General features: G+C 48.7%; 1 protein-coding gene and 1 pseudogene across 1 annotated transcript; both read right to left on the minus strand.

The window, feature by feature from the left end:
- Positions 1-13,903: 13,903 nt before the first annotated feature.
- On the minus strand, positions 13,904-47,705 carry LOC135901123 (uncharacterized). Its single transcript, XM_065430798.2, has 5 exons — positions 47,526-47,705; positions 23,152-23,282; positions 20,632-20,838; positions 18,509-18,760; positions 13,904-14,130 (listed from the first exon to the last, which is right to left on the minus strand). Exons 1-5 carry the CDS (start codon positions 47,644-47,646, stop codon positions 13,993-13,995), a joined length of 849 nt encoding a protein of 282 aa, XP_065286870.1. The 5' UTR covers positions 47,647-47,705; the 3' UTR covers positions 13,904-13,992.
- A 5,163-nt stretch (positions 47,706-52,868) lies between these two features.
- On the minus strand, positions 52,869-53,048 carry LOC139055025 (U2 spliceosomal RNA; annotated as a pseudogene).
- Positions 53,049-58,705: the final 5,657 nt, after the last annotated feature.

Below are 58,705 nucleotides of genomic sequence, written 5' to 3' on the forward strand. Positions count from 1 at the left end.
AACGCATCACATTACGAGAAAGGAAAAGCTGCTCATTCAGCGTTGCTGTCGGAACTCGGGATCTTCACCAAGCATTGGTCAAACACGTTGCTCAAACGTGCCGGTGCATTCGGTAAAGTGGCCGTGTTCAACTTTACACAGCGGACAAAAGGGAAACCTAGCCACATTGGGGAAGCAGAAGGTTAAGTTTTCGCGGTTTTGTCCTTGCCACTAGGCAGGACAAAACTGGCAAGAACAGGTCATGTATACACAAATGTGTACACTGCGATTCCGCGAGCCACTCGCGATTCGCTCTCGAGGTGCGAATGGCCCACCGCACAGGATTTGCCTGGAGGTATCATCCTGGTTCAACCCAACGTCCGCTCAGCATTCCAGTCTAGCTTCTACGTTGCGAACAACCCACCGCAAACGCTGCGCTGTTGCCTGTCTTCGAAAAGCGGCTGTTCACCTTCTAAGTCAGATCGACCCTCCGTCGACCTGCCGCTGCCCCACCGTTCTCTTCTCCCCGCGCGCATGTTCCCGCAGCGCGGTTACAACCTCCTGGCACTTTTCAGCTTTCCTCCGCCTCGATTCCAGTGTCGCCAACTAGAAATAAAATTACTCCTTACTCTAGGCCCCAAAACACTTTAAAACCCGGGTTACGAGCAGCAAAAATCCGCGAAAAACCAAATACAGACAACAATCAAAATCACGATCAGAATATATGTTTCATTGCGTGTACGTAGAACACGGCTGAACAAGAACTTCACTTGAAAAAAAAAATCTTTCGTCCCTAGTAGCGTGAACTATATAAATTCTGACTTTTAATAAGTCCACTTTCTTGTGAGACTGTAAAGTGCGGAAACCTGGTGTGAAAAAAAATTTACAAAAATATGCCTTCATGAACTACAATCACTGGCCGGAAAGCAGGTCAAACTACCGAGTGGGGATTAAAATGATAGAACAATTTTTTCCCTTTCACTTCGGTGTGGTCGCACGTCCTCAGTGTGTATTTGTTGGCTGGCATGGCTGGGCCTAGGGTCGGACCCATCGCTGACTCCATGGGCCTCCATCCCACCGATCTTGCGAGCTACGTGCTCGGGCAGCGTGTACCTTAAACAGCAGTTATCATTTGTTGGGAGACCACCCACACAGTAAGGATGTCACTTGTCGTCTCAGCGGGCATTTTCTTTCTTAACTTACATTTAATCATGTTTAGCCTAATGAAAACATGCTCAATTCCTTGTTACTTCCAAAGGGCAATGGATAAGCTACACTATTGTGACACGTGAAGCCCAAATTATTGTAATAATAATAATAATAATAATAATAATAATAATAATAATAATAACGTTTAGTACGGCCAAAAAAGAAGCCCGCATTACATGAAAATCGCTAAAAAAAAACCGCCGCCTTCAAGACGAACGAATTTTTCTGCTGGACAGCACCGAAAGCCGCTAAATTTAGCTGGAAAACCACTAGATTGGCAACATTGCTCCCTTATGGCTTTGTACGACTAAGCACGAGGTCGCGGGATCGAATCCCGGCCACGGTTGCGGCATTTCGATGGGGGCGAAATGCGAAAACACCCGTGTACGTGTATTTCGGTGCACGTTAAAGAACCCCAGGTGGTCCAAATTCCCACACTCTTAGAACCATTTACACCCTTTGGGGCGTATCTTGTCCCACAACAATAATCGTCATCCGTGTTGCCCGCATTTCCTTTCTTTAACGCTGCGAGCCCGGTACTTCCCAGTCACGAACGGCAAGCGCGTTATCAGTGTGACGCCGCATTCTCGACAGGAAAGTAGCGAGCGCCGAGTTTTCAGGAAAGGAAACGCAAGCAAGGCAGATGACGATTATCGTTGTGGGACAAATATACACCCCAAAGGGTGCAACCGTTTTAAGAGTGCAGAGTCCCCCACTACGGCGTGCCTCATAATGAGATCGTGGCTCTGGCACGTAAAACCACATGATATTTTTTTAACCTTTCGTCACATCACCACCGGAGTGTCTAAGAGGAGTGTGTCCGGATCGTTACTTTTCCTTGCGTACATTATTGAATTGCCTAACGGTGCTTAGTCCCGCATTAAACTTTTTGCTGATGATTGTGTACTTTATCGTGACATATCTTGTGATAACGACCATGTAGCCCTCCAAAATTAGTTAGACGCAGTTAACACATCGTGTCAGTCATGATTAATGCTCCTAAATCTTACTAAAACTAAATGTATGTCTTTTATTAACCCAGCCTCCCGAGTCTCCACTCCGTATCATTTATAACTCAGTAGTGTGGAACTCCTAGAAACCTATAAGTATCTAGGTATTCATTTACATTAAGACTAACGTGTTACCATCCCATTTACTCCACCCTCGCAGCTGCTAACGATTCTCTTGGCGTCATCAAATGCAACCTAAAGTACGCTCCTGTAAATATACGTAAACTTACTTCCACTACACTAATCTGCCCGAAGCTAGAATACGAATGTGGAATGGGGGATCTGGGTCAGGCATACATCGCCAATGACATTGAATCTGTTCAAGACCGGGATACTTGCTTCATCTTTTCCGACTATTCATCCTACACTAGCGTTTAATCAATAAAAGCACGTGCCAATTTATAAGCGCTGTCTCTTCGCCGCAAACCAAAACGTCTTTGCCTCCTTCACAAACTTTATCACCATGCTTCTCTTCATTAAGAGCACTTCCAGTCACCGCTGTCATCTTTTCACGCCGGGATCACCACTTCGAAATCGAGCGCATCGCCGGTCACACGTTACATTCTACACATTCTTTAATGCCCCGCACCATCATTGAACGTAACGGCTTGCTCACTGTAATTGCCACTGAAACTGACCCTGTAAACTTTCACGACATGCTACGCTCTGTCATTTAGTTGCCTTTCTATTAGTGTTTTGTTTGTTGTGAGTTACTATTGAATACTTTTTTTAATACCGTACGCTATGTGAGCATCCATATTTCCCCCCATATGATTGTGCACCATGCATTACTTCTTTTATTTGGTATATTTTACATTTTCTTTCTTATTAGCTAAACTGTGTTAGCATACTTTTGTTCTATACTTCATCATATTGCTTCTTGCAACTACTTCTTCGCAATTGCTTTTACGTTTGTACTGCCGCCTCCCCTCGGCTTAAGTCCTTTAGGCGTACTTTGAATAAACTAATAGCCATTGAAAAGTGGCCAAAGAACAGAGATACATTTGCCAGCGAAGAGACTGACGTCACCACCGTAAAAGCCGAATAGTCCACGACCTTTACGCCACATGAACAAAGGAACTACTTCTCAACAAAGAATAAAATATAGGGGGTGCTATACCATGTAAATATTGATCCAATGCATGTTACACACAATTTGCTATTTGCGGAAGGTATACCTACAGCCATGTTCAATTTCAAACCTAACATAGAAAAAGCATTCAAGCATCAATTATTCCACAAGGCCCATTCGCTGGAACACATTGATCCATAAAGGAGTTTCAAACACAGTAGCCAGGTAACGAGACAATAAAAGCAACAAGATGACAGATATATTCAGGAGTGAAAATTACTTGGAAGGAAATTGGGACACACGGTCACCAACGAGCACCACCGAGCTCAACCTACCCGTTCCTATGCAGCCTTAGGCGCGTTGCTAAGAACCTGTGAGGCCGTGCAAAGTTTAGCGATGGCTGGCAGCCTTCGGCGCCAGAGAAATTCATCACTGAGCAATAAGGTGGCGCTTACGCAAATAAACATGCGAGGCCACGCCTCACATGTGAGCGATACGCTACGGCGGCCAGGCTGATCAGTTGCTTCAAGGCGCACAACGGGTGTAGCAAACGCCTGGGGCATCCAAGGATGAGATAGTTGGCTCAACGCACTTGTTGGCGGCGGTCCGGCCTAATTCGTTGTGAAGTAAACTTTACTAAGTGATAAGCGAGTTTCACCAAGCAGGTCTGAGTTCGAACATGACAGGTATACGCAGAAGTGTGAACTCTTTCTTGTTGAAACAACAGTTGCATAAACTCTTTTAAATTGAACAAAATTTGAAGGCACTTATGCATTTCAAAAGAAAGCGAGGGATTCCCTCTCATACTACACAGCAATGAAAAGTGCGAACAATATGCACAGAATGCACACTTATGCACTCCATCCAGACAGCAAAGCATGTATACCGCTGCATTGAGAATTGATGGAGGCTAAGCTAAGTCGAGAATTCCTTGTGCATGGGCCTTAACTGCGCTTTGAAGCAACTGTTATTGTATTATTTAAAGATCAGCGGACCAACCTTCTGATTCCTTTCTCGTATCGGGATCAGACCGGCGAGTGGTGCCGAAAGGCGCGATCGTGATCATTTTCTCGTACACGCTTCATCTAGATCCGAAGACCTTCAGACAACCGGAAGAGTTTCGGCCTGATCGCTTCCTGTCGGAGTACAGCCTGGTAAGGCATCCATTTGCCTATGTGCCGTTTTCAGTTGGACCTCGGAACTGCATTGGCGAGTGCCCAGTTGAACGTTTGTTTCGGCGGCAGTCAAAACTCACAGTGGGCACGAAGAGGTTTTCTTCGTGTTTCATTGATTAAGTAATCAAGTGAGTAATAATATAATTGCGAGAATGCTATAAAAGCTTGTCGCCGGCCCTCCATGGGATACACTAGAATAGAATGCCAAGCGAGCGGAACGACAAGAGCAAGCACGCATTACTTCGAGCCTGCTATGCACACCCTAAGAAAGAGCTTCTTAGCCTACAGACGACGGGTCTTCCTTACGCGAGCTTTATGTGCTGTAGTGTTACCTTGAAGGACCTGGAGTTATCAGGGAATGAATTTAAAGCCTGTTGGTTGCCTTCCGTCGAGAACAGAGTTAATGGACGCTTGCTTAAACCTACATTGCCAACGTAAGCGATGCTCACGCAAAACAATTTCCGGCCATGCACACCAGGCTAAACCCGTGAGCTTCTACACCACCAGCAGCATCGAAGTCTGTTTTGCTCGTAGAGCATGATATAAAACGGGGTATATGCAGCAGTGCCAAATTATTCTTTATGAGAAAACAAACGATATAGCATACACAAAAGAAGAAAAATAGGGGATCTATCCGCTAATAAGCGTGCGTGCGTGCGTGCTTTATTTTCTTTTTCCGCGCTATAATTCAGACTGCACGAATATTACAAGGTAGAAACATGGGTTATCCGATTGTGCATATCAACTGCTATCGTCCACCGCTCGATGCTTCTACTACCCCGAGGGGAAAATGACGTTTACAAGTATTCTAGCTGTACTACCAGAGCGGTTTGCTACGTGAAAGTAAGGAAGGTTTGTTTGCAAACGCTTTCAGAGAGCAAGAGCTTTGTGTTCCTTCCTTGCTTAAGCAGTGCTCAGTTTCCTTCTCCATATCCTCACCTCGCAGGCCAGCGGTTCGCGCTCGTGGAACAGAAGATTGTGGGGTCCAACTTGTTCAGGCGGTTCAGCGTAGGCTCGCTAGTGCCCCGCGACCAACTCAAGCTGGATTGCGAGCTCGTGCTTCGAAATAAGACTGGCATCGAAGTCAAGCTATCAGCCTGACCAAATACCCACGACGTCGAGAAACATGGATAGACACTGGACAGTTATAGCCAAGCCTTCATCAAGTTTCCTTTTTTTTCATATTTGAGCTCTGTACAGAATTATGCGTCCTAACTGTGTGTGTATGGCGAAAGGCAAGAGCCTGATGATGTATGGTGTTTTATGGCGCAAGGGCCAGGTATGGCCATAGAGCGCCATGACTAGTGGTAATGTTAACGATGTATTGTGAATGGCGTGGACAATGAATTCCTCAAGGTAGATGTGACATGGCTGTAAAAGGGCCTAAAACCAATCGCTGTAAATGGCATGAAATATATGGGTGCTAAAATAATGACAATGACTAAGTAGTGCTGTGGGCTATGGAAATGGGATTTCGTTAAATGCATGGTGCCACAAAACATAACAATGACACTATAGCTTCAAGAAAGCCCTTGAGTATAAAGGTTGTTATACGTGCGCTAAAAATTCCCTGGTCAAATAATTTTCAGAGTGTCTGTTCCAGCTAAAAACTGTAAGACTAATTTCAGATTAAAAAGCGATTCATTGCTAAGAAAAAATTTAGGGTGAAGAGGTATATTTTCGCGATGCGCAGAAGTGAAATACTTTTTCCTCTGTGCTTCTATTGCAGGGCATTGAATAAGAACGTGCAGGACTGTGAGATTTTTGCCACACTTATTACAAGTCGGAGGATACCCCCCAGTCAAGAGGTAAAAGTGAGTGACGTAAGTGTGTCCTACTCTTAATCGGCAAAAGAGCACTTCGTTATATCGTGATGTACTCTCCAATATCCAATGTCGTAATTTGGGTTTGATCGAGTGCAGTTTATTTGATATTTGAGTATTCAATTGTTTCTGCCAGTGGACTTTCAGCTTGTGGCTCAATAATGGTTTAAGATCAGTGGCTGGGATGAGTATGTTTGTGCCCGTTTCGTTAAAAGCTACTGAGATAGCTTTCTCGTCAGCAGCTTCATTGCCTTTTATACCACAGTGACCAGATACCCAGCATAGGATGACCATTTGTTTAGCCCAGAAGCTGAGCATAACAATGTATACATTTCATTAAAGATAGTGTTTCTATGTTTACATAGAAACATAGCTCACATAGTTTACATAGCTCGGACTACACTCAATGGTTCTGTGAACACAATAGCCCTAGTGAGATTCGTTTGCTTGATTTGCTTTACTGCAGAGAGTATTTATTGCATACGCCTCCGCTGTAAAAAATACATGTATGTGGGTTAAATGTACCGGATATTAAAAATGCTGGTCCTAGTGCTGCGTAAGCAACTCCAGAAGGAGACTTAGAGGCATCTGTGTAAAATTCAGCACAAGAATACTTCTCCTGAAGCTCAAGAAAATGTGAACGTATGTGTGCCTCAGGTGCTCGTTTTGATATTTCTGCAAACAAGGCGTCACACTCGATAGTCTGCCACTCCCAAGGCGGTGGAAGCCGCGTAGTTGCCATTATGACATTTTCTAAAATTAAGGCGCCCGTTTCTTCGGACAACGCTTGCAACCGAAGGGACAGAGGAGGTCTAGTGCCTGGGCGGTTACGGAAAAGCCTGGCCGTGGACAGGTCGTGAATAACTGAATGGCATGGATGATGGAGATCTGATTTCACCTACAGGGCGTAATAGAAACTTAAATATATTCTTTGAAGATGTAGAGACCAGTCGTTGGATTCAACGTACAGGCTTTCTACGGGGCTAGTCCTGAACGTACCAGTAGCAAGACGGATAGCCAAGTGATGGAGGAATCCAGCATCTTCAAAGCACTAGGCGTGGCAGAGTTATACACAATGGCTCCGACAAAGTACTCTTCTGGGCCATCTTGTTGACGCTTCCGGAGTACAGACTGATCCCGACAAAACTCGCGCTGTCCGAGAGTTTCCGCCTAAAGGGCGATCGTCGAAGTCGAAAATATTGCGGTAGGACGATAATACTTCGCAAAGGTCTTCAGCCTGCGTAGAGGACAGGTCCGTCGCAACCATTTTCTTTATGTTGGGATTGGCACCCGAGGCTGGCGCTCGAGGGGCATGCTAAGCTCGCGAGAACCATCGGTCGATAACGCTGCCACGTATTGGTCGCCGAGACAATCAATGGTGGCAAGGCAAATATCTTGCGGTAGAACTTGCTTTGCCAATCCAAAGTTACAGACAGGCACGCGAGTGCGGTTCGCAGTAATAGTAAGTATACTGTTAGGCACGGTGAGGTCATGCTGTAGTGGAATGTCGAGCAGAGGAGTGACGAGGTACTCGTCATCAGGAACTGGTGGGAAAGACAACAGTTCAATGTAGGCTATGGACTTTGGCGGCAGGCGAAGAAAGCTGGTGGGGTGTAAGCGGCAGTGGGGTGCGTCAGAAGGTTCTGCGAGCATCGGCAACTCAAGGCGAAGGGTACTGGAAGAGCAGTCAATAAGAGCAGAATGTGGGGAGAGAAAATCGAGGCTGAGAATGAGGTCGTGGGGGCAATGGGCAATTACGGTGAAGAGGACAGGAGTATGGCGGCCGGCGATGCTGACACGTGCCGTACTACTAGGGCACGGTGATAGGCCCACTACGGCATGCCGATGATAGGCACAGTACCACCATCCGCAACGCGGATGACGCGTGCCGACGCTGGGGTGAGGAGCTTGTTCAGTCGTCGTCGGAAGGCAGCAGTCATAATAGAAAGATGTGCTCTTGTATCGATGAGTCCCGCGACAGGGTAGCCGTCAACGTCAACGTCAAGAAGGTTTCGGTTAGTAGGAAACGTGAGCAGATGATTTGAGGGCAGGGTCGACAACGCAGCTTCGCCTCCAGAAGCTGCAGTGCCTAGTTTTCCGGCTGAGTCCGGGAGGCGATAGGCGGCGAAGAGAAGCGGCGTGGTTGAGGCGAACGAGACTGATGGCGTCAAGGTGAGGGCGAGTGGCTGTAGCGAAGGTTCGGAGCAGGGACATCAGCGGCAGTGGGTTCATGGCGGGTGGCATTGGGAACAGAAGGTCCAAAGGTGCGGGAATAAGTGGCGGTGCAAGTCCGAGGAGGTGGTGGCCATCGGTTGCGGCAGTGACGGGCGACGTGGCCGATGCGACAGCAGTGGAAGCAGATCGACCCGTCATCAGGGGTACGCCATTCGGACGGGTTGCGGCGAGATGTGGCAGAAAAGGACTGCCGGGGACGAGGAGAACCGCTAGAGAACTGGGGAACGCTGCGTCGAGACGTGGAACACACGGTGTTCAGACCCATGTTTTCAAATTCCTGTCTGACGACGGCCTGAATCATCGCAATAGTGGTTGCTGGCAGATCGGGAGGTGTCGTGGAGAAAGCTGGCGAACAGACGACCTCGACTTCACGGCGAACAATTCGGATGACGTCGTCACAGGGGGTTGTCTGACGCGGTCAACCCTCACATGTCGACGTAGCAGCAGTGTTGGGTAGCAGTGCAATGTCGTGTGAGATACGGCGGCTCTTAGCTTGTTCAAGGCGACAGCATTCTTTTATAATGACGTCAATAGTCGAGACGTTGCCGAAAACAAGCAAATTGAAAGCGTCGCCGGCGATGCCTTTTAGCACATGCGCCACTTTATCTCCTTCGGACATATTATCGTCAGCTTTGCGGCATAGAGCCAAGATGTCGAGGACGTAGGAAACGTATGGCTCTGTATATGACTCAACACGAGACGCAAGAGCCTTTCTCGCGACAGCCTTGCGCCCAATGGGGTTGCCGAACAGTTCCCGTAGCTTTTCTTTGAAACTGTCCCAACTGGTTATCTCGACAACATGCGTTTGGTGCCACACGTGTGGGGTGCCGCCAAGATAAAAGATGACATTGGCGAGCATAACCATTGGGTCCCACCTGTTCTTAGCACTGGTGTGTTCATAGAGCTTCATCCAGTCGTCGACATCCTGTCCCTCCTGGCCAGAGAACACATCTGAGTCACGATGTGGGGCCACCGTGACGATTGGAGCAGTCGGACAAGCCGAAGCCGTCGCAGAGGCGGGCTCGTCACCGGGAGGCATGGTTACAAGCTTGGTGTGCCGACCACTTCGGAGTTCCGTGGTGAGGACGGGGATCGCTGCCCTCCACCAGAATGTTACGTGTGGAAAGACACAGACGAAAGAGGCTATTTACACGCAATTTACACGGGAGCCAGGTAGCCAGGCCGACACTCGCTCGCGCCAAGGGCACCGACCAACTTCGTCGTTCTCGCGGCGGCTCGTCTCTTGAGCATCGCTCGATGATATCGTAATAACATTTTAAGTTTTTCTTTTAAACACAACAAACCTCATCAAGGTTGGCGCAGTCGTTGCCGAGAAAAATGAATTCTATTTTTACATGTATTTAGATAGGACCACCCGAGCTAAAGCTTCCCCTTAAGGGCAACTTTCCCCACTATCGTGTCCGCGTGTAGAACAAAATTGCGAAGATAGTGGAATGCCGGGCCAACTCACAGCGGAGGTGCCGTTCGCCATTAAAGGGCCCACATACTTAGCTTCGCTGGTCATACTTCTTCACAGATTAGAAGGGAACTGTATTTTCTTTTTTTTGTATTTATTTCGCTTTTACAAAGAGAATGTTATAAATGCAATGTCAGTCGTTCTTGTCTCGTATATGTAAATATGGGTGCAAATAAACTCTATATTCTGTTCAATCGCAAGAGTAGGTGTAAGCGGGAAAATGCTCGCATGCACGCACGCGACAAATGCTCGTCCGCATACACGTTTACACGCGCTCACGCATGCACACACAAACACGCGTATGCTCGCACACGCATACACGCACTCATGCGCACGCGTATTCAAATACTGAGACACAAGCATAGGCGCTCACGCAAATACAAGTGCACACGCGCGCACGCTCAAGGTGTGCACATCCATATATACTTCCTCTCCTTCCCTGTTGCTTCACAAAAACATACGCGTGCAAACAGATTGAATGACACTCGCTCTGCCATTACCGTTCAAAACTCCAGCTGTAACAAATCGCTTCTTCAAGTCAATGTGCCTTCTGCTAAGAAGTTGCAAGAACATTTGCTCCTGTCCTGTGACACAACCGCCCATCCCTGATCAAAACACTGCTTTAACGCACCACCAATGTTCCGACTAAGTGCCATAAATGCATTTGTTACAAAGGACAACCCATTGGCGCAGACAGTTGAAGCTTGTTACGCAGCAATTATATAGAAACACAATTGTTAAAAATTTTGCCCATTCAGTTACGCATGTGCATTGCCGTGAAGTTCCACAGGATGGTGAAGGTGCAATGTCCAGAATTCCTGAGTATGACCATGCTACAAGGCACGATAGTATTTTTTCTAACGTAACACAAAGAAACGCACATGCTTGTTATTATGTTGTCCAAGGAATAAAATCTGATAATAAAAGTGATCACTTAACAAATAAGCAACCTTTAGTACGTTTTAGGAAGCAAAAATAGACAATATAATATCTGAAGGGCACTCCTGAAAAAAAAAAAATTGAAACCAAATCTTGAGTTGTGTTTCGGCCATCTGGTGGAAGACTGTCGAACCGAGTCCTACGTAGCGTGAGAAAGAAAGAGGTGTGACTCAGCACGGCATCGAACCGCTGCCAGCATGACGCGGAACGATAGGTGCGAGCGATTAAACGACTCAACCAAGGCTTCCAACGCTTTAGTGAGTGATACGCTCGGGTTCTTATAGATGCCACGTGAACTTGCACGACTGTGTTTCCAAAATCACTTTTGGGAACAGTGTTACGCCATTTGTAGAGAGTCGAGATAGGCATCAATCGAAAGCCGAGTCTCCGGACAACATACGCTACAGCGGCTTTTACGATAGACGCCATAGTTTCATCACAGGGGCTGCTTTTTTCTCGAGCACAAATTTTCGTCGTTTGCATAGGCTTCCATTGCTGAATCTTTAACCACTCTGGGAACAAAATTCTTGCTTGCCACAGCGTGATCATTGCATTTGGCTCGTGTCGATTGTCTTCTAGAACATGTCTGTCACCTGCCTTTTTTCAATAATCGATCTGCAGTTATTGTTATTCGCGTGCTAGGTTTGTGCCGTGCTAGGTTTGTGCTAGGTTTGTGCCGGGGCCGCTTGGAGCGCTAGTTGGTACGCGTCCAGAAAAGCTGGATATGCTCTGGCTTCAGTCTCGCCCTAAAATCTTAGGTCTGATCATCCGCTTTTCAAGGCACAGCAAATGCGAACTGCTATAGAGGCCCAAACACATACGAAATTATGTAGTAAACACCTTTACAGCCGGCTTCTTTACAAGACATTGTGGGAAGGACAACTTATTCTGCGAGTGCTATACGTGTATACCTGCTGGCATTTTCTTACAGCTCTCTGGCAGAAAGGACCATGGAATATCAATGCGTCCACGGTGAGTGACGAACTAAAATAACCGCAATGTTGTGGCACACACGGGATAAGTCCTGTGCATTGCATGTTCACTTATGTCCCGATTTTCTTCATTTCAACGTTAATGTGCGAAAAATACTTTGTTCCGAAATAAAGTGAGAACACAGGTGAGCCTCAAAAATACTGCACAACTCGCAAACTGCGATCTGAATAAAGTGCAACAAAGTTGATGACGGCCAATTGATAGTTCGGGAAGCTGGGCGATCCAGCATTTCAATCTTCGCCGCAAAACTGCGCTGGCAGTACAGCGCTCCGAATTTTTTTTTTTCGCTGTTGGCAACATTTACCGAGATGCTGGCGGCGTGACGCGGCACACTGTTGCTGCTACGACAGTCAGAATTTGCGGGTCGAGAGAGTTCCAAGTTTGCCTTGCGCTTACACTTATCAGCTGACGTGAAGCAGGGAACTATGGTTCGTAATTTTCCATAGTATGTCGTGTCCGATTGTCCCACGACCTGCACACACACCGCCCAACCACCATTTTCTCAGTTACGGAAATCCACGCGCCTTATTTAAAGCATCTATAGCAAGAGCAATAATGACTGTTCGTTGGCGCCATCTCTGGCTCGCGGTACTGAACCGATCAATAAGCGATGTGCAAGCATGGCGCTTCACTAGGTGCTGTATAACTTGGTACAACTTTAGTATAAGGTGCTGCGGCTTTACATGCCCTCCGAGACTGCACGTCTGCATCATCGCCGCTCGCCCGCAAACGAGTGGAACGTAGTGCGCGGGAGCAGCAACTTTGAATGCGGGAAAAAAAAACTAATCCCTTCAGCATAATCGAACTTGGTAAGCTCATAAAAACGGGTTTCGGAGTTGGCTGTTAACTATGACGCTCCAAGGTAGTGGTAAGAGCGCGATCGGGTACTGCAGGCAATGGTACATGCCGCGATTTGAAATTGAGTATTACTCGAATTGACCACGACTCTCCTAATTTTGTACCCTCATTGTCGCCATAGGAAAGCCTCAGCGATCAAATGTCGTGTTGCACGCCATTTAAGGTGATGTAATGTTGAACCGTTAAGCACTCCTGTGTATAGATGTTTGCTTCTCATTCAGACAGTTTACAAGGCTCTAAAAACTTTCATGTACTTGTATCAAGAGAAACATTAACAATCCTTATAAACAAGTGCTGACCCATGTCAGCAATGTACGAGGACAGTGCCAAAACATTACCTTTCTTTTCGATATCAAACGCCAGTAATTTTCCGATGAATTCCTTGGCTTGCCAACAAAAGAAAAACTACAGTAAAAACTTGCAGAATTGAAGCTACTCAACACTCAAGGCGTGCATATAAATATATGGAAGGAGAAAGCCCTAGCCCCACTTTGGCATCAGCCTCCATGCACTTCCCCACAGACCCTTCAGTATACAACGCTGTACATAACCGCGAATTGGGACGGGCTTACTTCCGAACTGGTGCTAGGCTCAGGAGCGACGATTACGCCGTAAGCGCTCACCGGTATTGATGCCACAATCAATAAAGAAACGTTGACGTCATGGATAAGGTAATTTGTCAATCATATAATAGGAGATATACAGGAAATAATATTCTGCAGAAAGAAAAGAACTACTGCAGGTAACCACCAGACTGCAACAAAACAATACACCACCGCTATCCGAGATTACACGAGACGATGCGGCGACTGCGCGCATACCACAAACACAGGAACGCAGCCCCAATTAAAGACGACACTGAATATAACGGTGCCTTAGTTATATTTTGCAGATACCGAAGAGTGACTGGATAATGAACTTATCACTTAACGTTCAATTAGATAACGCTCCGTACTACATCCAATGTTTCCGGCGGTTGTCATGAACCCCTATCCAAACACTCGTGTTCTCGCCGATTATCCGCTGGCTTCCACTTCCGCTATCCGATTATCAGCTGGTATTTATTGTTGGACCGGCTTTTTTCTTCCCAGATTTCACGATGATTTCTTTAGCGTGGAAATAAAGACAGGGAATAGCCGGGAATTAATCATTTATTCGCACAGAGGAAGCGATAAAATCGTCAGAACTAAAATAAACTGAAATAAAATGTTTACAGCATGCTCTAAATATCGGTCTTAACGTCACGCGAATCACGTTTCCGTGTAGCCGTCGCTACCCTGCGCAGAGACCGCCGGAGGAATCCTGTCGGGCGTTTCTTCTCGGGTCCCTTGAGTGGAGACGGCAATGCCTCTTCATGGCTCTGAGAAGACAAGGGCAGAATCCACATGGCATTAATTATCAAACCGCATCTCTGAAATGTCGTAAAAAAAAAGAAACGATTACGTAAAGCGACCGAAACGGCGACAGCGCGACTTGCGCCGCTGCTCGAGGTTACGAACATGCCGAAGGCATGAGTACCGGGGCCGTTCCCTGTGATTGCTTCCGTTAGCAGACAGTTATTTCACCTGCATCCATACGATGGTGGACACTTCACTCGCGATCAATTTTGTTGACGAGTGGCCATCGAATCACTTTGAAGACCGGAAAGAAGGTCTCGTGGGCGTGTTGGAGACCTGCAGTGAGCGTGTGATGTGGCTGCTCATCATCATACCTTGCTGGTGAAGCAGCGCACTGACACGGACACAGTGAAGACACAGAAGACGACACTCGCAACTATTTTATTTCAGAACACATACTTCATATTTATATGCCTGTGCACACTCAGGCGTCAAAGAAAATCAAGACAAGAATAAAGGCATCTTTAACAAAATAATTTGTCCGCGCATACTCAGGCGTCTAAGAAAAGGCACCTATCTATCATGGTGTGTGATGCTGTCGTATTTGCTGCACCCTTAAACATTTTTTTTACACAATGTTTTTCCTTTAAATTACTTCCAAAAAGGCAACCTCACCATGGCTTAGATGCACGGATGGCTGAATGATACAACCCTCTCCCCTCTTGTGAATGTGGAAGGCTTCGATTATTCCCCTGGTCAGCTGATCCTTATGGTGCGATAAAATTAGTGTCATTGTAAAGCGGCCAGCACCTATGTTGTGAGCAGTGCCCTTTAATGTGGGAATGAGTGTTTCCCCCTAGTGATTTTTTGTGTTGCAAAAAGGCTTGTGTTTACACACCGACCCGTTTGGCCGATGTATACTTTTCCACACAACATGGGCAAACAGTAGACAACGGATGACCTGCACTCGACAAATTTTTCCTTATGCTTGACCGTGCCCTTAGAACCATTTACTTTTGTTTTTGTTATACTTCTACGGTCCAGTCCGGCACATTTTTCCGAGTTTGTTAGGCGCTGAAAGAACTAGTCGTAAACCATATCTGCCACCTACGTTTTTAAGTTATAGGCAATTCTGTGTGCATATGGTATTGACACAATTTTTTTTACCGTCAATCTCTTTTCTGTTACGCTCTTTCCGATAGCCATTGCGCACATAACGAATCAACTTGTAGGCTGATGTACACCGTACATGTTTTTCACATCCTACATTCTTTAGTCTGATAACTTGGTGGCTGAATGTTTCTTTTATTTTTTCCGGGCTAGACTTGGTTAAGGCCGCCCGCCGGCACGTGAAAGCTATGCCACATTTTAAGACTTGAGTGTCCCTAATTGTAGCTAAGCAAGGGTTTTCCCGATCGTGGAGTGTATGACCAGCAAATGTGGTCCGGTGTGGTAGTTAACGGCAAATCTAAAAACTGGCGCTTGCCATTCTTTGGTAACTCAACCATGAAATGCTGTCCTTGGCTGTTGTCCTTGAACACTTTTTAAGATCTCCTTTACTCTCATGTCCAAAACACCATGTTCGACATAGCCAAAAAATCGTCTACAAAACTGAACACTTTTACCGCAAGGCCTTTGAGGTTTGCATCAATCGCTTTGTCAATGCTATCTAAAAAAATCGTGCTAAGAGCCGGGGGCTACCTTTGAGCCTATACATATACCGGACTTTTGTCTGTACATAACATTATTCCCCAGTACAAAGGTGGACTCAAGGTAAAAGGTTAGTAGGTCAAGAAAAATAATAACTGCCTAACATTGCCTAACACTCGATAATAAGGGACCATGCGGAGTGTTGCAATAGAGATATGCAGGATCTCTAAAACACGTATTGTGTACATCAACCTATAAGTTGATTCGTTATGTGCGCAATGGCTATCAGAAAGAGCGTAACAGAAAAGAGATTGACGGTAAAAAAAATTGTGTCAATACCATATGCACACAGAATTGCGCATAACTTAAAAACGTAGGTGGCAGATATGGTTTACGAGTAGTTTTTTCAGCGCCTAACAAACTCGGAAAAATATGTGCCGGACTGGCTCGTAGAGGCATAACAAACAAAAGTAAATGGTTTTGAGGGCACGGTCAAGCATAAGGAAAAATTTGTCGAGTGCAGGTCGTCCGTTGTCTACTGTTTGCCCATATCGTGTGGAAAAGTATACATCGGCCAAACGGGTCGGTGTGTAAACAAGCCTTTTGGAACACAAAAAAAAATCACTGGCGGGAAACACTAATTTCCACATTAAAGGGCACTGCTCACAACATGGGTTCTGGCCGCTTTACAAGGACACTACAGTTTTATTGCACCATAAGGATCATCTGACCAGGGAAATAATCGAAGCCTTCCACATTCACAAGAGGGGAGAGGGTTGTATCAGTCAGCCCTCTGTACATCTAAGCCATGGTGAGGTTGCCTTTTTTGGAAGTAAATTAAAGGAAAAGTATTGTGTAAAAAAATGTTAGGGGTGCAGCAAATACGATAGGATCGCACACCACGATAGACAGGTGCCATATCTTTGACGCCCGAGTATGCGCGGAGAAGTGATTTTGTTAAAAATGCCTTTAAGCTTGGCTTGGTTCTCTTTCACGCCTGAGGGTGCGCAGGTATATACATATGAAGTATGTGTTCCGAAATAAAATAGTTGCGAGTGCAGCGAGTGTCGTCTTGTGCGTGTTCTGTGTCCGTGCGCTGCTTCACCACCAAGGTATGATGATCAATCACTAACTAGCCTAACTTTCCACATCACTGCTCATGCCGCATGGTTCAAAATATTTTCTTTCCTTCAGCGACTGCAGATACATGCGATAATGCATGTTCCGACCCTGTATATTCGGTTTCTACCATAATGCACAAAGAAAGAAGCTGTTCAGTTTACTAAAAAAAAATCAGAAGGCAGCAGAGCGGGTACGGAGATCGAAAGAAGCGTGCAACTACAAAATGCCATCAGAAATTGTACTCAGCCGCCGACAACGCAAAAGACATTACTCAGCCGTCTATAATACAGGAGTAATTGCATTAGAAACCCGTACAGAATAACAACTTCGCATATTACATGCAAATGTATGCGCATTGCACGTTACCGGAATTGGCAAGGCACCTTGGCAATGCTTATGCGACACCCTACATTACATAGAATGAAGCAGCCAACGAAGCAGTAACATCCTTAAGTTGGATTGGCATGGCACACTACATGCGCTGCTTCAGGCTTTTGTTGCCACGGGTGCTGCGTTTTGTTATTGCACCCACTGTCTATCACGCATATTAATGATAAACGCAAGATTGATGGCCCTTACAAATAAGAGAAGTCCCCAACCTCTGATCAGCGGCAACTTCCACTGCGTACTGAAATTACATTAGACAGAATTGCTCAACTCTTGTCATTACATCCAGCGCGTCAAAAGCAGACGGAGCACAGGAACTCTACATCTGGAGTACCTTAAATCGACGACCCTACTACAGTGGCTAATCCGTGAAATTCATAAATGCTGTGCCGTTTACGGAGACAAACGTACGGTTCGAAAGTATTAATTTTTAAACTGCTCGGGAGCCTTATATAGAAGCACTATGCTTTCATTTTCACAGACGCATGTCGGCGCTTAAAAGGTGTATACAGTTGTCCGCTGTGAAGTGAATGAAATTTAATTGAAGTACCAATGAGGCTACTCAACTCAGAAATTACTATTCTGTACATACACAATGCGTACGAAAAGAAGGCTGTCAACAGAGAGGGAAGTGCCCCACATGAGATGCCGTAAGTAGGACTGCACGATCAGCTTTTTATTTCTCCGCACTTTTGGGTAGAAAAGATACATATGCGTAATTCTACGACATTCGGCTAACGCGGGCTGCGAGCGCTAACCATGTGCACGCACTAACACCCTCAACAGGTCACCGTGTTCAGATGGGCGTATTCTCATATAGTGGTACAAGATACCATAAAAAAAAGGGCACATAGCAAGTGCAGCACTCGTTCTGCCGACTTGCATGGTGGAGGAGGGCTCGCCCTTTATACGCTTTATTAATGATGTCGTATTCGTTTACAAGGACACGACGAAGAGTGCAACTAGGTTCAGCCAACACTGACGGAATCGCCATGAAAGCTAAGAAACACTGCAATTTCGAGAATGTGCACGAAGATATAAAGTACACTAGTTCGCATTTTCGACGTTGTCGGGGAGTTTTAGTCCACATAAATTAAGGCGGTACGACAAATTACGAGAGACAGAATATGTGGAAAGGCCGGCAGGTTAACTAGAGGTATTTTTAGTGTTTTACCCTGCACACTTGGGAAGGGTCAGATGAAAATGAAAGAAATATGCGAGCTCAACAGCGCTCAACCATACCACCGAACAAGGGCTAGAGGAGTTGGCGACACCCGCAAAGAAGGAGGCGAATTCGCCACTGTCGTCGTCTTTCGAAGGATCTTTGTGTTTCTGATGAAAAACCTTCCCCAGGAGTCGTTGCCAGCCTTGCTTTTTCTTGAAGCCTGTTGCCGAAGCATGACCCCGGTGCGGTGAACCAGCGTCCCACTGCTCGGACAGGGTGAAGCGTTCGTTCGGATCGCATTTCTGCTGGTTCGAGGGCTGCGACGAGTTCTAGCAAGAGAGAAAGTTGCCGTTAGCTGAAGACACAAAATATTGGGAGGAATTAAATAGGAAAGTAAAAACTGCAGGGGCTCGCCGTGTCACTAAATGACACAGCCAACTTAATTAGGGCTCTGTAGTGCTGTTTCAGCTTTACAACATCATTGCGAGTACATTTCAAGAACTTTGGAAGTCCCAGAGAAGTGAGTACAAGTGATATTAGAGAAAGAATGGCTTCTCATCTGGAATAGGTATGAAAGAGCACCGTATAAGACGGACTCGCCGTGTGTAGGCATGGGCATTTTTGCAACTAGCATGTGTATACCATCCGAAATATAATGAAAGGAGCGGCATCAAATAAAGCAAGGTAACTACCAATAAACCCTGGTATTCTGGAAAATATTAGGAAGCTTTCGCAGCATCTAACCGACCGAACCAGCACAGCGCGAGATGAAAGACGAGCATACCGAAAAAAGTGCGAGAAGGAAAGCGCAGGAGGAGGATGCAGCGGAAGCATAAGGAATAAAACGGAGGAGGATGATAGGGTCATAGCGTGAGAAAAGCGTAGTGGCGCGCACGGCGGGTTTTGCGGCGACGATGGCTATGAGATGGCGCCAGAGTAGCCTGCGTCGTCTACATAGAAACAAGCGTTGCATGAGCGGCGGATCCTGTGAATCGGGCCCACGCGTCATGATTAGCGAGGCAGTCACACCACAGCTACCTCCGTGTGCAACGTGCCGCATGGGACCTTGTCAGTGCCAGCCATTATATCGCGAAATGAACACGCATGCAGCTGCGCTCAAATTTCGCGTTATTAAGTTTCGGAATCAGTGAACTTTTTTTTTTATGTATGCGTAGGCCTATGCAACCATCGACTGTCAGTTGCTGGTCAGGACGTCCTGAAAAGGTGCGACGATGCACAAGCGCCACCAATGACGCATAATTCTGCAGAAGTATTCGCCGCATCCCCGCTTCGTCCGGGAAGGCCCACCGTTCCCGCCAGCGCACCGCACCGGCCTAGATAACAGCAAACGCTGAAGGTTCCCAGGCTTTTTCATCGACGTAGGATGCACATACAAGCGGGCTGCGTGCATCCGTAGTTTACTAGTCATAAAGTGCTGTGAAAATAAGTACCCGTAATATGGAGAGAGAGACCGCGATAAAAACGTATTCTCTAATTAGGAGCGACCTTTATTACGGTTTCTGTTCACAAATCGGCCCTGCAAAACCCTCTTCACCCTTTCCATTGTTACAGTACTTTTGAAGCTAAACTATTGAAAGTGAAGCTTCATTTAATTTTGTGCTGCGTGATGCCTTACCGAGACCACGGCAACTTCGGCGACTGGGTTTATGCAAGTTGGCATGTGCAAATGGGCGTGGGAGCATTATTGAATCATATCACCGTATGCAGGTGACAATGGGCGAACAGGTGGCCGAATACACGAGTAGAACTATACGCAACAAGTGAAGTCGGCAAAGAAAGCACCTTGGAGCAGAGAAAAGTAGAAGTGAACGAAATGGGACCACAACGTGCATTGAGTGAAGGACGGTGAGCTACACAGAAGTAATTGCATTTCAATAAACATGAAATATCCATTCGCCAATTCACCGATTCGAACAGACGCATGGGATCCTTCATATTGGTTATAATTTCTAAAGGTATCTTTCTTTTCGACCAGCGAGCCTCATTGAGCTGCAATGTCGAAGAGGGAAATTAACGGGAGAGGAAAGAAAAAAAAAAGTGCAGGCGCAAGAGGCATTGCGTAATTCACTGACTAAAAGTAGGGATAATTGCGTAGTGAAAGAGCCGACTAAAGTGACCGGCCTGCATGTGCATACCCCGGTGAGCTTTTAGTGCAGATAAATTTGATGCAAAGACTCGCCTCATTGGCGGCTGCAGTACGAGAAGTTGGCGGCAGGGGTTTGCTCAGGGAGTAGAGCATAGGTGGAGGCGTGGCAAGTCCAGTCCCCGAGAGCTCCAGGTGAGAATGGAAGGAGCCGGACGACAGAGACCGACTGGGAAGTGAATACTTGGCCTGAACTTCGTCCCAGGGCACAGACTCCTTGGTTACCCAGTAAGGCTGCTCGCGCTGTGAAGGTGCAGGAAAAAAAAAATAAAGCGTCCACTGTGCTCGCGACTGCGAATCATGAAAATAAGCCGTCACATTGCAGTTGCCACGTGTTATCGTAGATGCAGAGGGTGTTTCAGAAGATACAATTGAAGTTATAAAAGTTATGAAAGAGGCTATTTCCTCCGATATTGTGAATTTCGATTAGTAGGTTTTTTGTCGATATTTTTTTAAAAATTTGACTACTACCATAGTGCTTGTACACTTCTAGTGCGCCTAACGATATAGAAATTACGTTCAGTAAGACATCGTGAGGCTTATAGCGCGTTAAAAAGACAAGGACGAAAGTGAGACGTGACACATACGGGCGCTATTTTTTTTTAGCGCCTGTATGGCACCTCTCACTTTCATCCTTGTCTTTTTAACGCGCTATAAGCCTCACGATGTCTTACCAAAAAGCCCAAATCACTGCTGTTCAGTAAGAAGAAGCGAGTGCATTCAACGCGTCCAACAAGGAAGACCGCGGCTGCACAAGATAATTCGCTCACGTTTCCGTAGCGCGTCAAGACGAAAACTATGACACATGGATGACTACCAGGAGCATGACAGTTGCACTTTTAAGCCTAACTTGCCTAATTAGCACCTCGAAAATCACCAGCTTTACCTTTTTGCAAGGCTGGATACGAGTACGAACACTTTGTATCTCGAGAATTGAAGGATGTTTTCAAATAAATCGAGGAATTCTTTAAGTTGAAAAGATTGTACGTAAGAAATAATAGAAACTATACAAACTCGAGCAATATTAAAAGGTATGTTGCCATGGCAAAAGGATGTAACAGTTATCCGAAACACCTTGTAAATTGTAGACTAACGTGCTGCCATATAAAGTACCCTGAAGAAAGCGAACGCATTCAGAGAGTAGACAGCACATGGGCAAAGTTTTTAAATCAAGCACAATGCGTCTATGCTACTTTAAGTACCCAAGCCACAAAGCACCTAAATATTGAGCACGCTTTTGAGAATACAGCAGAGCGTGAAACTCGTCCTTGGTATAGCGTTGGTGGCGATGCAGTAGGCTGATTAAGATTGACAAAGGGTCGTTTACCGCCTTCCGAACTTCTTCCCTCGTACTCCCGGAAGTGCAGAGCTACAGAACGGAATCGCTGGCAGATCAGTCGCTTTTGTAGACAGCCAATTGCTGAAAGCTAACTGAAGGAAGAGCTCATGGCAATGAGCTGACAGCAACGGGCGAAGTCCACTATCAAATCTCAACAAAATACAAGAGCGAAGTGAATGAGTCTGCATAAACAATATCTAGAAACTCGAGTAAATGTAGGAAAGACAAGGATACTACGAACAAAAAAAAATTATTGCGCAGTGCAAAAATGCAGGAGGCAGTCGAGTGCTATACAATGCAAGTGCGAGTGTTCGATCCAACGTGGTATACAAGTACCCGAGGGCTGGTTACACGGACGAGCCAGAAATAAACAATTACGTTGTCTGCAGACATTAACTGACAAGGGCACATCACTCGTTAAGAGCAGCACCAGTGCTCGTGAAAAGCATCATCGTCGATTATTGTTTTCGAAACATCCTCAAGAATCACTTATTCGTGAGGAACGGTCATACTCATCATAAAGCGCCCTTGAGGTTACGTGGATGCAAAAAGAAAGAAAGCAAAGGAAATTAGTAGTGCACTGAGCGAGAACTTGCCACACCTGCTGGTGGAATTGATACTCGAAATAGCTCATGAAAGCTGCACGGAGCCACTATGGACCACCTTTATATGAAACAATAGACGAAAAAGTGTGCCAGAACATTTTCACCAACGCACCGATTCCTTGAGTCATCGTTAAAATACTCGGCAAACATTCTGCACTTTGAATGAGGCTTCACGGATATATACCACCTGTAAAGCAGTCGTATTTGAACCAGGTTGATGTGGAATGGAAGCCATCACATATAGCTGTACACCAGCAAAAGTTTACACCGTTTGGGTTGTATTTTCCCTCAAGCAACAATCATCACCTGTCTTCGCCACATTTCTTTAACACTACGAGCCCGGTACTGCCTAGTCACGAACGGCTTGCGCGTTATCGCCTTTACACAGCATTCTCTACAGGAAGGTAGCGAGCGCCGAGTTTTCAAGAGAGGAAACGCAAGCAAGGCAGATCACTTATTGTGGGACAAGAGAAGCCCCAAAAGGGGTAAACTTTTTTTTAGAGAGTAAACTACAGATTGCGATGCCCAATGATTATAAATGCAGTTCGCATCTTCGATATTCATCCTCAATGGTGATCGACGCTCGAGTACACAATACTTATGCGCACGTACCCTCATTTGCTGCACATACTCCCAAAGACGCAACTTCTCGGTGGTGGCGATCGTCTTTCCCCTGCGTTCTGCGAGCTTGTCGATCTGGTCGAAAGAGAACTCGAGGAGCTCCTCCATGTCGACTTCCTCGTCTGCAGACAAGCAGTGAACAGATGGACTGAGTAAAAACAGTTGTATTTACATACACCTTGCAGGCCGCAACAAAAGCATTGTGTAATGGGCGGGGGGTCAAATACAAGTCTATAAAAATTATGTTAACAGCAAAAATACATAACCGCAAGTACAGTAACATAACGGAAAATTATATCTTCCGTCAATCCTGTCCAGAACACTGACGCAAAGAAGCGGCATTATCACAACGGCTGCCATGTTAGAGGTGCAATCATGCGAATCGCGATTGTACTCGATTTATGATTGTACCAGCCTGTCCCGTCTTTGCCCAGTGCATTGGGGGCACGTTAAGGATCCCCTACCCTGATAGGCAAAAGTAATCCGAAGTCCCACCACTAAAGCGTGCTTCATAATTAGGCCGTGGTTTTGGCACATACCTCAGAATGCAATGGAACCAGCATATACCGGGTGTCGCAGATAACTTGCGACCAAGATTTTTTCAAAACCAAAAGCGCTAAAGAAATCGTATTGACTGCATATTAGCAACAGTCATGTGTACTGAGCAGTATTGTTTTAGTCACTGAATGTTTTTAATTATCTGGTCTACTCTTATTATTGCGGGAATCTAACATGTCAATTATAAAGTTGTAGAGCGCATCAGATAACCGCGGATGCATGCATTGCCTGCTTGCTAAAACTTACTTGGTTGTCTTTGCCGATAAAAACGAAATCCCGCAAAGTATGAAAAAATTCGGCTCCAATTCACGCTGCCATGAAGATGGTTGGCAAGCGAAGCTGTGGTAGAATTGGAGTTTTAGAATTGCGGCCCCAAGAAGACAGCGAGCCCCAACTCAACATGCACAGAACGCAAGGCAGGCTTGGGACATTGCGTTCGCGTCAACCCAAGGAACTTAAACTCACGAGGGTCCCCAAACCGCCTTCGGGGGCTCGAGCGGGCGACGAGCAGGCGCGTGATAGCCAAGAAAATCATACGAGCCTGTTACAGTCGGCCAGCGGGGGTGGTGACCTGCCCTCTCCTGCCCCGCCGCGACGAAGCGTTTCGTGAAGCCAACAATAGGCCCTTCAGACAGCGCTACGCCACCAGTAAGGCTAGACACGTTTGGCAGACCAAGTATTGTTAGCTGGTTCACTGTCGCCTTCACGGACCAATTGGAGGAGGAAGACTCCGGGAAAAGGGTGTCCTACGGCGCTCCCCCTGGGACTCCGGTCGTTGGACAGACGCGCCAGCTTGAGTCAAGCGTGACAACCCCAGTCTACGAGGCCCCACTCCGGTGTTTTCAGTGAAACAAGTGCGGAAGTGAGTTTTCGCACTCAAAGGCTGAAGGTTCGATGACTGAACGCTCCGATTCGACGAAGGTTGGACGGCACAGAGGGTTTAAGCAGCTATTTTCGGCTCTTCGGTGTGCTTCGTTTTCATTCATGCTAGACTGATGAAATGTAACACTCTCCACACTTTATGTAGATATTGTAAATAAATCCCGCACTCCTAGTTCTCGACAATAACAGGTTCTTCTCTTCAACAACGACCTTAGCGTGCGTGAGTCGGACGACGGCATGGGCCAGCTACCTCTTATGACATGCCCGACCCGAACTCTTACAAGCCGCAGCTACAGTAACCTCGTATGGCTCAGTCAAGTTGGTTGCAGAGAAAACTGGCCATGTTCTGGGCGAAATTCGGCATTTGAAGAAAAAGACTCGGGCCAACGCAAGACTAGCTGCACTCGGGTCAGCATCCTCAGACTGCCCCCCCCCCCCTCCCCACCTTTCCGTATTGGCTTAAAAGCAGAACAAGTCGCGCTGCTCTTCTGGCGTGCTAACTGTGCGTGGCTTTTGCAAAGCGCTATATCAGAACACAAAAGAAAGCAGTTGCTAGGCGGGTTCTTATGGGTTCTTACAGAAGAAATTGTTGTGATGTCACTCCCTGCTTCGTAGGCTAGAGTGGTTGCTTTCCTGCAATGCCAGCTTATGCACCCATAATATTTACTGGGAAACGCTTGCGGCGAATGGTAGCCTCGGAAGGAAGTTTCGTTTTCTTTTACAACGAAGCTGTATACCTCTACTGTCGAAGGAAATTTTCATGTCGTTGGCGTGGTAAGGAAAAACTCCCCATACGTGGGCCGATCCCGAAGAAAGTGCAATGCCTGGCCGACCCGTGGCGGAGGTGCAGTTCGCCATTAAGGGGCCCACACACAGTTTCGGTGGGCATCCTCCGCAGAGTGGAAGGGCACCGAGTTTCTTTCTTAATGCGAAAGCATTATATGCCCTGTGAAGCGGAAAATCTGGCGAGCGTGCGGCGTTAACATCCGACGGTACCGAAACCCACGTGACGAAGTGATGACGTCACATCCATGGCGATGGATCTGCTACGGCTGGAACTGCGAAATCCCACGGTAAATTAGAGGGAAATAAAGTTAGAACAAGTTAAAGTAAGGTGACTGAAGGTGGAGTAACATGAATTAAGGTGAAATAAAGCGGATTAAGGTTGTACAAATTAGAGATGAATTAATGTGGATCAAAATAGAGGTGTGAAGGACACGTGACAATGACGTCACGTATCATGGACGTAACGAATGAGACAGGTAACGATGCTTTCGCATTCAAATCATGCAATGTGCAATGACAATTTTTTTCTTTCCGTCAGGCCAGCGCCACCGCTAACGCGGAAGAATGTTTGTAGCGTCCACTTTGGAACAGGGCGGTGGGTTGCGCCACCAAATTCTTGCTATTATACTGCCTAATAACCCAACTACGTTAAAAAAGAAAAGAACCCACGATGAATTCCCATAACCAAGTTTTTTGACTTCATTCATTCAGTTTTCATTCATTCATTCATTCATTCAGTTTTCATTCATTCATTCATTCAGTTTTCATTCATTCATTCATTCAGTTTTCATTCATTCAGTTTTCATTCATTCAGTTTTCATTCATTCAGTTTTCATTCATTCAGTTTTCATTCATTCAGTTTTCATTCATTCATTCAGTTTTCATTCATTCATTCAGTTTTCATTCATTCATTCAGTTTTCATTCATTCATTCAGTTTTCATTCATTCATTCAGTTTTCATTCATTCATTCAGTTTTCATTCATTCATTCATTCATTCAACTTTGTCTTTGAACGTCTCCGTTTTTGTTGTTTCCCTTACTTTTCTTCCACCAATCTTCCAATCGCCTCTTGCGAATCTATATTGCGGACATGTTTACTTTCCCCCTGCTCTCTTAACACAAGAGCTTCAAGGAGTCCAGTGGTGCCTAAATCGACCGCTCTACAAATATCTTCACATTCTAATAAAACATGCGCCATCGTTTCCCTAGCTTTACCGCAGCAAGCACATGCTTCCTTCTTATATCTCATTTCATAGGACCATGTTCTAAGGCATCCTAATATTTCTTCGAAAACTAATGAGCTTCCCATTGAGTTATCATAAATGGTTTCTTTCCTGGTTTAGTCATTTCTTAAGTAGTTACTCATGGCAGGTCGTTTTTCCACTGCGGCCACCTACGAGATTAAGCCTCTCCGACTTTCCGCTTAACGTTCTTTGTTGCCGTGTTACTCGCCCTACAGGCTGCAAACTTGCTGGCAAGCTTTCTCGTTCTTTTCCTCCACTGTGAATCAATGGTTTTCCTGCACAAATACCTGAACACTCTCCCAGCCCATTTACTTTCTTCCATAGTTCTCAGTCGTTCATTATCAATTTTACTGTATGCGTCCCTCCCTTCAAAACTTCTCCAGCCCATATCACCGGCACAGCTTCATTTGTAGTCTTCCCGTGAGCGCCCAATGCGAGGCGTCCCACTTACCTTTGATTGTGATCGAGTCCTGATAGTACGCCTGATTTCAAAATACGAACAACCGCATTACCAAAAGCGAGTCCTGGAACCATTATACCTTTCCGCATACCCCGGAGCACCTCGTAGCTATGGTATCCCCAAGGCACTCTGCGCTTCATTATGGCTGCATTTCTCTTCCCCTTTACTGTTTTATTTCTTTGTTTCCATATGTTTATTGCCTTCGTTTATCCATATACCAAGATAATTATATTCTTTTACCCGAGGTATTTTCTGGCCCTGTAATGCCACTGTCTGTTCACCGTTTTCATTGAACAGCATGACACCCGATTTTGTAACGCTAAATGTCAAACCGAAATTATCACCTTCCTGTCTACAGATCAGCGAGACGTTGCAAACGACTTTGCTTGTTAGCTATAGCAATGCAATTTCGTCCGCATAAAATAAACCTGGATGCTGCTGCTCTACTAATGTACCCGCCCATATTTCTATAAAAGACGAAACCCGATATTACTTCCTATAGCGCCCTCTCCGTCCTCAACATGTACATCATTAACAGCAGTGAGGATAAAGGGCACGCCTGCCTCAGTGCGCGGAGGCGACGTCATCCAATACTACTCCAAGTAAACCAGTGGCGCGTGCCTTCCTCTGCGTTTAGTATAGTTTACGGTGGATCCGTTAGAAGCGCGCTGGGTTTCTCTTAACGTCAGCAGCTTCACCGTTCTGGAGGAGAGAACCGAGAGAGTGAATTTCCCAGAGTTCCTGTGCTTCAAAAATCTTGGTGCAAATTATCTGGGACGCCCGGTATACACCTTGTGCTAACGCTTTCCGCATTTGAAAGTAGCACCAGAATAGCCTAGCGAACGAGGGGTGGGGAGAAACAAAATAGAAGGGATGCGTTAGGCGTCTTGCACCTCCGATCGCGTTTCAAAAGGCTACAGGGGCAGATCTGAAAAAGTTGAAGTACGCGGGTTTCGCATGAGACGGCATGTTCGCGATCGAGACGCCGAAGCGCGAACAAGCCGAAACTCCAAAATGCCCGGTGCGCAACATCCACACGAATGAGAAAGTATGCGTGTCGTGGGTTATGAACGAGTCACTTTGTTTCGCTTGTGGTCGGCGTCGGCGACACTGTGGTAATAAACGAAGGGGTCGCAGCATCCTCTGGCCGGTCGAAGGTGCCAACGGCGCGGCGCCGATGCCACGTGAGGCAGTTCGAAAGTCGGGATTCTCCGCTATAGCGTGGTCGGCTGCTAAAGTTCCTGCCAGAGCCCTGCACGGCATCAGGCTTGGCATAAACATGGCAGCTCCATGTCCATGTGGCCAGGTATCAGCACACTCCTTTACGAAGTAGCTTCTCCGAGCTTACAAAGGCAAGTACGAGGCATGTAGCGCGTCTCACAGCCCGTGTGTACACGGGACGAGTCGAAGGTGCCATGAAGTTGTTTAGGGAACACGCAGTTACTGTACGATCAAACCACGAGCCTCTCTCTGAAGGCAAACAGTAAAAGATCGTCGTTAACGCTGAAGCGATATGCACCTTAAGGAATACCACCTTAAGGAATGGCTCATAGCCCCAACGCCGCCTACCCATTACGAAGACAAACGAGAAGTGAAATTCCACGCTGGAATTATCCGGCAACAGAGACACCTCTGGAAGACGCGGCGCTAGCGCGCGTTTACGCGGTAATATTTGCGAGCCCTTTTTGAAGAAGTTGTGCGAAACATTTTATCTAAATCATCTGTTCCTACCCTTATGCCTGGGAATTTTTTGGGTCCCTCGTACGACATGAGTAGTTCAAGGGCACGTTACAGGTTGTGGGGTCCCACTATGCGTGCGGCTAGGGCTGAAGGCGAGCTCCGGATCTAGCCCCACGCAGTCGCTCCGTGGTACTCCCAACCCGTAGCGTGGGAATCGCGGCTACGCCGGGTTCGGACGAATAAAGCAACCAGCGGTGTCAACGGTAACAACGTTTTTTGTTATTAGCAAAATCTAACACTCGCAGAGGGACGTCCTCAGTAAAAGTAAAAGGCTTGCCTCGTTGTCTGGATGGGTCAGACAAACGAGGTCACTCACGGGATGCGGCAGGTGCTGTGCAGGCGGTCCAAGGCGTCGGCGTCCCCAAGAGAGCGAGTCTCCCCCGGTAGCGCGCTTTTATGCCTTTTTACCTTTTTGCGAGGGGAAGTCCTCCTCGCCCGCCGGATACGTTTCCCTTTCCCGTGAGCCGCGTAGGAGAAGAGTACGCGTGTCATCAGAGCGACGAAGAAAGGGAGGGCGCGTAGTGCCTCTCTCCCCTGTCCAAGCCGGCACGACCCGTCGCCACGTGCGACGTAGTGCCACTCTGCCCTGTCTACGCCGGCACGACCCGTCGCCACGTGCGAACAGGTCGCCGCGGGTACGCGGGAGGAAATGGAGGCGGGTGCTCCCCACATCCTCCTCCCCTTAAGAAGGCCCTCGGACGCAAAGAGTCGGACGCCGCTTTATTGGTCAAGGATGGCCCAGAAACCGGTCTCCATCTCCTGGAGCTCCTCCGCCGCCTCGTTGTTGCTGTCGGCCACCGCCGCAGCATCTTCGCTCGCTGTGCAAGCCGTCGTCTTCACGGCTGGCTGCTCCGCTGCCGGTAGTTCCGCCGCTGGCTGCTCCGCTTCTGGTGGCTCCGCTGCTGGCTGATTTGCCGTCCCAGCAGCGGTGCCTGGGTGTCCGGTCGCCACGTGGAGCAGCCATTCCGCGAACTCGTTCTCGCGGGCCGCTCGGGCCAGCATGGCCTGGACCGCTCCGTTTGGTGGTCGTGGCTGCGGCGGTGGCGTACTGGTTGCTCTTGTCCGGAGCCGGTGCAGGGCCCCTCGGTCGTGGCTCTTGTGGAGGCGGACCGCGCCACAGCCGCACAGCCTTGTACCCGCCGGCAGGGGCAAGCAGGCGCCCTCCGCCCTCCGGTAGGCATCGCGTAGGGTCCGGCCCTGGAAGAGCCGGAACAGCCGTTCCGGAGGCGTTCCGAGTCGGGCCCTCTCCTGCCGGCGCCAGGGTCGGTCTGATACATAAGCGGCTGGCGGGTCAACGCCATCCTGTGACGTCCAGGTAGCCACGTCCCGGGTGCCGCGGCTTGGCTGCCTGGGGTTCGTTGCGTCGGGTTCCCTTGGTGGCCCTGATTGGGCCTCGGACGGAGAGATGAGGCGGCGAGGTGATGGGTCCCCGAGGAAACGGTGACGCCGTCCGCGATGGGCTGGCCCTGCGGGCGTCCGGGGTGAGGCCTGGCGACGCCCCTGGTGGGTCGAGGGCCCTCGAGGGGACACCTCAAATCGTGGGTGTCCCGCCGCCGAGTCGTCTCGGCGGCGCTTAGAGTTGGTGTTGTGGTCCATCTGCGTGGTGAAAGTCGGCACAGATAAGGTTAACACTCGCATTACGCGTAACGCCTTGTACTCCGCCGGAAACATCAAACGGGCCCGGCAGTGCCGGAGGGTTTCCTCTTGCTACGCAAGTTGTAGCGCGGCGGCGGGCTCGTTCGGTTCTGGCTGCTCTCTCTCACCGAGCGTCGTTGAAGGAGGGTCTGGTTTTCATCCAACTGCTCGTCACGCGGCGCGTAGCGTTTCAGGTCGCATACATATACCGGCCCGCCGATCGGCTTTCCTTTCATGTTCTCGAGCCGGTAAACGAGCGAGGAAGCCTTCTCTCGCACTTGATACGGCCCAGTCCACTTCGGCGCCAGCGAGGCAGCGAACTGTTTGCTAGAATTGCTGAGAGCGTGCTGGCGTCGAAGCACCAGATCGCCCACTTCGTAGCGGACGTGCCGATGCGAGCGGTCGTACTGCGCCTTCTGTTGCGCCCTAGCAGTGCGAAGATTACTGCGTGCTTTGTGTAAAGCTTCTGTCATCTTGGCACGTAGGTGCGTCGCGTATTCAGCTCGTGCTGCCGGCGCGACCGATATTCCGCTGCGATCCGCGAGAACTCTATCGATCAGATTCGGCAGCTCTCTCCCCAGGTTGAGAGAAGAAGGCGGATACCCAGTCGAGCGGTTCACTGTCGATCGCAATGCAAACCCGATCTCTGGAAGGTAGGTATCCCAGTCCTTATGTCTTTCAGAGAACGCGACAGGCATGTGCTTAATGCTGCGATTGACCCGTTCAGTGGGTTCGATGATATGTGGTTTTTAATGGCGCAAGGGCCAGTTATGGCCAAAGAGCGCCATGACAAATGGTAATTTAAAGGATTTATTCTGAATGGGGTGGACAGTGAATTTATTATGGTAGGTGTGACATGGCTGTATAAGGGCCTAAAAACTTTCGCTGTAGATGACGTCAATATATAGCTAGTAAAACAATGACACTGATTAATTATGGACGTGAACGATGGCAGTTGTGTTTTGATAAAAAACATACGAAAACGAGACAACAGTTACATTAAATCATCAAGACGGCCCTCGAATGCAAGGGCTGGTAATCACGTGTTAAAATTTCCTGGCCAAATGATTTTCAGGATGTCAGTTTCGTCTAAAAAATCTAAGACTGTTTGCAGTTTGAAAAACGGTTCGTCACTAAGAAAAAATGCAGGATGGAGAGGTATATTTTCGCGATATGCAGAAGGGAAATACTTTTTCCTCTCCGTTTCTATTGCAGGGCACTGGATAAGAACATGGATGACAGTCAGGCCATCGCCGCACCTACTACAAGTAGGAGGTTCCCCGCGAATTAAGAGGTAGGAGTGAGTACTGTAAGTATGTCCTATTCTTAATCGGCAAAGAAGTACTTCTTTGTACCGTGCTGTTTTGTCACTTATCCAATTCCGCAATCTTGGTTTTATAATATGTAACTTGTTCAATGTTTGTGTATCCCACTCTGCTTGCCAATGTTTCCTCAATTTACGGCGCAGAAAGAGCTTTAGGTCTGTGGCAGGAATGGGGATATTTCCATCTGTGTCGCTAAAACTCACTGACGTAGCGTTTTCGTCAGCTGCTACGTTGCCTTTTATACCTTTATGGCCAGGTACCCAGCATAGGATAATCGCTTGGTTGCAGATATATGCGGAGCACAACAAACTATACAACTCATTCAAAACGGGATTCTTATGCTTTCGTAAGCTAATCAGCGCTCTCACGACACTTAGCGAGTCTGTAAAGACAACAGCCTTAGCGACATTTGTGCGCCTTATGTGTTTAATAGCCGAAAGTACACCGTATGCTTCTGCCGTAAAGATACTGGTGTGTGGGTTTAGTGGCCCTGATGTTGAAAATGAGGGTCCCAGAGCTGCGTAAGCAACACCAGCAGGAGACTTCGAAGCATCTGTGTAATATTCGTCACAAGAATACTTCTCTTTAAGTTCAATAAAATGTGACTATGTGAGCCTCAGGTGCGTGTTTAGGTAATTCTAAGAAAGAGATGTCACATTGGATAGTTTGCCACTCCCAAGGCGATGGAAGCCGAGAGGGCGCCATTAAGACATTCTCTAAAAGAGAGACCCCTGTTTTTCTGAGAGTGCTTCCAACCGGAGGGACAGAGGAGGCCGGACACATGGGCGGTTACGGAACAGCCTGGCCATGGAGGAGTCGTTAATAATTGAATGACATGGATGATCCACAGCTGATTTTACCTTCAAGGCATACGAAAGACTTAAATATGTCCTTTGGTAGTATAGGGACCATTCATTAGATTCGGCGTAAAGGCTTTGCACAGGGCTAGTCCTAAAGGCACCTGTAGCAAGGCGAATGCCTAAGTGGTGGACAGGATCTAGCATTGTTAGAGTACTAGGTCCTGCAGAATTATAGACTATGGCGCCATAGTCAAGGCGTGTCAGTATTAGACTTTTGTACAGCTTTAATAGGCATCTCCTGTCACTTCCCCAAGCTGTGCGTGACAACAGCTTCAGAAGATTCATAGTCTTGAGGCACTTTGCCTTAAGATACTTCAGGTGTGGCACAAAGGTTAGCTTACTGTCTAGAAGGATCCCTAAGAATTTGTGTTCACAGCTCACAGATAACTGTTCTCCATTGAGATTGATTACGGGTTCCGCCAGTATACCTCTCTTATTAGTGAACAGGACGCAGGTACTTTTTCTCGGATTGAGCTTAAAACCATTTTCGTCCGCCCACTTAGACAATTTATTTATGCCAAGCTGTACATGTCGCTCACAGATACTTAGATTACAGGATTTAAAACCTATCTGGATATCATCTACATATACAGAATAAAACATACTATGTGGTATGGCAGTCTGAATGGAGTTCATTTTGACAATAAAGAGAGTGCAGCTCAGCACACCTCCTTGTGGAACACCAGCCTCTTGCGTAAATGGACGAGAGAGAACGTTACCAACTCTAACACGGAAAGTGCGATCCGAGAGGTAACTCTGTATGACGCATAGCAAGTTGCCTCTAACTCCCATTTCAGACAGATCACGAAGGATTCCAAAACGCCAGGTTGTGTCGTATGCCTTCTCCATATCTAAAAATACGGACAGGAAAAACTGTTTGTGGACAAAGGCATCACGGATATTTGTCTCGATGCGGACAAGGTGATCTGTTGTGCATCTACCCTCTCTAAAACCGCACTGTAAGGGATCGAGTATCTTGTTGTTTTCAAGAAAATGGATGAGGCGACGGTTAATCATTTTCTCAAATAATTTGCATATACAACTTGTCAGAGCTATAGGCCTATAACTGTCGGGTGAGGAAGGGTCCTTGCCCTCTTTGAGAATGGGGATTACGATTGCTTCTTTCCAGGCAAACGGAATGTGTCCTGCGGAGAACATAGAATTGAAGAGTGACAGTAGTGTTTCTTGGGTTTGAGGGTGTAGGTGTCTGATCATCTCATACATTATTCTGTCACTTCCTGGGGCGGACTTGTTGCAACAGTTTAGTGAGGCCTGGAACTCAGCCATTCCAAATGGACGATTGTATGCTTCATTGGATGAGCTGTTCCAACCCAATTTCATCTGTTCTGCTAGTCGCTGGTATTTTAGGAATGTATCTGTGTAATGAGATGCACTAGAAATGTGCTCGAAATGTGCTCCTAGACAATCTGCCTGATCCTCCAGAGTGTCTCCTTGTGTATTTAATAAAGGTAAGGGATGAGTTTCGCGGCCTTTTATTTTGTTAACCCTGTTCCAGGCTTTTCGTTCGTCTGTATACGAGTTAATGCTGCTTATGTAGTTTTTCCAGCTTTCTCGTTTAGCGCGGCGGCGCGTTCTTCTACCTTGCGACTTGATCGCCTTGAAATTGATCAGATTCTCTGTGGTTGGGGAGTTACGGAGGAGGCTCCAAGCCTTGTTCTGCTTTTTCCTGGCTTCCCTACACTCCTCATTCCACCATGGAATACGTCGTTTCGAGGGCAACCCATTTGTTTGGGGAATGCATACTGATGCAGCCTCAACAATGAACGCTGTTATGTATGCTACTGCGTCGTCTAAGCTAAGTTCAGAGATATTATTCCAGGGCAGCTGTGTTAGTTCGCGAAACTTTGTCCAGTCGGCTGAGTCAACTTTCCATCGAGGAAGATGTGCATGACACTCACTTTGTTTTTTAAGGTTTAGAACGATGGGGAAGTGATCACTTCCATAAGGGTTATTAATGACATCCCACTCCAGATATGGCACAATTGTACTAGATGCTATGCTTAGATCTATCGAAGAAAATGTTCTGTGTGTAGAGCTGTAAAATGTTGGCTTTTTCTTGTTCAGCAAGCAGGAACTTGAAGAGAACAGGATGTTTTCTACAAGCCGTCCTCTCGCATCACAGCGAGAGTCGCCCCACAGTGGGTTATGCGCGTTTAGATCACCGACGACTATGTAAGGGTGATGCAGCTCATCAATAAAGCTTTGAAATGTTGTGCTAGAGAGTTGATAACTTATGTATACGGACGTGATAGTAATTAGTTTATTGAATAGTACTGCTTGGATAGCAACTGCCTCAAGAGGAGTTCGGAGTTGCAGTTGCCGACAAGCAACGCCTCTGTCTACTATTATTGCTACACCGCCGGACGATGCAACAGCATCATCTCGGTCCTTCCGGAAAATAGCGTATTGCCTAAGAAAGTTTCTCTGCGTAGATTTAAGATGTGTCTCCTGAACACACAGCACCTTTGGATTGTATTTGTGTAAGAGTTCTTTGATATCATCGAGGTTGTGGATCAGGCCTCTCACGTTCCAGTGTAATATTTGTGTATCCATCTTGTTTGTGTTTATGTGCTGTGTGTCAAGAGATATCACTTAGGTTGGTTCAAGGGACCTTTCCAGGCCCCTTGATGCGGGGTATTTCTTTTTTGTTGGCGCGCTCCAGGGAGCAACGCCGTTCTTTCGGCGTCTGAGACGCCGGAGAAGTTTTTGTTACATCCATCGCCTCGTCAGAGGCGCTGGATGACGCCCGCTCAGCGGGCACGCGCGGGGGTTTTTCGGGCCTGTCTGCGCGAGCAGTGGCCCTGGGACCGGCAGGCTCGGAGGTCTGCTGGCCCTTCGTCGTCGGGGGCGGAAGAGCCGTGGCTGCTCCCGCCAGGGGGGCTGATGGCGTAACCGCCGTCACACTCCGTGTGACTTGCGCGGCCGCCTGAAGATGTAGCGCTGCCCCCGGCGCGCCACATCGGTGTAGGAAGGACTGGACTGATTTTGGAGTGCGAAACGCTTACGTGCCTCTGGAAATGATAGGTTCAGTTTTACTTTCAGTTCTATGATTTGTTTCTCTTTTTTCCAAGTAGGGCATGATCGAGAGTAGGCGGGGTGGTCTCCTTCACAGTTGGCACAATGGTTTGTTGATGTACAGATGTCCGAAGCGTGTTCAGAAGAGCTACACTTCGCACAAGTAGCACGTCCTCTGCAGTTCTGTGACCCATGCCCAAAGCGCTGACACTTGAAACATCGACGTGGATTTGGGATATACGGTCTCACGCGAAGCTTACAGTAACCGGTTTCTATTTCAGGTAGGTTACAGGTTCCGAAAGTAATGATTATGTGTTTCGTAGGTATTTGCTTGTCATCTCGCCTCAATGTTATTCTTTGAACTTTGACTACGTTTTGGTCTTGCCATCCTTCAAGCAGTTCGCTTTCGCTCAGTTCAAGGAGGTCATCTTCTGAGACGACCCCACGCACTGTGTTCATTGTTCGGTGTGGGCCCACTGAGACGGGAATTTCCCCAAATGCTACAACTTTCGACAGTTTGTCATACTGCACTTTGTCGCGGAGTTCCAGGAGAAGATCGCCACTTCCCATCTTCGTTACTTTATAGCCTGGGCCAATTGCTTCAGTGAGAGATTTAGCTACAACAAATGGTGAGATCATCCTGACTGTTTTCTTATCGTTCTGACTATGTACAACGTGGTATTTTGGGAAAGATTGTTTTGGCTGCATAAAGAAAGTGAAAGTCTCATCGGTGCGCCCCCTCTTCAGGGAGCGATCAGGTAGCGGAGGAAAGTTATTTACCATATAGAGCAGGGAAATTCGGCGGCGATGGTGGCCACCCACCACCGAGCCCAACAAGGGGACGCTACAAGGTTGGAAGAATACCTGCAGACGCCAGCCATGCATCGCCGCTATAACCTAATATATATATACCCAAGGCAGGATATATTACACACGGTTAACCCTAGCCGCCAGGAAATACGGAAGTAATAAGAAGTGAAGAGAAGACAGGAAAGTTGGAAAAGTGGGAGAGAAAGACGAAGATTGGAGAGGAGGACAGGAAAAGGCGACTGCCGATTTCCCCCGGGTGGGTCAGTCCGGGGGTGCCGTCTATGTGAAGCAGAGGCCAAAGAGGTGTGTTGCCTCCGCCGGGGGGCCTTAAAGGTCCAAACACCCAGCATCGGCTCAACCCCCAGGATCCCCTTTTCCCCAGACACGGCGAAGCCGCGCACGGCTACACGCGGGAGGGTCCAACCCTCGTGTGCTCGGGTACGTGGTGTTCAGTGGGTTCGACTGAGCATGGTAAGTTGTCGTTTTCTTGTGCTTAATGCCAAGTGCAGCGCACGACTCGACGAAAACCTTCGCGGTGAAGTAGGACGCATTGTCCGTTATCAACTGCTCCGGAAAGCCAAATCTAGTGAAAACCTCGATCAACTTATCCATGATCACTCGTGCCGTCAGTTTTCGCAAGGGGAAAAGTTCGACCCATTTACTGAAGTGATCTGTGACTACGAGCAAGAATTTGTTCCTGCTCGGTGTGGTGGGATACGGTCCCATGACGTCACACGCCGCGATTTGCCAGGGAGTCTGGCTGTCGATAGGCTGCATGAGGCCGGGTGGTCGTCCACCTCGGGGCTTCACGCTGTGGCACACATGACATGAGCGGGCGTAGCGCATCACGTCCCGTTTCATGCCTGGCCAGGTAGCGAGACGACACAAGTTAACGTCGCTCGCGTGCCCAGCGATGCACGAGTCGTGAAAGTAGCGTAGCAGTGCTCCTCGCAACGCGCGCGGTATCACCACCTTAAACGCCCCACTTGTGTCGTCGGTGCGAATATACCTCAGCAGGACGCCGTCGGAATTCAGCAGATAAGAATCGAGCGCGCTCACAGCATTACCAACTGTACCCGAGCGCTTAGTACTGACAGCAATACCAGCTGCCTCCATGTGTGGGGCGGCCGCGCCACCCTGCTTTCGGAGCTCGTCGAGCACTTTTCAACAAAACGGGTCCTTCTGCTGAGCCTCGAACAGCTCCTCTCTGCAAAAGACGACTCCTGCGGAACCGACAACATCGACGTGGTTCACGCTCTCGCCCAGGATCGACGGTTGTTCCGCGTCCCTTACTTGGGCCTCTCCATCGCCTCGGACTGGCGCTCGCGAAAGTGCGTCAGCTGCGGCATTGCTTTTTCCTTTGCGGTAGCGCACGGTGAAGTAACGCTGCAGCAGCAGTGCCCAACGCGCCAGGCGGCCACTCGGCTCGCTCAGGCGCCTCAACCAAGTGAGAGCCATGTGGTCAGTCTCAATCTTGAATGCCACTCCATCGACGTAATAGTCGAACTTTCGCAGAGCGAAAAATATCGCGAGGCACTCCTCTGTCACCGAGTAGTTCCTTTCGGCCGGCGTCAACGAACGACTCGCGAACGCAACCGGTCGGAGAGTGCCTCCGTGCTCCTGAAGCAAAATTGCACCTAAGCCTAGGTCGCTTGCGTCTGAATCACAAACTTACTGTTAAAATCGGGCAGCTGCAATTCGGCCGTGTCAGCGAGCACCTTCGTGAGGCCCCGCAGTGCCGCCTCCTGCTCTTGTCCCCAAGTCCACCGTTCGTCTTTCCTCAAGAGCTTCGTCAAAGGCGCTTGCACTGCCGCGCAGTCTAGAATGAATTGGCGATAAAAGTTCACCAATCCCAGAAAGCGCCTTAGTTCGCCGATATCTTTCGGCGACGGGTACCTCAGTATAGCCTCGAGCTTATCCTTACTCGGCAGGATGCGGCCGTTGTCCAGCGTGAATCCCAACAGCGCTATTCTGCTCGCAGCTATCTGAGCTTTGTTCGGGTTCGGCGTGATACCCGCGGACCTCAGCCTGTCTAGGACGTCTCTCAAGTGGCGCAAGTGCTCCTCGAATGTTTTCGAATAAACCACTATGTCGTCCAGATATGCGAGGGCATGTTGCCACTTCGCATCTCCTAGCACTCGGTCCATCAACCATTGATAAGTAGCGGGAGGTCCAACCAAACCAAAAGACATTCTCTTAAATTGAAAGAGCCTCCGGTGACAAGTGAAAGCCGTTTTCTCTTTGTCGCGCTCGTCCATTTCGACCTGAAAGTATCCACGACTAGCATCGAGCGTCGTAAAGTACTTCGCCCCGCCTAGGTTAGACACTAAAGAGGAAATGGAGGGTAGAGGGTACGCATCCTTCTTCGTAACCTCATTCAGCCTGCGGTAGTCTACACAAAGGCGATAGGTACCGTCCTTCTTCGGGACTAGAACTACCGGGAAGCCCCGTGGGCTGTTCGACCTTTCCACCACGCCTGTTCGATGGGTCTAAGGCGCTATCAAGTGCTTTCCGCTTGGTCAAGCTAATCGGCCGAGGATTACATTTCCATGGCGCAGCGTCACCCGTGTATATCCTGTGCCTGACTAGCGTAGTGCGGCCCGGACGGTCAGTGAAAATCGCGTCGTATTCGTACAACAGCGACGACAGTCGTGCCCGTTCTCTCTCCGGCATATTGACCTCTGACAAAAGCGGGTGCGTTACTCCTCGCAAAACCGTCGCGCACTGTTGTGCCACCGTGTCTCCCCTCGCCTGCGCCGATTACGGTTCGCTCGCTTGGCTGTGGCCGGGTGTGGCCCACTCGCGCTGCGCCCGGAGACTGTCGTGTCTCCGCTGCCACGGGCGCTGTTGCGAAAAGCTTTAAAGGGACCCTGAAACGCTTTTGACGATTTTCTACAAACGGACTGAGTCGTTAGAGTAGGTCCTTCTGATCATTGACACATCTAAGTGCTCTGCGTAAAGCGTGTAATTTATTATAAGGTTTTAAAAATGCACATCGCTGCCGATCGCAGCGCACTGCTCGGCGGAATTTTAAGCCGCCCCTACCCATATGACCGAAATCACCCATATTACGTCAGTGGGGCGAGCTATCTGGCTGACCAGGGCGCGTGATCGATAATTTTTCCAACTTTATGGTAAACAAATGATCTTCGTAATAGTTGGAATGTTAGTTAATTTGTTTTTATGAAAAGAAAGTAACATAAAGCGAATGCACAAGAACAATTTTTGAGTACACTTAAGCACTTCCGGCACAGAGCAAGTGTCGTCTGCTTGTGTTACAACGTACTCCATTTTGACAAGAGCTCTGCGGTGAGAGATTTTCTACAAACGGACTGAGTCGTTAGAGTAGGTCCTTCTGATCATTGACACATCTAAGTGCTCTGCGTAAAGCGTGTAATTTATTATAAGGTTTTAAAAATGCACATCGCTGCCGATCGCAGCGCACTGCTCGGCGGAATTTTAAGCCGCCCCTACCCATATGACCGAAATCACCCATATTACGTCAGTGGGGCGAGCTATCTGGCTGACCAGGGCGCGTGATCGATAATTTTTCCAACTTTATGGTAAACAAATGATCTTCGTAATAGTTGGAATGTTAGTTAATTTGTTTTTATGAAAAGAAAGTAACATAAAGCGAATGCACAAGAACAATCTTTGAGTACACTTAAGCACTTCCGGCACAGAGCAAGTGTCGTCTGCTTGTGTTACAACGTACTCCATTTTGACAAGAGCTCTGCGGTCAGAGTCGGTCTCAGTCTTTTCGCGAGCACTATGATTCCACTTTGTTGCCTTGTGGACTGCAAACGTAGCGACTGGCAATATGTCAAGCTGCGACATCGTGTCCCTCTGCAAGGCAGCGTACGAGCGAACTGGCTGCTGCGCATCGGGCTGCCGCTATCCGATCGGCGCCAGGACTCCCGCGTTTGTGGATGTCACTTTACACCGGAAGATTACTAACGCAATAGCGTTTCGCGAGTCCGGTATTAGGGCAAACGCAAGCGCAAGGGGACAGGGTCTGGCCGCTTGACTGTGTGGTAACGGGATGAGCCATGAGATGAGCAGAAGGGAAAATGAATGATTGCACGGTGCAGCCACCTGGTGGCATGGAGCTCAACCATACGCAGTAGCAGCAACGAAGCGTATTCTTTGCTGCTGGTGCGTATTTCTCGCAGGAGTGTAATCATCAACACGTTTTTTTTATCAATTTTTAAAATGTTTAACACTTGGTTAGAGCAATATTAGTGATTTGTTTGGCCGGTTAAGCGCTGCGCCAACAAGTGTCTGGACCGTGCAGACCGATCAGGCCGCTCACGTACGTCTACGACAAAGTTCCTTCATCAGCTTCAGTTTATGCCTCCAGTCATTCGCCGAAATGACCAGCTTGCCTGTGGTTACCGGAATACCAGACACGTTCGGAGCTATGACAGAATGCTCGCAACGCACGCTGCTTCGATAGCTCTCGCTTGGGGTCGACGGCGAAGCGGCTAGCGGAGAGGTTTCGCGCGGGCGGGCTCCAAACAACCGAAAGTGGACGATGTGACGTCGCATCGTGACGCAGGACCACTAAAGGCGGAGCTTAGCCCCGCTCGCTCGGCGAACGAGTTGAGGAAAAGCATGGCTGGGGATGAGGCTTCACTTAAATTGTGGTGCGAATGTTCTACTTAAGCTGTACCCTACGCGTCTACAAAATTTGTCCGAGCCGTTTTAGGGGCCCTTTAAAGCACCCCGTTCCGTTCTCTCGGTAACCTCCATTGCCGATGTCTATTACGATGCCCGACTTGACGAGAAAGTCTCGACCCAAAATAACAGCCACTGATAAACCCGGGAGGTGTACGAGGCGTTGTCACCTGACGCGTTTCTCCCGACGGATCACTAACCTCGCTGCACCGCTGGATTGTGCTGTGCTGGAAGCAAGTCGGAAGGTGGTGCCATTATCTCTCAAGCGGATGTTCTCGCGGAGATTATGCAACACCTCGTCACCAAATAATGAAGCGCTTGCTCCAGTATCCAATAATGCAGCGAATTTCTTTCGGGCTATCGTTAGCTCGATGAACGGGGCCTGCGAGTCCGCAACACGTCCTACGCGACAAGCCGAAGGCGCAAGTAATTCGATACCGCCGGCTATGTTCGACATCGCCGCACGGGACCCAAGGTGGATCACCGGCGGCCTCGCCCGTTTCCCGAGCCACGCGCTCGGCCTCGGCTCGGCGTGCGGCCGCAGTCTCGGGCGATGTGCCCTGGTCGGCCGCATTGGTAGCAGCGGCCGCTGAAGCCTCGGTGGCCTGGCTGGGCGGCCGTCGCTCCACTCCGGCCCGTCATAGCTTCCTTGAACTGCGTTCGGCGTGTGCCGCTCCTCCAGTCTCGCATCGGCCTCCCGTTCCTGTCACGGCGCGCTGAGTGCGGCATTAGTCGGTGCTGTTCTCAGCGCGTAGGCGTACGGTTCCAAAGCGCGGTCTGATAACTCCCAACTCCGCTGGACCTGCTGCTCCGCGAACGATGCCGACGCGTCGACTCTAGACGAGTGGCAAGTGATCGCGCCGCCGTTCCACGCGCAGTGAGGCTCGAGTGACAGCGCCGCGTGTGGAGGCGGGCGGTATGCTCGCGCCGCGAGAATCTCCCTGGATGCGCTTCGCCTCGGCGGCGAGTTCGTCTATGTCTCTAAACCTACGCCCTCTGAAATAGGCCGCGAAAGTGGGGTGCGCCTGCCGTGTGACGCGCTCAACTTTCTCTTCATCGGTGGCGAGAGGGTTCGCGAGACGATAAAGTTCGTCCATCGCTCGAACATATTCCAGCAGGGACTCGTCCGGATGCTGGGTACAAAGCTCCAGCTCTCTCCTCAAACGCCACTCGTAATTGGCCGGAAGAAATTCTTCGCGGAAGTTCGCGCGGAACTCTTCTACTGTGCGGCATCGGTGTCCGGTCAGTCGGAACCATCGAGCCGCCTGGTCGGTCAATGAAACCGGGATCACGCGCGCGACTAGTTCGGCGTCTGAAAGCCCTGTTGCCTGCTGGTAATACAGTAGACGGTCGAGGTACTCACTCGCACTCGTGCGATCGTGGTACCCACTGTAGGTAGGCATGTCTACCTTAATCCGTGGTCGCTCGCTCTGCGACGAGGCCTGCATTGTGCCTTGCAGGGCGCCGGCTAAGCTCTGCATGATTTGCAACGCATTTTGCAGCATTGCCTCGCTAGACGGCAAACTCTCGCCCAAAGGGCCGGATGCCTCCGCCGTCGGGGTTGAGTTATTTAGTGGCATGTGTGCCTCTGTGTCCGCGTCGCGATGCGGCGAGGGGCCCGACGGGGTACGCCTCGTATTGGGGTTAACCTCTGCCCACGTGGCATTCGCGCTATAGCCTGACTGCTTCCCGTGAAACACTCAAAACCAAAGCTGCCGGTTTGTTCAGCAGCTGCCGCCGCGTTAGCAATAGGCTGCTGACTTTGCGTCGCTACATTTGACAACATGAACAAATCTGAGAGGTCAGACAAGCCAGCCGCCATTGTTCGCTGAAAAGTGGGTAGTCCTAGCGCCAACAAACACCACAAGACTCGCCGTGTTGCCGAATTCGATCCACGTTGGTAGCGCCAAATGTGGGGGTTCCACTCTGCGTGCGGCTAGGCCTGAAGGTGAGCTCCGGATCTAGCCCCACGCAGTCGCTCCGTGGTACTCCCAACCCGTAGCGCGGGAATCGCGGCTACGCCGGGTTCGGACGAATAAGACAACCAGTGGTGTCAACGGTAACAACGTTTATTGCTATTAGCAATATCGAACACTCGCAGAGGGACGGCCTCTCAGTAAGAGTAGTAAAAGGCTTGCCTCGTTGTCTGGGTGGGTCAGACAAACGAGGTCACTCACGGGATGCGGTAGGTGCTGTGCAGGCGGTCCAAGGCGTCGACGTCCCAAGAGAGCGAGTCTCCCCCGGTAGCGCGCTTTTATGCCTTTTTACCTTTTTGCGAGGGGAAGTCCTCCTCGCCCGCCGGATACGTTTCCCTTTCCCGTGAGCCGCGTAGGAGAAGAGGAGTACGCGCGTCATCAGAGCGACGAAGAAAGGGAGGGCGCGTAGTGCCTCTCTGCCCTGTCTACGCCGGCACGACCCGTCGCCACGTGCGAACGGGTCGCCGCGGGTACGCGGGAGGAAATGGAGGCAGGTGCTCCCCACAAGGCTATGTGCCATTTAGCTTGGACCCGTTTGCACTACCAGGGTCGGCCCAAATTTTTTTTTTCAACTTAGACACATTTTTTTCCAGATTGCCATATATACAGCTGCTCTGTAAAAGGCATCGTGAGCGCGACGAAGGACAGTGCTGAATATATACGCGACGTACTTGCTTCATTTCTTTGGCCGCGATACACTTGACATATCCACCGACAGGAGACAACTACCATGCCCGAGTATAAATACTTAGATCTTCCTAAAACTACCGCGTACAAGGCAGCAGATGCAAGTTAAGGCTCAATGTCAGCGCAATTGAGCTCAATCGGCGCCTTAAAATTTACCTATCGCGAGATAAGGACAGAACAGGGCGAAATGCTGTACACCGCGTTTCGTGTGGGCCGACCCAGGTGATGGTCTCATTACAGCCAAGGACCATAATTAGACGACTGCCACGAGGCAACCTCACCCAGTTATCCGCGCCTATCCTGAAGTCAACGCAGCGTTGACTGATGGGTCCAGAAAACGCCCTTCTACCTGCAGCTGACAACCTAAACTAATGATGAAAAGGGCCAACGTCGAATGCTACCGTGGGAATGGCTTCGTCCTCTTATACCCAGAGTGCCGCGTGCTTGCTAAATATGCCTCCGCATAATTAGCACCACCGGAGGCGGAGTGCGGCTGAATGATGCGACGTCATGGGCGGGATATTGCGACCGATTTGATGATTGCGATTGTCCGGGATACATGCCACCAGATTCTCTCGTCTAGTCACCTAGTAAAGTCGACGATATTAAAAGCGGGCACCTTTCTTGCAGCAAGGCGGGCAACCGTGCCCCGATGTGAACTATGACGTCTAGTATTCTCGTACAATTGGGCTTGCTAATCTGGAGCCAGTGTAAATCAAACGTTTTTCCTTCAATCCTACACTGGACGTACTCGTCGATGGGCTCGGTGGATGCCTGGCCCAAACGCCACCTCGAGCCGCAACAGGGTGAAGCGCGTCGGATTTTACATACGACTCGAGCGTTCCAGCGTAATCCCTGGCGCCCGCGTGCGTTCCAGAAAGTACTACATAATTCATGTCGCGCATACCATCTGATGACAAAGTTCGGCGAGAACATAAAATCGACTATAACATTCGAGTAAGTTGCAATCATGCGGGCGCGTCTCCCGCTGAGCGGTAACATTAATTTGTTAGCCGGGGAAATGCAATCCATGAGGAAAGGATAAACAAGTACACGTGCCAACAAGCGGAATATGTCACGCTGTTTGTATCCTGAAGATCTGCGTAGTCGCGGTTCCGAAAATGGTCTAATAAAGGGAAACTAAAGGTTAATATTAAGTCAACGTGAACTTGAAATACCAACCCAGAAAGCTCAAAACTCTTGTTTCGTGCGAAGAAGAGACTTATTTTAAGAGAAAATGCGTTCTGAAGCGTCCGCGTATCTCTAGCGCAGTTCAAATCACCCGCCCTCCGATCGAGGGGTAGAGACATCATGGTCTCATAGTGTCGTTGCGCCCTCGGTGAGTAACACGGCTCCCGCAGACGGCGCTACGGCTTTTCTGCACAAAACGCAAACGCGAGGCCAGAAACAGAGCCAAGACAGCCGACAGCAGCGCGAAAGCGGCACTATAGTGGCCAGCGGAAGGGAAAGCGCACCACGATAAGCTGGTTCTTTATTTTATGACGCCAACTTCGACGCTCGTTGCAATGGATGACCCTGACAACGACACATTAGCTCGTGATGCTGGGCTCGAGTTCAGCGATTTAAGCACTGATGAACGTGACCTGCTGTTCATGGCTCGCGCTACCGGCGTCGTTGCGTACTACTACGACGACGGCCTGCTTTGAAAGGCACTTCACCCGACTTCAGTAAGTCGGCGTTGAACTCGTAATCCTCTGGACGGAAGTGCAGCGAGTACACTACGCGATTTTTCGGCTCTTTGCCAGCGCGCTGTGGCAGAGGTACGGCACTTAACCACATCGAACGGAGAGGTTCACTCGTTGGCGCAGAGCGATAAGTAACGTTGGATTCGCCGCTGTAACTGCCCTTGGCCAAGTTCCGCGGACCGTTCGCGCATCCCACGACATCGCATGGACGTGGCATTCTCGCTACTTGTTCCAAATGCAAGTTTCGCGATCCAGCAGGACCACCGCAGCACGACGCGATAAAACAACTGAAACTCCAAAGCGCGCGCGGCGCAAAGTCGAGCGAACACGAAACCTTTCGATCACCCATACTACTCAAGGGTAACGTCAAAATGTTATTTTTTTCTTAGAATCGAATAGAAGTAGACAAGTAGCATTTCTTTCCGTCTTATAATCTAATGAAATGATCTTTTTAATACGAGTAGTTGAGTACTAGTGACAAATTATGATGAGTGCTTTCGTTATCGGGCTAGTACCGGAATGTCGCGGGGGGGTGTCAAATCGTGTTATGCATCTACCTCGATTTCTCGGTTACTAAAGCTCTGTTCGCAATTATATTGACACCTTAGACGTTCTATACCATTGCTTTATCACTTTAACGAGATATTCTGGTAATCTTTAGTGTCTCTTTAACAAATGTAGAATAATATTTAATCCGTGATGCGCTGATCAATTTAAATGCGAAGCATCCTTCTAGTCCAGGCACTTCATGACGGGCGAGCCTAGTGCTGTTTTGGTGAGCCGACCTCGTCGGTGATACTGCAGCCTGAAATTATGTGCCACAGTAGCGACTAGGTGTGTATGTGCCACTGGGTTTGAGTTGGCTTGCAATGTTCTGTTGCGATTGCAAACATTCCGTATTATAAACATAAACAATACAGCCTATTATCTGTGCATAACAATTGCCTACAGAACAGTTACATTAGGCATATACAACACTTCTCCACAAATAATGAATGCTTCGCATTATGTAAATGGCAACCACAGCCCAGCCTACCGTTTGCTTTTCTGCGTATTATCAAAACACGCCCATGCACGAAAAAAATGAATCAGAAAAGACATTAGCACACGCGAGGTATTGTAAAAGAGGCAGAGGCGACGAGTGCGAATACTGGAAGCTGCGTGGCTGCGGTAGTCACGCACGGCGCTAGCACGCGTAAAATCCTCGGTCGTGTGTGTCTAAAACACGCACACGCACGCACACGCTCTTGCGCATGCGCAGTGCCATGTCTCGACGACTAATTTCGCTTGTCAAAAGCAGCAAAGAATGCATTTGCGTACGCGCTCGTAGATATCACGTTCGTCCCCAGACGTGCTGTTGGGAAGCTTATGTCACGCGCCCACGTTGGCCCATTATTGCTTTACACTGTACTAGTCGACGCAAAACAGCAACACTTATGCTACGACCTTCACTCTGTTGGCATGTATGCTTGAAATGATACCAGTTAACAGGTACTAACAGGCAACACAAACAGGCAGAGACTACGACACAATCTGGTAAATACGTGCAAAGCCAGCAGAATTCTTTTCGCGATTCTCAGTTGCTTTGCCAACTTCGCCATAGCGTTTGCGCCCGAAAACTGCTCAGTTTGTTATGAGAGACGCCGCTGTGCAAGATTCCGAATTAATATTGGCACCTAGCGGATCTTTACTGAACGCCTAAACCTTAGTTCACGAGTGCTCTTCCCTACATGCGGCAGCCGAAGTTAGTAAGCACCAGCATTACCACTTTGCACGCTATTTACCTATCTTCTTCCCTCATTTTAAGCTCGTCGTCAGGGTGTAATATTAGGCCCGAAATGGTAAGAAAAGTCACAGCGAGCTCGTTTACCCACCCAGGTAATCAATAGACAACCTCTGCAATTTGCTTGCCTTCCAGAATTTCGATTTCAGTAGCAAGGACAAGACGGCACGTTATTACGGAAAGCCCCTTGTTACGCTTACCCCATAGCACCTCCAGGACGTTCTCGTCGACGCTGTAACACGACAAAGACCGAACCGAATCGGCGCGGGCAGGGGCGTTCCTGCCCTTTGGCTCCGATGAGGCTTGCATCGATGATTCCATACCTATGCGCGTGACCGCCTTTAGTCAAGTACCTTAGTCAAACTGCGTGGGAACACGAGAGCGCGTGAATTTAAATACACTTTGCGCAGCTGCAGTACTGGAGCGCATGCGCATTACGTGACTCGCGAAAGTTGGTTCCCAGGGCATCTCTTACGTCACCGGTGCGCTTCTGCGTCGTCAGCTATACGCTTTTCATGCTTCTTTTCCTCTATTACATGCAAACAAAGAGAGTGCAATGGTAAGTTGAGTGGTTGCAAGTACCGATGATAACCACTCTGCTTATGAAGAGCGTGAAAGCTTAAACGTTGCACAATGACGTATATCATTTTACTTTATGTTTTGTTGTACGAAGCAACGAAGGCTGTGTGCTACCTCAATTCCGAGAGCAAGGTGTGAATATGGTCGTGGCGGCAACGATTTAGGAGCAGCTTCAAGGATGCATTATGGCGATAGTATACCGGAAGACGAAAGCTGGATGGTTATTGCGCTTTCTCAGCAAGGGTACACGCGACACGCCATCGCTGGTCTCGTTATGCGGCTGTTGAAGGCAGTCAAGCCCGTGCATATATCTAACGTTCTGAGGCAAACGTCGTGGGCACGATGCGCTACGCGGTGTTACAGCCAACGCGTGACGACGAGGACCTTCCCATAAAACTAGGGTTTCGAACCGAACCCGAACTGAATCGACAACCGGGGCTGAACCGTTTTTTTTTTTTCAGCCGAACGTTAATCAAAACGAACCGTTATGATTTTCGCGATCTTAGGACCGAACACAAAACGGAACTTTTTGGAGGAACCTTTCCGTATCAGTTCGACCACCTATTAATCCGATGTTTTTTTTTTTGCAAAAATTCTAGGACCATGCAGAACGATGAGCAAAGCGAGAACAAGGTGAAAGCAAGAGCTATCGTTTCGACAAGTGGACTTGTCGAGACGTTGACTCCTGCTTTAACCTTGTTCTCGTTTTGCTCATCGTCTTGAATTTCTATCTCCCGCCTTCCTTGTGTTTTCCCATTACCATGCAGGCAGCTTTCCTGATGAGCGTACCTCGCTAATCAGGAGATTGCGAGAGACAGCGCGTGTGTAACACGTGGGCGCGATTCACAGCAGCCGCCGCAAACAGACCTCCGCTAATGCAGCGCTTTGTTTTCATACATAGTTTCCGCATCATGTTTTTACTGCAGCGTCCTCCTTCGCTTTCCTCCTCGTGCTCTCTTCGCTTTTCATCCCCCGCTGGGCTGCGCATTCGCTCGTTCATCATTCGCTCTGCTCGTTCGTTCGGTTAAGCAGACGACGACGGCGCAGAGAGGGAGAATAAACTTTTATTTGGAAAAGAAGTCGGAAATTCTTCCTTGATGAGTGGGGCCCTCAGTTCAGGGCTCCATTACCATGCGTGACTTTGGGAGCCCGCTGGATGACCAGTGCTGTTCCTACCAGTTTGAGCTGAGCAGCGCCGACTCCCAAGAGGAAAGGGTAGGGCTGGGTATAGAAGGAACACATGAAGAATTAGGGCACTCCCATGCGGATTGGTACACCGTGGGATTGGCCCCACAGTAGGGAGAATAGGAAGGGTATAGGGTGAGATGAAAGGTTTATAGCATGTGGAGACAAGGAAATGAATTGGTCTGCAGATGCGGCCAGCCAGCGGCAACTGCCCTATTAAGCGAAAGGTGAGAAGGGAGCTGGCTATGGCGGCCTTGCCAGTAGTACTCGAGCGTCGCGGTGAAGTGTAGGGGCTCAGCCATTGCGTCGTATGGGTTGAACAGCTCTTCCGACGGTGCCCGGCCAGTCACACCTCGGACGCCCACATTAACGCGTTCATTACCATGCAGATAGGCGTGTCCATGAGGCCAGACGACATGTACCCTGCTTAACGCAGAAGGGGGAACACAGGAGAGGATTCTGTGTGTGTGCGCAGTCACAAGTCCTTACGCGAAGGTCCGACAGGCAGCCTGCGAGTCCGTCAGTATGGTGATTGGGGTGTTATGTGCGAGAAGGGTCGAGATGCGCACAATGGCCAGAGCAATAGCTCCCTACTCCTCTGCCAAGCCGCTGTCCGTTGCGAGAACTGTGGTACACACCCTAAGTGCGTCTGCGTTGTCAATTACAGCTAAACACATGGCACGGCTCCCGGGGTAGCGGGCCGCGTCAGTGTAAAGAAGCGGTGTCTGTGTGGTGCCATTTCCAAAAATGCGTGCCAGGGCCTGAGTTCGGGCGCGTTTCCGGCCGGCGTGTCGCTCGGTACGCATACATTGCGGGGATTCGGGGCTACTTGAACGCTAGCGTGTAGAGAAGGAGCAAGGCGATATTGTGGGACGCGTGTGGGTGTCTCAAAGACAGGGTAGCCAAGACGAGGGAGTATAGCGCAGCCCTAACGGCTGCATCTGAGATGTTGGAGCTGACCGTTGCGATGAGCCTCGAGAAGCTCGCCTACGATGTGGTGAATACCAATCTGAAGAAGGCGCTGTGTGGAAGCATGTGAAGGTAACCCAAGCGCCGTGTTCACTACCTTCCCTAGAAGGACTGCCATCTTCTGAGTCTCAGTGAAGGTGACATTATGATAGAGGAGGTGGTAGGTGAGGCGGCTGATTATCACTGCAGCCTGTACTATGCGCAGCACATCTTCCTCGCGTAAGCCTCTTCTACGAATAATAATGCGGTCTAACATATGTGTAGCTTCTGTTATTTGCTGACCCAGAAGAAGTGTAGAGTCTGAGGCTTTGCCGTCAGATTGAATGTGGAGCCCTAAGATACGGAGTCATGTTACCTGAGGGATAGGGCTGTCATGTAAAACAGAGCGACATCAGGGGATTCGTTGACTCTGCGGCGCCGCCTGTGCACGAGGAGCAATTCAGACTTCAAATACCGTCACTGCAAATGCCGTCACTGCAACGCGGACACTTACAGCACCCAGCATTTTGAACCTGCTCCGTATTTTTGGCGGCAGAGTATATGGAGCTTCGCCACGACTCTCAGACGCGCGAGCGGAAGGAGAGGCCGAGGAGGAGAGGTACCAGCACTGCCGAGTGGCTTTCATTCGCCTTTTCTTTTATTTATTTTAATGTCATTTATTTTTACTTTGTACTGAGTATGCATGGCTCGAACTTCATCTTTATTCGCTTTCTTTTGTCAATGTGGTGCTTATGTGGGATATCATATCATCAGCCATTTGAGTCGTTTTCATATTGACGTGTTAATGAGTATTTTTGTCCATCATTTGTCACTCATGGTGCCATGGTCCTTCTATATATATATATATATATATATATATATATATATATATATATATATATATTAATGAGATATGAGATAAGAAAGGCAGGAAATAAGATGTGGTGGGGGTAGTCACGTGCTTCCAACCTTTCTAACTTATCCCAAAGCTAGATATATATATCGTATCACCCTGCCTTATAGGTATCAACTTTCACAGGTGAAAAACACTGACTGGACAAGCAAGATTTGGAGAGATAGAATGAAGTCTGGACAAATTACATTCTGCCCGAGGCCGAAGCCTCAAAGCTTTTCTTTTGTAATATATGTACATCACTTACTGGCAGCCTTCGCTAAAGATATGTTCGCTGTTGCAATTAGTAGGCATTTGTTTTTAGGACCCGCGCTAGCGCACGAGTTGCTTCTTGAGTATACAGGCATTGGGCCAGCTTACATGAACGATAAATCGTCACGTACGGAAGCGGTTACGTAAGGCTTTGTGACTTCTTATCGCTAATTTTAGACATCGTCCAAAAGCCGGACACATAGTGGAGGATAATGATTACGCCGCTTGAGGCTGACTTGTGGTGGAGCCGCACGTCGTACCGCTCGCGTCCCCGCAGGCGTGCGGTCGTGCGAAAAACTGCAGATGTCGCATACTGGTGCACAGATTTCGGTTTACACTGCATTTTCGGGTCCAGTCAGCATTTGTGCACCATTGTGAAACACGAATAATTTTTCGCGCGATCGCACGCGTGCGGCTCGAGCGTAAATTGGCCCTTAACCCAGGCACTTGAGGCGTGTTTAGCACAGCACGCGGGCTTCGACGACCGTCGCTGCGATACTAAACTCACGATGTTCCCACGGCGCGTCACAGCTGCGACTGCGCCCGGATGTGTGGACTGCATAGCTTTGCGAAGGTTCCACCTTCTTAGCATCTCGCTAAAATAGTTTGCTCCACTCTTCGACATTCGGCAGCCCTAAGAACAAGGATCCAAAATCCGTGTTCACAAGAAGAGTTCTTGCGCTGCAACTACTCGCATAGGAGAAGATGCTAGCCAATGGTCAAGTGGTGCGTGTTGCTTTACAGCGAAGCTTTCTTTGCCTCTTCTCCCGACTTTATGGGCGCTGCTGCTGCGGTCTTTCTCGCGCACGTCGATGGGTTTGTTGCAACACCACCAGATGGAGCTTGCGGAACGACCGACTGGTTACTCTTCGAAGCGAGATCAGGATGCCTTAGAACACGCACTTATAAAGCTAGATATTTACTTATAAAGCGAGGTAGACGGAGGCGTACAATAACGAAGTTCACAATAGGGGTTCAGAAACTTTGGTTATGGGAATTCATCGTGAATTTTTTTGTCGTTTCTGTTTTTTTTTAATATAGGTAGGACATTAGGCAATATATTAACAAGAGCGCGGTGGCGCAACCCACCGCCCAGTTCCAAAGGGGACGCTGATAACATCCATCCATCCACCCAGGCCGGTGCCGTCGCGGTAGCGTTTCGTAACTTTCGCGGATGGCACGTGCTGTGCTTCCTTTCATATGCGACAAAAATGCAGGTGCTGGACTGTGGAGGTCGCTTGCTGCGGCGTGATAGTGTGAACATTACAATCGTCCATAGCCTGAACAGCGCTTGGAGCTGGCTTCTGAACAGCGTGCTGGCCACGTGTGCAGAAGGAGCACAGCAAAATGGCTCCATAATGTGCATTCAGTGTCAAGGACGCCCATGCCCGACAGAAGCGTCGCGCGGAGCAGGAGCCTCTTCGCTACGCAGCGAAAAGTGTTGCAGTTCGCGAATGTATGTATAAAATGTATACATACAATTATAAAATTAATTGAATTACGTACAGCCAAATAATTCAAGTAACGTCTAACATTTCTGCCACGTTAATCAAAGCAAACAGCGTACAAAGCTTAGCTTACTTCTATTCCCACAGTCCGCCAAATTCTTACAGTGAAGGACGCTTATGGCTACGGTATTTTGTTCATTTTTGTTCTGCGGGTGCAAAAACCGTGGGCCGATCCCGGAGACGGCGCAGTAACGAGCCGACCCGCGGCGGAGGTAAAGCAGGATTCAAGAACTCCGCCAACTTGCAGAAATGAACTTAACATCTTGGGTCCAAATAAAACCCCTATGAGATATTAAGCTGATAAGAACAGATACTAAACTTTGACCCGCATCAGCCATCTCTACGTTCGCCCCGCCCTCTCTTTATCGTCGTTCCAAGCGCTTGCGCATCTACTTCCCTTTCCTTCCGCTGTCCCGTGGTGGCGGCCTTGTCGAAACGTTCCGTGTGTCTAGTTTCCTCCGGCTCCTCGGGGCTGCGGTGACGTTGTGCACGCGAACGTAGAGAAAAACCAGGGCAAACGAGATTGTACACTTGTTCAAAATTCTATGTCGCCTCTGTGTCGTGTGCTAAACAGCTTCGATGGTCATTGGCCTTGACAGAGTGGAATGGATTACGATTTATTATGCTCTGACTATTTTTGGCTTTGGAAATTTTGCTGCCGCCCGTGTTTAGGAGAATGATCCGGGCGCGCAGCAGCAGCAGTAGGTGTGAACAAACACACCCACCGCTGCGGAGTCTTCTTCTCGCTCATCGACGCATCTGCTCTCGCCTTTGGCCACTTGCTCACGCAACAAAATTGATGGTGTGCGGCACCGCCCATTGTTCGCAGACCTCGCGCTTGCCGCGTGGTGGCCGCATCTCGCTCAGCTATTTGGAGCACGCGCTCTCGAATGCTATCCAACACTTCGTGAACATATTCTGACGCTCAAGCAACAGTTTCATTGCGCTATCAACGCGGAGCTTCTATTCTCGTCGTTTCGTCATCAGGCTGGCCTCTCTATATGCAGTGAGACTGGTCCTATGCCTTTATGACAAACTGGTACCGTTGGCTGTGAACCGCAACCACCACAGTGGAACCTGTAATTCATTTGTAAACAAAGCGTATGCAAGGACGAAAGTTACACATATAAATGGTATCCAATAATGAGCACATTCCCCCTTTTCTTTGCGGGATTTCGAAGTTAATACGAGCCCACAAATTCGTGCACCACTTTATTCTGCTGAGGCGGCGAAGGGGAGAAAGCCTACTCACAATAGTCAGAATCATTTACACTTGGTATTGAACAGCTTGTGCTCGCGCAAAATATATTTGCAGTGCCTAACAAAAGCATGAACTGACAAAGCTACGCACTCTGAGTAGTACAACAATGTACAACGCGTGTTGCGTTTTTAGCACGATATACGACAGCACACAGCCTACGCAATCTATAGCTTCATACACTTGTTGACGATAGCACAATAAGGAAAAAAAGAACCTGAACGAACACCGAGAATAGCACCAATGCATAAGCTTATAGCCGTGCCTGAGCTCCACACCCCGTCAACAAAGAAAATAAATCTCGCAGAAACTCTTCTGGGAGTTGTCTAATACCCCTGTTACCCTGAAAGATTTAATGTCAATCGAATCGAATGGTATTCGCATATAATCCCACTAATCGGGATTTACAGGGGAAAATTTAACGTCATTCGAATGGAATGACATTTGCCATCGAATGAGTTAGGGGACCTCATTCGCATTCGATTTCGAACCGAATGTATACTCTTGACCCTAGATAGACAACAGCGACACGCAATGCGAAAAAATAATGCGTGCATCAGCAAAGTCAGACGATATTTTTTTAGACTTATAGAAAGGAATAATCATTTTTGCCGCGACGATATTTTCACCACGGGCTGTGCTCAAGCCCTATTACACTTTGCATCAAGAGTCTGTTGCGGCACTCGGCCATATTGGATGTGTTGAACGAAGTGCTTTTAGTTGTGAATAATTGGTGTCAGAATGTTTTGGACAGTTTTAAAAGTACTGGCAAAAGTTCTTAAACGCGTTTAATAGGCACAATATTTCTTTGAATTTCACAAATTTTGTTCCAGATCGTCATTGCTATCATTTGCGAATGCCATTATATTTTACTGTGTAGCATCGCAAGAGACCGAATGGCATTCGATGTATCGAATGTCATTCGATTCGAATGACAACAAATCTTCCCGTGTGACAGGGGTATAAGTGTGTGTAAGCGTCGTGCCACTTGCTCATCTCCACGAAGCCTGGTATCATCATCAATGTAATGAAACTTTATCCGGCCAGTACATACGACAGCACTGCGGCGACACGAACTGGTCTGGATAGCGGCGCAACGAGCATTGATGACGCAAGAAGAGTACTGCAGGTGGCGGCGCCAGGCGTGCTGATTGCGTTCCGATATGGCCTCGAGCTCCACCACTGGAAAAGCTGGCGCCACCGTCGGCGTGACGTGCTAGGAGGGATCACGTGGACATAGCGGCCGCGTCGGCTGCTTCGGGAGCGCCGAACCGTGTTGAAAACGAGTTTAAATTCCCTCGTACGCTGCGGTCCTCATTTAGTAGCAAAATTTTCCCGCTTCGAGTGTCTCCTTTACAACGCTTGAAAGCACTAATAATAGGTAGTGGCTGCCTTTGAAGGCGCGCAACATTGTAGGCTACTGCTCGGTGCCGCAGGGCCGGACGCACGTAACGGAGGCCGGTGTCAGCCTTATTCACACGTAGCCGCAGGACAAGGAGCTGTGTGAAGCTTGGCTCGCGAAACATAAAACCGGCAAACAGTCATCGGCTACAACTCGGGTATGCAGCAAGCACAGACGCGAGGAAGATTTCTGCTACGGCGCCCGGTCTGCGATGTTCTGAAAACGCGCACTGAGACGCTCGCCCGAGTCCGCTGCCCGACTAATGTCATGACGGTTTGGTCTATGAACTTGTCGATGGTATAGATACTGGCAAGTTCAGTGGAGTGGAAAGGCAGCGGTAAGAAGCACATTTAAAAAAAGCATGGCATATGGTCATGTTTGTGTTATGAATTAATGCACTGGATTACAAAAAAGGAGCAGCGGGAAATTGCACGCTGAGAACACCGATAAACATACAGTGCGACGCAACTCGAAAAATAGCATAGAAAGATCAAAGAATTTAGAAGAAAAAAAAAAGATTGAATCGTCGCGACGGCAGCACATCACAATCCCCGTAGGCGTCGTAAGTGTCTACAATTACATTATTTTTGAACAGCTCTGATAGCACCCACGCAACAATGGTTGCTTGTATACTGCCAATGCTCATATTCTGCTGCCTAAAGCTCATGGCACGGTGCGAAAACGCGCGCGCGGAGAAAACGAAACAGTGCGCGGACAAGCATGCAGACGCGCAGTCGGTCGCTGCGAATCTGCGCGATCGGTGCATTGAGGCTTCATTCTATTACGCTCAATTTAGTTATACAAACACTATAAGAACATATTTCACATAGTTCGCTCTCAGCGTTTACCTACCTTTCACGCAAGAAGGCGGTTTGGGAGACTCCATCGCGGCGACCGCGCGCAGTGGCGTTCACTGTACGTATTCGGTAAAGAGATAGCGTCTGTAAACGACTGTGTGCTTTCAGTTTGCCCAAGATTATTATTTAGACAGTAAGAAACTTCTCTCGTTTCGAATGTACTTACAGAAATGTCCAGGAGAGCTCGCGCATGGTGTTTTCAGTGAGCGCTGACAGCAAAACCTACGAGAAGCGCGCCACGTGATCCCTCATACTACACCAGCGAGGCGCTTCCGATAGATGGCGACTCCGTAACTCCTCGCCGCCATAAGCCGTTATCGCTCTCTAGAGCCTTATCCACCCGCGTCCAACCATTATAAACCGTGAGCAAACCAACTCAGGCTGTGGCTTCGTAGCCATCGCCGCGCGGACCGTACTAGCTTGAAAGCGATCTGCGATGCCGAAGAAGAGTGCCAACAACTGATAGCTTCGCGCGCTGTGTTCTTGTCGCTTAACGTTAAAGAGGGACGCTCGGACCCGTATCGTGAAAGCGATCTACGAAACTGTCCGATTGCGGCGTGTGCAGAGAGCTCTGTGAGCGATGTGTTCTCGCTGCTTCGTCGGCGTCGAAGCGAGAAGCAGCAAGAAGGTGAATCCGCCCGTTGCTGCGGGCGCTATCTTGAAAGCGGTCGCTCTACAGGACTGACGCACAGACGGACGGACGAACGGCTTTCTCGTTGGGTAAGCATAAAAATGCTTACTCACTTAAACAGGTGCTTTCGTACACGTTTGCATCTTCAGTACCCTTAAAATCAATCCCTAACATAAAAGAACAAAAACATAGTTCTTTACTGACACGGGTAGTCCCAAAACTTAGCCAAAATATGTGAAATCTCTTGCGAATGCCTGTCCGCGGGAAGTCGAAGGCCAACTGTCATGTTTGCCAAGGCGGCGAGTGCGCCTACACGCGTAAACGAAGAAAAACAGCAAAGAGCGCGAAACATACCACGTGACTGCGCTGAACCAATGTGGAGGCACAGATCGAACAATGTGGAGAATTTCACATTGTGGAGGCGCCGAAGCAGCGGCGGCAAGATGAAAGTATGTCGCTCCCTTTAGTTTTATTCAGGGGGTCTTACGCATCCCGGCCGGCACCGCCGCGGCAGCGTTTCACAGTTTGTGTCTAAGGCACGTGCTGCGCTTGCCTTCCTATGCGTCAAAAATGCAGGTGCTGGGCTGTGGAGGTCACGTGCTGGGCTGTGATAGTGTAAACATTACAATCGTCCATAGCCTGAAGAGAGCACTAGGAGCTGGCGTCTCAGCAGCGTGCTGGTCACGTGTGCAGAAAGAGCTCGTAAACGCGCCCGCACAATGGTTCCAAAGCATGCGTTCAATGTCGAGGACACTCAAGCCGGAAAGAAGCATCGCGCGGAGCAGGGGCGTCGTCGGTACGCAGCGAAACGTGGTGCAGATCGCAAATGTATGTAGTTCGTTTCCGACAGTGCATGGAATCCACCGATTTGTTAGTTCTCGCAATATTTTCTTGGCTTTAGAAGTTTTGCTGCCGCCCGTGTGGAATTGGCTGACGCGGGCGAGCAGCAGCGGGCGGCCGCAAAGAAACCCACCGCTGCGGGATCTTTCTCGTCTCGTGTGTTTCCTCCGGCTGCTCGGGGTGGCGGTGACATCGTCCACGCGAATGTATAGAAAAATTACAGTAAACGAGTTCGTGCCTTTGTTCGAAATTCTGTGCCACCTCTGTCGTGTGCTAAACAGCTTCGCTGGTCATTGCCCTGCGCAGAGTGGAATGGTTTACGACTTTTTTTTTTTAAGCTCCGACTTTTTTGGGGGATTGGAAATTTTGCTGCCGCCCGTGAGCAATTTAGTTGGTGTGGGCGCGCAGCAGCAGCAGTGGTTGTGAAGTTTGCGAGGGTGAGCCGGCGAGCGGGGTTCAGTCTCGCGTGCGCGAGCGAGGAACGCGGGCCTGAAGCGTGCCCTCTCCTGCCACCCGCGAGGCAGGCGTGTCCGGCGAGCAAGCACGTACGCAGGTTTCTTTTCAGGGGGAGGGGGGGGGGGGAGGGGGGTACGTTTACTAGTGTAAATGTGAATAATGCCCACCGTTCGCCATAAAAACGCGCAATCCCGCAAAAGAGAAATAAAATAAGGTGTATCTCACAGGTATACAATACGCCTGTGAGATAGAATTCTGCTTTCCTTGACAAACAGGGAACCACACAAATGGACTCGCGCAGGAAAGAAGCGCAGGAAGAACACTACCAAGAACAAGTCCAAGCAGGTCCTAGGAAGACAGGCCATGCAAACGCCAACTGCATGTCACTGCTATATATAACCAAATATGGTATACCCAAAATTGGCTACCCACACAACGTTAATCCTTGCCGTCCGGAAACTCTGAAGTGAGAAAGAAATAGAAGATAGGACAGACGAAAAGGCGAGATAGACAGACAGACAGACAAAGAACTTTATTAATGGTCCTGAGGA

This window comes from Dermacentor albipictus, chromosome 1, assembly GCF_038994185.2.
Source record: "Dermacentor albipictus isolate Rhodes 1998 colony chromosome 1, USDA_Dalb.pri_finalv2, whole genome shotgun sequence".
In the NCBI taxonomy this organism is placed as follows: Eukaryota; Metazoa; Arthropoda; class Arachnida; order Ixodida; family Ixodidae; genus Dermacentor; species Dermacentor albipictus.

What these genes read in the sequence shown, in the direction of transcription:
- LOC135901123 (XM_065430798.2), bottom strand. Translation starts at nt 47,646, where the DNA reads ATGGAATCATCGATGCAAGCCTCATCGGAGCCAAAGGGCAGGAACGCC. An exon ending in AGTATGTGCAGCAAATGAGG is followed by an intron (nt 20,839 to 23,151) that starts GTACGTGCGCAT and finishes GCACCTTCACAG; the next exon opens with CGCGAGCAGCCTTACTGGGT. An exon ending in CCTCTAGCCCTTGTTCGGTG is followed by an intron (nt 14,131 to 18,508) that starts GTATGGTTGAGC and finishes TTGTCTTCTCAG; the next exon opens with AGCCATGAAGAGGCATTGCC.